This window comes from Melanostigma gelatinosum (genome assembly GCF_949748355.1).
Source record: "Melanostigma gelatinosum genome assembly, chromosome: 1".
Lineage (NCBI taxonomy): Eukaryota > Metazoa > Chordata > Actinopteri > Perciformes > Zoarcidae > Melanostigma > Melanostigma gelatinosum.
In genome coordinates, this window is record NC_136634.1 from 7,608,478 (window position 1) to 7,680,566 (window position 72,089).

Below are 72,089 nucleotides of genomic sequence, written 5' to 3' on the forward strand. Positions count from 1 at the left end.
GTCAGTCTTAAGGAGATATCTGTGGCGAACGTGTTCAGTGAACAAGTCATTTTGTGTTATTTCACCAGACTGGTCAGTGACTTGATGTAGTTGTGTTACGGTCGTTTGCACCGTTAACTTTTCCGCCGGCACTATTTCCAAACACCACCTCTCTTCTTTATCCATTGTCTCTCAGAGGAACAGCACAGACTGTTGCTGTTGCTAAATTTCACACTGTTCACACACCAGCCGCAAAGAAAAATAACTTAATTACAATATTTATGTGCTGAAATCTGAGTTTAGTGTCGTGTAAAGTTTATGGACAAGGTTCATCATCCCCCGGCTGAAAGGTTCCCTATACAGTTCAATCACCTCGTAACAACTGCAGATTGCACAAATGTCTCAATAAAAAACAAAAAAACATGATCCTGAGCGATGTTTTACCAAAAAACAATAATTTATTATTTTCTTTTGCAAAGATCACCATCATCACACATTTTACCCGGCTACAAATGTGCCAACTACGCATTACTCGAAATTAGACCATCGACATCGACTCAAAACAAACATCGGTTTAAAATTTAAAATGTACAATATGTCAGTTAAAAATGGGGCATTTAGAATGAGTATTCTGTACATGTAACTGGACTATGAAGTCTGTTGATAAATGCAACCCATTCATTTCACCAGTTCAGTTGTTCAATGATCTCGTATGTGTTTCTGAGTCCTGCTCAGTGGCAATCATCCCAACACATGTTTAATGTCACTGCAAACGGAATTCAGGAACGGCTATACGTTATTTATGATATATTCCAGGTACTTAAAAACTTAAATGATACAATGTATGAATAAGGCTGAATAATACCTCACTGTTGCACAGAGATATCCAGAGACAGGTTGTTTGTGTATGAAATCAGTTTGCTACACAAACGTATCATCGATCCAGTTGTTGCTGTTAAGGCTGAGCAAAGGTGTGTGTTGATGTAAAAATACTGGTGTGTAAACGCTATGAGCAGGTCCTTCTGTTGTTGAATATGTAGAAAAAAACTCTAAATATTAAGCCAAAAATAATATCAAAGACAAAATAATTTTTACCCAAAGCTGCAGCACTGGCAATGAGTCAGACTATTTTGGGACGTTTGTGTTCCTGTACACCAAAGGATATTGTAAGTACAATATATATATATATATATATATATATATATATATATATATATATATATATATATATATATAGTACATGAATCCTGTGGCCACACAGTTGTCTTTCCATTGACATGACAGTGGAGCAGCTTCTGAAGTATTGTTTACTTCGTTATTGTTTTATTGTAACTTTGTAAGAGAAGTGGCTCAAATTCACAAATTACAGAAACAACATAGAAGAGTTTGATTGGAACATGAGGTATTCAACTTTTGACGGATGCTTTTATAAAATAGCCGATAAAAAGAAAAAAAGAAGACATAAGCAAAAGCCATTTGAGTTATTGACCAGAACCTTTTGCTCATATTGACATTTACAATGCTCAGTGATCTAAAACCTCAAGGATTTCTTTCCCCCAAAAGAGACATGGCAGTATATGGTGACACACTGGATGTGATCTCTTTCAGGTGATTGGATGAATTTCAAATTCCTTTCAGGATTAAACACATTCTTGCTGTAGTTACGGTCAATCTTTTACCATCAACAAGTTATACAGCACTATGATTTGGAATGTAAGACATTTGTCCCTTTTTAAAGTTGAAATTTGTACCTTATTTTAACTTACCTATTTATTTAACTCTGTTGAAGTAAAATGTACCTAATCTGTTATAATGTGCTGTTATGTGTATGGTTAACCGTGATACTTTGTGAATAGTGGACTTCTAGTCCATGTCGAAGCACCAATAGTCTGAAACATTACATCACCTGCCTCTCGACAACATTGAGAGATTTACCGATTTCAGCTTGAACGGAGAAGTCGATCTGCAGATGTAAGGAGCATTCAAAAGCAAGTGAAAGGCAGGAGAACCCTCCGGCTCCTTCTGTGTCGCAATTGGCAAGTGTACATAATACATAAAAGAAAAATACTTTTCTTAATATGCTCACACAACCATTTGAGTATATGGTTACAACATAAATATGAAAATAGAATTGAAAAGATAAAAATGTTAAGAGCGAAGTAATAAAATAATTATATCGTCATCATTTCATAGAAAAATGCTTTTTTTCCCGGCAGAGTGATGTGAAAAATCATACTGAAAAACATGAAGGAAATGCCATGACACCACTGATAAATTCTTTACAAAATGCTTTTTGGGTTACAAAGTGTGAAAAATATTCCTATTGTCCTCATAAAAACGCCACATTGAACGAGGCAAGTATATTATACCGCAAGGGGTAGAATGTGTGTGTTTTTCTTTTATACAGTAGTGACTGATAGGAAGGCATTGTGCACTTTGGCTCCCTCGGGGGCCTTAGTACCATGAGTCATCAGCTCCTGGATGGTCATCCAGTTGTCCAGGATCTTCTTGTTGCGTTTCTTCATCATCTTCTTCTGACTGAGCTCTATAATGCTGACCTCCTTGCGTCCCTCACTGCTGCTCTGAGGGTTCTCCTTTAAGCTTTCCAGCCGACTACGCTGCATGAACTCTCGCCTTTTCCTCTGTTCTTTTGCTCTGACCAGGTGCTGCTTCCTTTCCTCTTTACTCCAGTACCTCCCCATCTTCATTTCACTCATTGCATCATCATCCGTGGTCATTCCCCCACTACGCTCTTCTTTAATCTTTAGGGCTCGCTCCCTCAGGATCTTGTCTCTCACAGGCCTCTTGGTGATGTAGCGTGTGCCGTCGCTGCGGATCTTGACCTTCCACTCCATCTTGGGCTCATCAATGGGCCTCTGAGGCTCTTTACAAACACTGAGCAGGCTGAGCTGGCTCTGAGCGTACTCCACAGCTGAGCGCTGCTGGATCAGCTGCATGTAGCTCTGGTAGTGGCGGGCATGTGCTGGGATATTGACCTGCCTCTGCTGGGAACTGTGCGATGGAGAGAAGTAAGGAATGTGGGAGGCAAGTGGCTTTAATTCCCCTCTGCTCTCCTCCTCAGCCTGAGTTGTTGACTCAGACGGATTGCTGTGGTCGGGGCTGCTTCTTTTCCCTGGGACTAGAGCACGGCATGCCGGGATGGGGCTTGGGCTAAGAGAAGGGCCAGTGGCAAGGCCGCTGCACAGGTTCCTCTGGTTGGTAAGGCTGACCATTCTCTGGAGTGAGTGCTCCGGGGAGCGGTCCATTGCCAGAGGGGTGCTTCGTGAACTTTCCGCCGTGTTATAGGCACTGGAGCTGTCCTTGTCAGATTTCTCCAGCCTCCCATTAATGTCAGTCAGCTTGCCCCTCGTGGGGTCACTTCGATGAAGGCTTTGGTTTTTGGTTGAGGGTGCAGTGTGGCCCGCGGAGGGAGACTGCTGGCCTTTACGGAGGTTATGGGCCTGCATGATGTTCTGACATTCTATTTCGATGCTGCGCAGCTCCTCGTTGAGCATTCGTAGCTCATGCTGGACGCCGCCCTGCTCCCCAATGCTGCACTCGATGGTGCTGCGGTGGCTGTAGAACAGGTCGTACTCGCCGCTGTTGCGTATCTGACACTTCAGCTCCAAGAGCTGCTGGAATCGATCACCCTCCATCTCATCGTCGTCCTCGTCCTCTTTGTCCTCCAGCCGCGTGGAGCCGGTGATATTGTGTGTCTCCAGATTGTCTCTCAGGCACTGGGACAAACGTCTCTGGATGTGTGCCAGGACATTATGCTCAGAGCTCTCCATTCTGTCGTTTATACTCAGTACGCTATCCTTATGATGGGGGAGTGTGGAGCAGGTGGGCTTGTCATCTTCTGCTCTCTGAAAACAATGAACAAGACCATCCTGAAATCGTTATTGATGTATAGAACACTCAACACTTGCAGAATCATGATACTTATGATTTCTTTCTTATAATGATCCACATGAGGACACTTTTAAAGAGTATTTTCAGTTTGAATTCATTAGATAGACGCTGGAAACTTGTTATCTGTATGTTAGCCTGTTTTGATTATTTCAAATCATATCAAGTATTCATTTCAAGTATGCTTGAAAATGAGCTTTAATTGATCAAACATATTTACAAATGTTATATATGGTAATGAACTTTGAATGGCACTCTGGTGTTTTCTATTTTGGCATCCTTTTTATGAAATGAGGACAGAAAACAACAAAAAGTCCCCAGAACTACAGCATTTAAGAGTTCACGAAGTGCAACCCTGCTCTGCATTCTCCTGAAGGATTACATATGCCGTTGTGCGTCACTCGATTATACAGCTCTTTCACTTCAGGGATCGTTTCCTCCCCGCCATGTCTTTGAAGTTCCATGGAAGTGGATTATTGGAGCACGCCATTCTCCCGACAAACCAGAATTTAAAGTTCTGATTGCTGATGTTTGGAATTGAAATGGTTCAACAGTCCCCTTCCATAAATATTCATAATTATTATTTTTAGGGCTGTCCCCAACACCATTCATGGGCTCTGGAGCTTTGGTAGTAATCAATTCAAAAGGGGCAAAGCTTGCTTTCACCGTTTCAAAAAAGTGTAAGTTTGATTCCATCACTGCCACCAGCTGGATCTGTAGTGATTTTAAGGTTAATATTGACTGTGAAAGCAATTATTGTTCAGTCTGATGGCATGGCATTCATAACACACTGGGTACTATGTTCTGTCAATCAGGGGAAAGGTTACCTTACATATATTGCTTTCTGACTCATCAGCTTTTAGGGGCTCTATTCTTACTGAACAGAGCAAATAGAGCCCCTTTCATAAAAATGAAAAGGGCTCTCCAGAGTTTCTTAAAGCCAGATAATAATGCTTTGCTATCGACTCGCTAATCCACTTAGGCAAAGCATGTTTTGCTGCTGTCTGACCTGCTCATTCTCCTGCTCCTCCTCTCGGGCAGCCAATTCCATCTCCTCTCTCTGTTGTTCCTCTAACATTTCCATCTTCAGCTGCTCCAGGAACTCGCTGTGCTCATCATCCAGCCAGGCCTCCTCCAGCTAATGGTGAATGAAGAAGGAAAGCATATGTGGAGAGAGAGAGCGAGAGCGAGAGAGGGGCTGGTGTTATTTGTCAAGAGCTAAAGCTTGGGGCTACATGATGTCTCAAAAAAAAAATACTTTAGTTAGGTGTTCCAAATGGGACCCAGCAGGCATGGTTTTGAAATAAGGCACAGCTAGCATCGATATGATGTGGCGTTTGACTGATATGCTGCTGCCTATGTCTTAACCAACAAAACCTCACCCCTCATCTTTAAAACATACATTGTGATCTTAAAATCAAGCCAATACAATTGAATGGACATCAGACTGCCACCTTTGACCTATCTGCTCTAAACCATCCATCATCTGTTTGTCTGCTCGATGTGAGCCAAATGGGATCCATATCTGAAGACATCAAATTTACTACTGAGGGACACATTTAATTACAAAGAGTCGACTACTGCTCCTAGCTCATCTGCACTGCGGCAGAGTCCCTTCACTTATTCGCCATCGGCCTTGGGCCTGAACTCACTCCACATTAGCATGCCATTAGCTTTTATGGCTTACCGTTGGAAGTCAATTACAGTGGCGCTACATAAAAATAAAACATGATGAGGTGTCTCAGTGGTGGCTTCCACTTGGAGTGGTTTTTGGTGGAGGGGAGGGTTGGCTCCCCCAGATTGCAAAGGTTTACTCTGAGCAAATATAATGTAAATGACAAAACCCTCAGGGCTGTAATCTATGCTTGCTGTTCTTTCTTTACCCATGCTAGGCCAACAGTAGGTGTTTTAGTCAATGGCAAAGAAAGATACAGTATATCAGCGCGGTCATTTCTAACCTGCATCTCCGGTCTGGCAACCAGCAGTACGATGTTCCTACTCTCGTCGTTGGAGAGTGCTGCCATTGCTTCCTCTCTGTCTTGTACGTCCTGGCCATTAATCTGAGGATGACATACAAACGCGATTAGCACACTCACTATTAAGTCGGATACAAGCGAGCAAACATGTATTGGATACACAAATAAAAATATTTGAACACAGGCACATATATATCCACACACACAGGGACAGAATTAATTCTCTCCAATACAAAGACCCTGAAGAAAAACAAAGTACCACAATAAAAGTGGCACAACAGAATAATGCCTTTTTTTCCTGGGGAAACACTCTGTGATGCTCTCTAATATGAAGCAGGACCCAGCAGTGATTATGAATGGGACAGTGGCCGAGGGCCGACAGAGCTGTTGTGTTCACCAAAGTATCCGGCAGCGCACATGCATCTCGCCGTACAATTAACTGCCCACTGACAGGGGGCGTCCATCTTTTTGCAGGCAGAGTAATGGCCCTGTCACTGGTGGATAATAGTGCCAGAGTACTGGTCTGCCTCACACACACACACACACACAACACATGGTAGACACCGGTCGACAATTAGAATTAAACAGTGCTTCTGCATCTGCCCCACGCATCAAATAATTACTTGCACATCCCATTTCCCCTCTTGTTCTACTGTATCGATGAAAATACATTCTCTCCATAGCATACTACTGTGTTCCTCAATGTATAGACCTTCACTTATGTTAGAATAGTTCATTGCCTATTTGTGTTGATAAAATGACCAATCCCGGTACACTACCGGTACTTTCAATTGCTAATCTGCAGCCAAAGATACACTAATCAATAGTCTTTATGTTAGAAATAGATCACATGATGTGTAATCTGAAGGATGTTCTGGTGACAAACCCACATCACCCAACTCTGCTGTTCCACCAAGCTCTACTGGTTTTCTGGACCTGCAAACTCTCATCACTCATGTTTCCAGCAGCAGCAGCAGGCAACTGTGCGCGGTGAAAAGGCTCTGATGGACCTGGGAAGGTAGGGAAGAGTGCTATGCTACGTGTCGAAAATTGTTAGCATCTAGCAAGCTATATAGCCTTATATTTCCTTCAAGAGATGGTGGTGACCAAAACATGGCTTAAAATACAGTGAATGTTAGACTTGTATTCCTCAGGTGGCTAAACACACTGCTCCAAATAAATGCGAATGTTGCTCTGACTCCAGAATGGGCAATTGTTTGTCATAACAATTTAATAACGTTATAGATTGAATCTAATGAAAAGCTGGTGTGGAAGGAGACAGAGAGACAGAGACAGAGACAGAGAGAGAGAGAGAGAGAGAGAGAGAGAGAGAGAGAGAGAGAGAGAGAGAGAGAGAGAGAGCTGCTGTACCTGTAAAATGCGATCCCCCTCTCGGATGCGTCCATCTCTGGCAGCGATGCTGTTTGGACTGATCTGTGACGGTAGAAGGAACAAAATATGCCTCTTAAACACTTTTAGCCTTCATTAAAGAGAATCAAGGAGCGCCTAAAAAGAAAACGCTTCAACTCATTATGTAGATATCACCCAGCTAGACATGTCGGGACTGTTGTTATTAATGTGAGCAGTAAACAACAGGTATGCCAACATGGGAAGATCTTAGATGTCAAATGGCGTTCCTGCAGCTGCCTGGTCAGTTTTCAAAGCCATTAACTCTGAGCATCACCTGTATCACTTAAAACCTCCATTGTTCCCCGCCTTAGTTGTAATATAGCACCAAACTCTGTATACAGCATTTACAGCCTGTAACTGCGCCTCAACACATGATGTACATGCTTCTCCTGTAAATAATGCCTGTGGACAGGAGGGCGGTACACTCTTTCATCGGCCAATCAATCGGTGTCTGGGGCCATTGGCTTCACTTTATCCTAACGGGCGGGATTCCTGGAGATGGTGAGGTGCTGTGGTACTCCATCTTCATGATCGTCCACTCCTACACAGAGGGACACTCATTAAACTGGGAGGAAAGTCACTGGACAGAAATGGAGGGAACTGAGGAAATTGAATGTAATCTTTCTGCAGTTATGGGGAGAGAACCCAAACCCCGAGAGACCGACAACAAACTGGAAACTGAAATACAGATAAATTAAGGAATTGTAGGAAATTTGAGTGTAGAAGTGTGTTTTAAGAAATTACAATAGAAGTGTTGATGATTCATAATTAAGAATTCATAATTAGTCATATTTAGAAGTGTTTTGGAAATACATAATTAGAATAATCATAATTGTAGAAGTGTTTTAGGATTAGTAGCTAGAAGTGTATCTTAGTAGAATTTGTAGCGCCTTCATATCTGTGTGAAGCTTTTGCCAAAAGTTGCAAATTCTTATCTTTTACATAGAATGTTTATCATAGAAGTGTTAAGCCATAAAAGACAGTCATTGAGTATATTTAGAAGAAGTAAGGGACAGATAGATTTCTAGACAGGCAATTACTGGTCATGCCCGTGCGAGGGTCCTGCGAGAAGGAGGAGCCAGCTGGATTTAGCCAATAGGAACTTTGTGGGATGTTTTTCAACTATGTAAGGCGGGGGAGAAAGAACTTCCGGCCTCTTGCTCCGGTTCCACTGTGTGGGTGTAACGCTTTCGGGGTGAGCGGGTCATATTCGATGTAACTGTAGATAATGTACTTCACTATGCGACTGTTTTAGCTTCAGAAGTATTCAATACTTTTGTTTATAATTGAAACCGACTGACTCTTTGGAAAGGCTGGTCTCCCACAGTTTAAGAGGCTCTCGAACTCAACAAATTCTATTTAATGTTGAAGACCTCATTGCGAGTGGCAAAACGGCTTCGGTTACGTCTTCGTTCGACTCTCAGCTTTGGTGCTTTCTGTTTAGTTTAAAACAATCTGGAGGACAACTAAAGAAAAGGAGGGTGAGGATGAACAGAGCACTCTGAATTGTCCCATCAGTGTGAATGATTTTGCCCGTTGGCCCTGCGGTAGACAAGACTGGTGACCTGTCCAGGATAGACTCTGCCTTTTTGCCCTATACATGCTGGGACAGACTGCAGCCCAATTTGCACCGAAACAGAATTAAACAGGTATAGAAAATGGATGAACCTAAGGAAATGTACCTTTCAGCTCTTGTTCTTCTGAATTATTTAACCACTGTGCTGTGAGGTACAACGGAAACAAAGGGAGATAAATTGAACTGACGTTGGTGTAAAAGACAATGTGGCCATTCATCAAGCGCTACAAAGTTGGGAAATGAAGCTTGTTGTAAAATGACCTTGCATTGTTCTTAACTCCACGTTGACGTGCTCCCTCTACTTATGCGAGATCAGAGCAGCGCCTTCTCGAACACATCCTGTATACAGTGACATTCAGCCACCTCATCGAAATGCAGCACACACCTCTTAGCCCTACTTTTTTTTGCAGAACGAACGCTTAAGGATGCTGCCAGGAGTCACGGACCGCAGTGATTTATATTCTGCTCAGCTCTCAAAGCGAACACCTCGCAGGGTCCGACTCAACTTCAAACGAACCGGAGAGAAAGTTGAGCAGAATGGAATACAGTATTTTTTGTATGCTTCCAACAAGTGGGAGATAAATGGATGCAAGAGTAAATTTAGCTAACGTGCACATCACAACAACAACAAGACCTGAAAGTGTTTGTTTATTATCTGCCATGGCAGTCATTTCATATTTAGAACTGACAGTGTCGTTCTGCAGTTAGAACATTGCCAAACTGTCCAACAATGTCATTTGTACTTGATGAAAGGGTTGAATTTTAATTGCTGTACCTAATAGAAAAAAACCTGCTTTGCTGGCGTGAATACTTAAGTAAATCATAAATTGGAAGATGAATATTAAATGTCATAATTGATTTAGTCTTGGAAGTGTAGCTTTCTCAGTTGTTTAGGCATACTGAGGCACTCTAATCTAGCCAAGGTAACTCTCTGTTTCTACAACAGTGTATGATATGTAAATGTGAGACTTCAAAGAACTGAAATCTGAAGAAGTCTGTAGAATATGCATATACCTTTGGCCCCAAGAGTATTCATATTTCATTTCATTCAGCTGGCAGTCCTAACTTTGGCAAAAACAATAGCTAGCAGGAGATGGATACATTGATGTTGCAGGTTTTTTCACAGTATCTCCAGCAGCAAAGCATAGCAGGGAAAGATGAAACAGAGGCGATTCTGTTTAGAGAGTTCTCAAATGAAAAACTTGAGAGTGAAAAGTTAATGCTTCTTCGTGCCAAACCAAGTTGGAGATGCAAGTCATTCGAGTGTACAATCTCGAAGGGGACGTTATCTACTCACCTCACTGACATAGATGGCTACGTCCTCCTCTTCATCTGTTCTGTAGCACAGAGTTAGTCCCAACTTCTCTTGGCTGTTGAGTCGACATAATTCCACTTCCTATGTCGATAAGAGGGAAGACACAGGACATGTAACAACAACACGAACACAACTTAGACTCTACAGACTGGCAGTGCTTTGAGCTAAATTACATTGTCTGATGCTAACTATGGGGATGCGAACATGCTGATGTTTACCAGGTATAAGGTTGACTGTGTTCAACATCTTATTTTAGCACGCCAGCATGCTAAAATGTACCAGCTAGCACTAAACAAAGTATACCTGAAGCTGATGGGGATGCCATTAGTTGAAGGGGGCATGAACGTCTTTGCCAAATTTCATGGCAATCCATCTAATAGCTGCCGAGACATTTCAGTCTGAACTAGAGGTGCACCGACTGACCCTGACGCAAAGGCAACCACAAGGTCCATTTAGCAGCTGTTCAGGAGTTGTTGATCACATCACACAACCTTCCTTAGGAGATGGGGTTTGTCCAGTTTTTCAATGTCCATTTTATGATATTGTTTTGCTAACAGAGAGGACCTCTGTAACCTTTAATGAAGAAGCAGAAACTGATCGGACACTTGAAAGATATTCTATACACTTATCATGAATCTTGACGCACAACAATGGCTACACAACGACCACGTTTCTGCGCCACTGAAGATCAAATAACAATGTTCTTCAAGTTTCAGCACACAATCTGACTTGTTTTTAAGATGCTTATTGAGTCTGGATTGCCAACTCCCGTCTGAGGTTTTTGAGTCTGAAAGTGTTTGATCATGAAAGACATTCTCAGCTCAGAGTTTGATCAGTGGGGGCTTTGATAAATGCCAGAGGACCTCAAGTGTTTTTCTTTCAAGCCTTTGCCATGTTGTCGAATATTAGACTATAAATAAATTATGCTAATGCTACGGGATGTACATATTTGCTGCAGTGCTCCTGTATTCCTCATCTTCCCTCGGGTAGAAATCAACAAACTATTGACTTACAAATCAGTGGTCGTAACATTTACCACGAGCCTCTTGGAACACAGCAACGTACCCCGGCGTCAACATGAATTCTTAATTTAAGTTCATAACAGAAAGTGAGATTTCTGGAACTTGAGTGAGTAAGCACGTTGTGAAGATGGAACCAAACACAAGTTCCAATTTTCCCCAAACTTGCAGTTCATGTACATAAAGCACTTTTCACTCTGGGTTTCCCACAACAGAGGTGCAGCCAAACACCAAACAGCACAAGCCTGTGCCCAGTCTCTAAATGCGGAAACATATCAAGGGTGTTGGAGGGAATCAAGTGTGAAATGGCCTCGCCTCCCAAGGTCTTCATTAGAGCAGAAACACACCAACGCTCAGCAGCAGCAGCAGCAGCAGCAGCGAGGTGGTTGAGCGGAGAGCAGGATGGAGGCGGCTGTGATGGTTCTGGTGGGGCTCAGAGGGGCCTCACATAGAAACAGAGATTCATTTCCTCTGTGACAAGTGTGGGTTGGCTGCTTACACGTGTCAGATGTGGCTTTGGCAATGGGACAAGGTGGGCGGTGAAGTCTGACCAGGCATAGATGAGGGGAAGATGGAGAAAAGGCCAATACCGCTGCCTGAGAGTCGCCACCTGCTGCCTCTGGCTACCCCTCCAAAGCTGTTTATAACCCCCCACTTCCTCTCACACACAAACATCTTTAGGCTCAATTCCCATTTCCTCCTTCTCCCCTGTCACTACTTTCATTCTACACTTCTCTGCCTCTGCTTTTCTCACACATCGACAGACTGTTGAGGTGTTTTTGGACCAGGGAGCTGCTGTGGCTGGGGCTACACACACTTCCATACTCGCTCATACACTAAAAAAGTAGTTCCTCCATCCCTATGCAATCCCCATGCTTACACACAAGTGTGTTCAGCAGAGCACACACATATTCACACAGACAGTGAAAAAGAGCTGAAGTAAAATGACATCATCTGAGCTTTGTCGTTTGATCTTTCCCGACAGCCTACACCTGACGGAGAGCTCAGATCTTTAATTGACCGTCTCAGAAGCGACGATGACAACTTCAAATCCCGGCTGCTAAGTAAGGACACAACGCGAAAAGGGTGAGAAGTTCTGGTGCTGATCACCATTTTTGTTGGTAGAGATTTTAAAGCGGCACATCTGATGCAACGAAGCAGTCATGGAGGTAATGGTGACGGCGCACATCTTGCGTGCTAATATGATGTGAGAAGTTGTCGGATAACCGTGAGAAATATTGAAATCCCTAGCAATGTCTTGGAGACATCTGTCTAAAAATAAACCACAGAAATGAATTGCTGAGGTGGAGGCATAGCAGAGGTGTGAGCAGGTAGTACATCATCTCTCTGTGGCTCTGTGGAACTGAGCCTAAAGTTACTTCTGACTAATTAATGGCTAGATATAGTGCAGTAGACCTGTGGCTAAATGATCAGAGAAGATAGATTGCTACAATTACTGCATGTTGGATGAAACATCAACCCTGTGAGATTGTTTAACTATGTGCAGCAGACTTATTTCACCCTTTTTCTTTACCAGATGTTCTCCTTTGCTTTCTTGTTTCAAAGACAAAATCGTGTAAATAAAACACACCCACTCACACTCGGATGCCTCAGTAAAAGGAGGTTGTCTCCTGATCCATCAAAAGTGCATTCACCAATCTCCATCTCTCCTCTTGCCTTTTGATTTTTTTCCCGTCCATTTTGCAGGCGAGCTCTCAGGCAGGTGATTGCAGCATGGCACGGGGACGAGGGCTGACGGTAAATTAAGGACTGCGATGGCGTGATTAGGGGAAGATTGCCGCCCACCATCAAAGCACATTGGATGCTGTCATAATAATCCCGCCTTTGATTACCAGTAATTGAAAAAGCAGTCGCAAATGCATGGATGGCTACCACTGGCAGGAGAAGAGGGGAGACTATCTCCGAGCTTGGAGTACTTTGCTTCTTCAGAACTCACCGAAACGAATCAAAGGAATGGTTACTAACGTGGTGTTGTGGCTGCATTCACATCAAGGGTTTGTAGAAAATGTGTGATGTTTCTGTGTGAAATTCAGACACGGCCTGTGTTTATTTAAGCCAACAATGTTACGGTGGAATACGACGGTCAGTCCCTATTGAACACATACAGTACAGAATTAAAGGTTGCTGGGGAAAAAAAATAAAAAAATCAGCATATGGTGGGAAATTGGAGAATGATTTACATGAACTGAGGTAACTTGGTCAATGTAAAACCAGTCCCTAATGAGATTTCTTGACCCACTTCCCCTGAACATATTTTAAATCTATGCAGCCTTACTGACCGTGTATACGATTCTGTAGCCACAGACTGAAATTGAAAATGACTTTCACAGGTAGTCAAATGTTCAAACTGTGGAAATGTTCCTTCACAGATCGGTCTATTGTCATTTCAGTTAGACTCGGAGTTGGTTGGATTTAATTACTTTGGATGCAAATGTGGTGCTTCCTTTCATCTCGCTACATAGAAAGGACAGCGATACTCTCCCCGTCTGCAGTCTTTCATGAACATGTGCTCTTGTAAAAACCTCGTTCACTCATTTATGTTACTGAGTACACGGGTCTAGCTGCGCTAACTGAGTTTCTCTAAACTTGTACTCCAGTTACATTTTAATCACCAGCCGTAGAGCACCACCAGTAACCCTGCTCCATAAACCTGCATTCACTTTTTTGCTAGGGACAGCACAACAAGCTGTAAACGGCAACATGTCTGCCTCTTTAACTGCTAAATGCTCCACTTTTCATCAGCTGGTTGGTAACTTTGACTGCGTTTTGGTGTTTCTGCAGGTGGCATCCAGAGGATCCATCAAACCGGTTTAGCTGAAAACAGCCGTGGTGTATCCTGTGGCCGTTAATCTATTTACTACAGGAAAAATAAGAGTTATCGCGAGCCAAAACAGCTTTAAAATATACAGTGTAGTATGAATGTGCTTTTCTGTGGTGGCATCTGGCATATCGCCACCTCATCAACTACGACTCTCACATGTTGATTACCCCAAACAGAAACATCAACGCCCTGGTGTTTTAGAAAGGTGAACTAGATTTAGATGGTTTCTCTGTGATGTGGTGGCAAACGGCTCTCACGCACTGTGCGTTTTCATCTCAAACTAAAAGGTCATTTAAAGAAATGTCTTTCCTTTATTCTCTTTCGTCTCCTTCAGCGGGGAGTGAGGGATCAGGTCGACTCTGAAAGTGGCTTTTCAGCTTTTGCCTACGTCCCCCTCGCAGCGTTTTCAGTTGACATACAGTAAGTAGGGTCGCATTAGCTCGATATCTAACTCACAGAGCATGAAATAAAAGAACGCTGCAGGCCACAAAGCATACACAAAATAATAGGATTTGTTAATAGCGATGAGGCATAAAGAGAGGCTTTAATATATTATATTTGTTCCGATTTGACACTGGGATTCAAGCGGGTGCACAAATCTCTTTAGGATGTGAAGAAACAGCTTAAGCTCAGTGGGTGGAAGCATTCAGAACAAATTCAAATGAAGCAAATATGATGAGGGAGGGGGGCGCAATCATCATACATCAGACCAGTCGGGGGCCCTCGCTGGCGATATGCTTGCACCTCAATGGCTCGGAAATAAAAGGATATTGGACCAAGTAGAGAGCGGAGACGAAGTCTGTTTGTTTCTTCCCGTCACACCTGAATCTGTTCATCAGTATCCATCTGTATGTGTCAGAGATCAACAGCCTTCGAACCATCACCTACCCAACTGCTCCTGTTACTTACACTCCGGTAAGGATACAGAAGCAAAGAAATGTGTTTCTATATTTGTTTTTTTCTTACTAGCACCTACCATGCACACTTCACTTTAATTGGATCTGAACAAGCTCACAGTCACAGCCACTCGCTGTTTCCTTCCAGAGTTGTGAAAACAATTAGTGAGTCTCAGGTAACGACGTCGCTGTTTGAAGGTTTTCGACTTTCTCTGTTTGACTTGTAGACAAAAAGTGAAAACATGGAGGCGTCTCATCATTTCCAATGGAAGCAGAGGCTTTTTGTCAAGCTGCCTGCAATGTGCCTCATCATCCGCCACTACTGTCCCCCTGGGATCTGCCTGCGGAGTCAATTAGTGTTTGGGACCTTCCACTAATTGCTAAGCATCATTAAATATGGAGTGTGTGTCCACGTACTGGAGAAGTCATATGTGTGTTTGCTTTTGTACACAAGGGTGCAACTCGGTGCTAAATTTCAGCAATTCATCACTGAACTTGTTTGTTAGCAGTAAAGCCCAACTGATACTGGACTTTTGAGTCCAATATCCATAACATTATTATTGGCCACTACTCATATTGTAACCTTAACCCAGAACCATTAAGCCACTCCAGCGCAGTAGGTGTTTTCATTGATGATATGCAGTAAGCTTACATTTACAGTCGACATATAAACTTCTCCGTGCTTTCTGGTGTACAAACTATATCATGTGACAACACTATTTCTCTTTCCATCTTTGGTATTTCGGTACTGCCACGTTTGTACCAATAGATTAAATGAACCGATAATATAAGCCATATGCCAATTGAGTCGGTGAGGTTTTTAGTAATCAGTGGTTTCAAGTGTGATTCCTACCTCATACTCAAACTCGTCTGTCCTCTCTCCGTCAGCTGGAACGGGGGAGAGGTAGCCCGTCCCTTCATAGTAATCCTGGTCCATTGTATGAAGAGAATGACAGCTGTCGGGGGGGGGGGGGGGGGGGGGGAGAGACAGGCAGAGGAAGAAAAAGAGGGAAAGACAGACGGGGAGTGAGGCAGAAAGAGGAGGTGAGTTGGGCGTTACTTTCAAATGCATTCAATACCTCTAAGTGACAGGATTCCCTTCGCCTTTGCTGGAATTGGACGAATAAAGGATTTGTCAAGGGCTTTCAGTGCCGCTGGAGTGTGTGTGTGATGAAAATACAGCCCCTTGTTAATAACAGCATATCCACATAATTTGCTTCCTACTCCTGACAGACAAAACCCCCCACATTGTACAATGTAACTCTATTATGCTTCCCTGAGTCACTGAACAAGACAGCATTGTGAGGGCCTAACACGATGAGCAGCTTCAGTGCCACACTAGATAATCACGGTGGACCAAAAAAAAAAAAACTTCAGAAAGAGACTCTGTTGAACACGTTGAGTGATGTGTTCAGGGGCTGTCTGACTCTCGGATTACCCAGCACTGTAAAACTGTCTCAAACAATCTTCCAGTCACAAAACCAGACTGGTGTATACTGTGATGCTTCGATATTACAAATACAACATTTGGCAGAAGGTGCAAAAACATCATTACAAATTTACAATCTAGCCTCAAAAATAGGAGTGACAAACGTTTGTTACATCAATAAAAGCTGCTGTATATTGGATTGTGCACCTGATCTCAGATGAGGAGAAGAAAATGTGAGTTTTATGGGACACATTGATTACATTTGGGCTCGGCCTGGGGCTGTGAGTAGCCTGCGAGCACACGATGCACGTGTTGCCTGGCTTTTTATTAGCCCATTTGCTTTAATCACCTTGTAAACTCTCAATGAGTCAAAATGGATACGCCAAGCAGCTCCAATTATGGCAAGAAGGCCCCGTGGGGGATTGTATGGTGATATTGAGTGAGATATATAGGTGTGCCGATGATTTTGATCAGGTCATGTATACAGCACTTCAACTCTAGCGTGCAACACTGACAATAACACGTTTTTTAATGTTTTTTATAAGGTTTTTGTAATGACCGTCTAGGCAAGCAATAATCAAAGCAAGTCTACAATAACAAATGGCAACAGATACTTAAAGAATACAAGATGTTTATGATTGTCAAGACCTTCTTGACTTCCCTGTTCTGTGCTCTGAAGCTCCTGCGTTGCCATCGTCTCATTTTTTCATTCCCAAGAGGTGAAACCCAGATATTCCTTGATGCTAAACTTTTCTTGTTCTCAGTTTACTCCTCCTTTGAGATGGAGAATATAAACTAAAATGCCAGAAGAGGAAATAATGAACCCTGTTCCTTTTGTTGTTCTCCAGGAAAACCTCTAGCTGATACTTAAAACTCTCAAGATGAATTTTGTGCATATTTTTATGCCTTCCTCCCACATAAACAATAAAATCATGTCTTTGAGGTGTTTCACTTCCCAGCATCCAGATGAGGTGTGATACCACACACACACACACACACACACACACACACACACACTGTTGTTTTGAGTCACTTTGCACACAAAGTAACCCACGTGTGTCCTTTCATCTATTCTATATTTATAGACATATACACTTAAACATAATTTATTTTACAGCCGAGTTATGTTTCTTTGCATGATCAGCATCTAAAGAAATAGTACAGTATGATAAAGAGGGTGACATTTCTTTATAGATGTGCTATAAAGTGACGGGGAAACCAGATTATAAAAGTCAAACTGAGTATTAAAGTCACTTCAGGCTGTCATGAATGACAACATTTTAGTGGACTTGAATACTTCGTGAGACATTTAAATAAATGCGAAACATCAAAAAAGGCCCGCACACTACACACATGCATTCTGTGTTCCTGTTTAATTGGGAACAATTAGCCCTGTCCTTTCTTTCTCTTTTTTGTAATTCAGTGGGTGCTATTGGTGAGAAGACTTGAAGGACATCGAGAGGCTCATTCATCAAACAGACTATACAGATGGTTCGATAATTCATTTATATTTTACAGACGTCTTGCATACTTGTAATGCTAATCCTGCAAACGCTGATATTTCTGCTTCATAGCTCAACGTGTCTCACTACCCCCCCCCCCCCCCCCCCGCCTTAATTACCTCAAGTCACAGCCAAAGTCAAAGCAAGGACACAACAACAAACTCTTGAGGCATTGAACAGAAATAATTTGTAATTGTATTGAATTAAATAAGAATAAGATGAATTATATCAAATCACCGATATCCTTCAAACTATAATTGCTGTTTTGAATCACAATGTATTTGACCACCCATGGGTGAGCCTCGGAGCGCTCTCTAATCGGCAAAAACACAAAGAGAGTTATTTTTTGTATCTAAATGTGCTCAAGAATTCACATAAATAAAATATGTTAAACTAAACATCATCGTTTCAATGACGAGTTACGTCTGGATATCACCGATCTATCGCAAATTTGCAACATCGCGAGGTAGATACGAAAGTGTTTTGCCGCTGTTAGCTCGCTAATGTTCCCTTGGATGCAGCGCCACAAAACAGAGAAAACACTGCGCCAGTAAAATCTCCAAAGCCTGTGGTGAGGAAATATGACAGAATACATTAAATATGGATTCATAATGGAAGACAGTGATGGGTGAGGGTAATTTATTTTGGTCATTACAGCTGACAGTGGCATGACAGAAATGAACAGCCCAGTTCATTTTTTTCTTCTTTTTTTTTTTGTAACGACACTTTGTTTTTGTCCTCGTTTATTTGGGACGGTGGACCTCCAGAATTTTTGGGACACCTTAAGTTACAAAAGTTGAGAAGCCCTGGATGACACAGATGTCAAATGAAGTGAAAACAAAATGCATGTCCGATTGTGCGTACCTGTCAGAGAGCAGGAAGGGACAGACGTCAGGCACAGGAGGGGTCGAAGGCCGGAGCTTTGCCAGCGCCATGATGTGTTCAAAGGTGATGTCGGTCTGAGTGCACACATCCACCACATGGATTTCCTGAGGGGAGCCGTGGGGGCGGCCGCTAGGGGTCCGCCTGATGACCTGCACCACGACGGGGTCCTTGGCAGCGTGAAAGGCCTCCACAGTCTCCTCATGGCTGGACTTGGACAACTCCTTCCCATTCACCTTCAGAGGACAAGGAAATATTACACACACACACACACACACACATATATATATATATATATATATGTGTATTTTGTCTGTGATATTAAAACTTTGTGTGCTTTTTAGTTGACTGTTGCTGTCGAAACATTTGATGAAAGCAGAGCTGTTGGTTCAGCTGACCTCAGTATGCAGAGCCAAAGAACCAGAGTTTTCTGGCTGAGTGACATTGTTAAACTAAAAGCCAATGAAAAATCCAAGAGGGAAGACAAGATGGAGCTCATATTACTTCTATTCCTGCTCTTTATACCAAGTAAAAGATGCAGGTCTGAGAAATGGATGTAAAAGCCTCGGGCATACACCCCCACATACACATCCATGTCCGTTAGTCTGTATAAACATTTGGTGCTGCCTGCTTTCAGAAATGTATCTCCGTCCACCTCCCCAGCCTCCATCAGCTCGTACTCATATATGACTTTTGGATGTTTATTTGAATGTGTTGATGTTCATTCAATAGCCTCTGCCAGCCTCAACCTTGACTGGGAACCTTTAGCATTAGATCCCAACAAAATACCTCCATAGTGTCTGAATGAATATGCAACAAACTGTACGAAGACAACATTGTGCGCTCAGGGCTATTTCGCCATATTGCTTCTGCAGCTCTATAGCTGTGTTCAGGGCGAATGCATCTAGATAGAAATTGTACGTTTGTTCCTGAATGTCTTCTTAAATGATTATCAAAATGAAGTCTGTAGAAATAGAACATTGGAAAACATACACACAAAAGCACAGTTTGATTGCAACATTATCTGAATGTTGGTTCAAAGCCCAAATGGCTTCTGGTTAACTAAGTCCATCTTCAACCTCATCTTCACAAAATGAACTGGATTTCCTGGCAGGCTGAAACCCATTTGCACTACAGCTGGCACATATAAAGAAAACCATTGCTTCATTTAACACCAGTAATTTCTCTGGAGGAGAAACCTTAGAGAGTGCGCTTTAGTGTAAACGCTGAAACCAGAGATTATAATATAGACAACAGCAAAAAGAAGGCAGAGAGCATAATTACACTGGCTTTTGTATTGAAATACAGTTTTGAAGTGGCGCATTTTGCTCGCACTGCAAACTGAAATCACTTTAAATGATAACCGTGGAGAAACACAGCAAGGTTGGGCCTGAATTCAGGAGCAGTCAAGAGTTTGTATATTTGGTGTCTCTAAATGAAACGATACAGAAGTCACGGGGGAACAGCTACAGAGAGAGCGTTCATTTTCAACCCGATAGATGTCCCACCCACTTACTCTTCACTCGTGCTACGACACATCTCACTGAATTTGACACGGTACATTTTGAAAAATGACTCGACGTGTTTCAAGCAGCATTAAAGTATTGACGGAAGCTGACAGCATAAATGCTAGCAGAAAGCCAGGCTCAGCGGAGATGTTATGTATAATAAATATGTCTGTTCTGTTTCTTGTGTCTTTGCACAGATTTCCTTTGACGTACAGTAACAGATCAGTATGTGGTTATACAGCACACTATGTCTGTGTTTCCCAACTGTTTTGGTTGTGACTCAGGCTGCATTTTATTATTTTCTACATAAATTGATCTATTTCATTTTTGAATAAAAATTATCAGTGATATTTCCTAGACTCCAGGGTCTTATTTCAAGTGTCTTATTGTGCACAATGAAATCTCTAAAGACTACAAATATACCGTATACGACAAAGGAAAGTAACAAATCCTCCAATTCGAGAAGCTGGAACCAAACAATAAGCCCCCTTTTCACTCCATACCAATTTGGTATCCCTCATTATAGGATGCATATCTCTGTAAGCATTTATGTTTTTTTGAAAAACAGCAAATATTAAACCACCCAGTATTAAAAAGACTGAAGAAAAGTCAAGAAAAACAATCGTGGCAAACATTACCTTCTCGATTGACCATGCTCAACCCACAATTTAGGAACCACTTCATTAAGTGAACAAGAGAAACGCAACGACAACATATACCAAAATGTACATTGTTGACTCTAAATCACCTGTAGGTGTGAATGATTGTCTGTCTCTGAGTGACGGCCCTAAATAAGGCTGGTTTTTTATTTTTCACGCTTCAGAAGGCTTCCTACAGCAATTCCACAGAAGATATTATACATCTCGAGAGTAAACTGATCCTCATGTGTAAAAGCAGTGGAGAGCAGTGAATTATTTTTTCAATTTAACAGACTTCCACCTGCTCATGGCGAACATAAAAAATATGTATGATGTAATAATGGTGATAATAATGGGTCATTCGTATATTCAAACATGTATGCGTGTGTTAAGAGTTACAAAACCACAAACAACGTGTTCTTCTCAGCCCCAACAGTAGCCGTGAACAAATCCCTGAGCTCTTGTTGTGCTCCCCTGCATCCTGATGTGACCTTTGTTTGTAGCGATATTGCATTAATCACCTGAGTGCGAGATAAAGTGGGTCAACACCACCCCAATGGAACTGCAGGGCAATTTAGAGGAAAAGTGCAGTTGCGCAACCTCCCTCATCCCTCGTTCCCTTATACTCCAAACCTGCTTTCATTCAGTTTTTCGCCCAGTCAGCGGGTATTAAGCACAGCAGCATGTACATTAGAGTTAAGCACTGTATTAAAGAAACATGGAGCACTATAAGAATACATTATAATATAATAATTAGCTTATAGTTCCTACAGTACTCCGTCTCTCTCTCGGTCTTATTTTCCTGCTTTTGTCTCGCTCCACGGGCTAATCCTAGAACAGGGAGCCTGGTGGAAACAAAGGAGTTGGAGCAGACAAATGAGGCAGCCTATGGCGTATGACAGTCCCGAAAAAAAATGATCAAATTTCCCAGCTCTCCCTCTGGTACACCCTGTCCGGTCCAGGCTCCTCCTACCAAGCCTCGGTGCTTGCTCGCCATACTCCATAATGAAACAAGAGGAAACGCGTCAGGAAAAAGAAGAGGGAGTGTTGGTCTTTTTTTATTCTCTTGAATGGTTTTCATAAGAGCCAGATGGAACAATTAATCCTCAATCAACACAAGAATATAAAGTAGCCTTAACTACTGCATGAGGGACTTTTCCATCCTCGTGGTGTCCCGTTGGCTGATGTCTTTCCAGCTAAACAAACTGCCTCCGTTTGCCGTGTAGGATCTGTAGTCCTATCTGACAGATGGGAAGGGTTTCTACAGGCCTGGCTGCAGCTTCCTACAAACTCACAGATATTCTCAGAGTGATGATGTGTCTTCAGCACAGTCCTCGAGAAGTCTTGCGACAGCTCTGCAAAGTGCATCATCAGCTGGCATGAGAAGCTTTATAGTGCCTAAAGTTACCGAAGGTGACTACACAGCAGAATTTCAATGGGAATACTTTTTTTGGAATTGGCTTATTTCCCAAGTATCCTTAATCGTGTCAAATTTAAAACACCATTTCTTTCCACATTCACTCCCTAACACTCAGCACAAGCTTTCGCCTCTTAAAAATTTCATCACACATATTTTGATGTCGTCACACAAACACAAGTGTGCATGCAAAGTATGCAAACACATATTCATAAACACTTGCTGGTAAACTAAATCTGTTTGCAACAAATTATTTAGCAGCTGTTGTGTTTATCAATTCCAATGCAGCTCCGCAAGTGCTTCAAGGCCATAACTGCTCAGTTATGCACAGAGTCAACATGAATCATCTTCTTGGTCTGGAACAAAAAATAAATAAATGGTGATTATTCACGAGGGATCATTTGCTGTACAACTGGGCCAGGTGATGATCAGGAAAAAGTGAAATTGGATAGAACTGGGCGTTGGGATGGAGTAACTGGACCAAGACACATCTGCTGGCTGTTTGCACATGGCTTTGCAGCAGCTGTAGCCAGCAGAGAAATGTGTTTTCACTCAAAGCCCCCTGAGACGACCACCAGCCTTTCCCACAACAAATGCAGTAAACCGGCTTAGCGGATTGTAACGAATGCATGAAACCTCTCTCTTTATTTCCTTTCCTTTTCTCAGTGGCTCGTATTGACGAAGACATCCAAAAATTGTGCAGTTCTGACGCAGCCGAGTGCATTAAGTCTGCGCTTCAGTAAATATCACGCGTCACTTTAAGCTGTTCTGAGCTGTTGAGCGCAACAAACGGACTCACTGGGGAAACTTCAGCAGAAAGTCACTGTTGGTACAACTATGAGCCTGTAGTCGCCTCCAGCAACGCACAATCCTGCAGGTTCCCCTCATCTGTGTCCCATCTTATCGAGCATCCTCCAGGTTATGAGGACAAGCAAGAAAGAACAAACGCGTAGCAGCTTAGCTGGACTCCTCAGGCGTCTCCTTTGTCAGTGCCTTTGTCTCATCGACTGCTGCCTTCCATCAATATCTCAAAAGGCCGAGGGCAGAATGTAGTGACAGCGGTAGTAAAGTGGGGCCAGTTTATCTGTTAAGATGTCAACTTCAGCCACATCTGATGCTGCTTCTACCGAGGGACCATTTCTACGGCAGGAGGCACAGACACCGCCGGCAGCTTGCAGGGGGATTACTGATAGAAGTGATTGATGGACTTCTTCTGCGAGGAGAAACGGCAGCCCCAGGCAGTAGACTCAAATAGTCCATTAGCTTTTTTCATGCCTTCGAATTAACTGCATACATTGCTTTATGGCGTGCATGTGGCACTTTGAATCTTAATGAAATGTTTTTGTTTTTAATTTTATAGAGTTTAGGCTGTGCACAAGGAGAACGCGTCTTCACTCGTATCCTGGTTGAACTGGAAAAGCGCTGAATCGAATGAAGGTTATCCTTTCTGCTTCAGCTACACAGACAAGTAAACAAGGCTTTCAGAAAGCGCATCGGAGGCTGTTTAACCAGCGTGTGTAACCTTGGGTGTTGTGCTTAACATCTGTACATGCAGCGAGCCTCCGTTACACACAGTCTATATCTCCTGTGTGCCGTCACCTGCTGATTTGAGTGGCAGCCTGTGGGGTGTTAAGCGTATGCAGGCAGATGGAGAAAGTGTAACATGTAGGTCATCCAGCCCCAGGAGTGTAGCGCTTACAACCGTAGATTACACGGCTGTTCCCGCTCCTCATCTTTGGAGGAGAAGCAACCTGTCAGCGTTGGAGAGCATGGCCACTAGAGCTGTGCTCCGGACACAGAAGAGGGACTACTGCCACTGAACTGAGGGCTGATAGAATTATGATAGAACTCATGAAATGTGGATAGGTCAACCCACTCTGGGTGAGACATGACAAGTCATAGTGTGGATACGCCTGCTCACACAGGCAAATAGAGTTGGGAAGTTGGAGGGCAGTAGTATTTTTCGCTCCTAGAACGACTCATTTCAAAGTTTCTCTCAATCATGCGTAACTCTTAACACGAACACCACGAGTCTCTAAGATAATGAAGTTGTGCAGATTTTGTTACCTTTGGACAGAGCCAGGCAAGCGGCTTCCTCCTGCATCCAGTTTTTTTGCTAAGCTAAGCTACTTGGCGGTTGGCTACATCATCGCAATTAGCGTAGAGACATGAGAGTGGTATCCATGGTATCCATATTATCATAGTAGCTGCAGTCACAACATTTTGCATTTCTGATTGGATTCATACTAAAATTCTCCTTTGAAGTCTTGGTTTTTTTGGGGAGCATTTTATGCCTCAATTTGTGAGACAACAGAAGAGAGGTGACAGCAAATAAGGGAAGGAAGAGATAGGAAACACGATGCAACAAAGGTCTCTGGCCGGACTTGAACGGAGGATTTTGCAGGTCATGGTTCATGCCCTAAACCCCTCGGCCACCAGAGCGCATCTAGGAAGTCTAGCTGACTTCTCTCCTTAAGTGTTTCTGTATACAAGCCTGCAGCTTTTGGCGTTTTATCAAAGAACCAGATATTTTGGTACGCAGAGGCTCATCTTTTGTACTGATAATTTATGTCCACACAAGCCTCAGAAATCCTTCAACTACCACTAATGTAACATTGTCTATGCAGAACATAAACTTGACTTCGGGACCCTGAGTGGCAAAAAAAAAACCTACTGCTCTCACTTTGCTACTCTATTGTTTGTTGATTTTCTCAACTGAGTGTATAAAACAATAGAGCTGAGACACTGCTGCCTGACTGTTGCCTCTTCTGCAGCGCTAAGCACCTGAACAGCAGCCGCCACACAGCAGCTCAACATCAATGTGTTGCAACTCCGTCTTTAAACCGGTGAAACTCAATTTGCATTTTCAAAGATAAAAAAAACTGTACACGAGTGAGAAAGGCAGCGTTCAGACGAGACCTGGAATTAAATACTCCCTGATGTAATTCCAAATGCTGGAAGGCTGAGTGTTCATATGAGCATGACTACCTCTCAGTGAAAAAAACGGCTTGGGTTCCTCTTTACACCCAAATGTCTCATTTCAATAATAAGTGTCAGAATAAAATACGGGCTAAGGTCCACTACAGTGCAGCCCGTATGACGGCATAAATCACTCCCAGACAGCCAGCGCTACTACTGTCTGAGCGACTCAAGCAACGCTCCAATGACATGATAGAGAGGGAGAGAGAGAGTGACAGAGAGAGAGAGAGAAAGAGAAAAAGAGAGAAAGAGAGAAGGAGAGAAAGAGAAAGAGAGAAAGAGAGAAAGAGAGAGAGAAAGAGAAAGCGAGAGAGAAAGACAAAGAGAAAGAGAGAAAGAGAAAGAGAGAAAGAGAAAGAGAGAAAGAGAAAGAGAGAGAGAGAGAGAGAGAGAGAGAGAGAGAGAGAAAGAGAAAGAGAAAGACAAAGAGAGAAAGAGAAAGAGAGAGAGAAAGAGAGAGAAAGCGAAAGAGAATACCACTGGGGAAATCTGACAATCCCTCAACATCTTTACATGAACCAATGTACAGGCCTCCTTTAACCCCTCCAACCATATAAAACACACTCCACACGGCCCCGTGGGTTATTTTTCACATTAAAAGCTCTACACGCTGCTGCTGCTGAGGTTTTATGCCCGCAGAACATTTGATGAATTCTGCCAATTTTCTTCTCTGAGCACCAATCGTGTGTGGAGTACTCCCTTTATTGCGCAACCCGTTCTAAGTGTATCAGCTCATTCTATCCGCTCTAATATGCATGGTCCGCCTTTTTTTTTTTTTTTTACACGCTTTTATTATCCAATCTCGTTCCGCAATCGCTCAGCGCAAGGACAACTGGACAAAGGGAGATGAGATCTTATGAGGAACTCTCCCAACACTCAATGTCAGAAGTGTTGAGTGGCAGCGTCAGTGAAGAAAGCTCTAAGTTACTACCACCGCCTCCACTTCCTCCTTTGCACTTGGCCTTGTCTGCTGTGTTGTGGGCAGTAACACATTACCGAATAATGTAATTCAACAACATTGTCAAGTAACTTGCCAAACACTGATTGTAGGTCACCGTTATTGCATTAACTAAAAGCTGCTGTCGAAACCTGCAACAGCTTCTCCAGAGCATCCGATACTCACAGCATGGCCATAACACGCGCGCACACACACGTGCACGCGCACACACACACGTGCACGCGCACACACACATTGAAGTGTGCTCACAGATAGGACAGGCAGAAAGGAAAAGACTCGCAAGCATCCAGTGGTGCTCACAATGCTGCACACAAAAGACTGTTGGGTAAACAATTCGTCAGATTTCATATCGTGCTTTGCCCTTTTAGTCAGATGCTCAGTGCAATAATTTCCACGATATCCTCCTGTTCTGCTTAGGATCACTTTCCCACGAAATTAGATCAATACGACGTTCCATCTTCATCATTAATAGATACTTGTACTGTCCTATTTTGGCTGGATTATGAAATTCTGAAACTGAGTGCTAGGTTAATCAGCTTGTTCAAGGTTAATGGTACATGCAGAGTTTATTTGTTGAAGAGATTTAGAGATCTGCAGTTAATCTCTGTGCTTAACTTCCAAGATCTTGCCATCTTGGAGTGAGTTTTAATGTAAAATGGAGGGAGAAAATCGAATTAGAGTAAAAGCGGCACTTGGGTGGATGAATAACTAATGGATGAACAGCCTCCTCCTCCTTGGTGATAACTGGTAATTGCTTTGGGGGGGGGGGCAGGAGATGGGTAGTCGGATGATGCTATGTACTGTGCAGATCAGCAAAATGGCCTGGCTGGCGTGAAAAGATGTTGTAAGGAGTAATGGTGCCATCCATATGCTGACTGAAGAAAATCAAGTGGGAACTGTCATGGAAAAGCTCTAAACGTGCTGGAGTGAGGCAGAAAGGAGGTACGATAAATGAAGGGGACTAGTAGGAGTATTTTCTACACTAAAAAAGACACAAAGTACACACTGATCACATGAAAGTGCAACCACTGCTCTTTCCTCACTTTCTCTGGACCCCATTTCTGTCGTCTTCCTGTGAAAAACACCTGGAAGACGACCTAGATTTTAAAGGAACGTTCTGGTTTACAACAACTTGGTTTTTAGTTGTGACCATCATCTTCATCAGCAATGAAAACATCGGCAAAAAAGTAGTTGCTGATATTTAGGGATGCAGCACAGGTTGTAAATTAGCCATTTTGGGAAATAGGATTCATTTGCTATCTGGCTGCGAGTTCGACACCACTCTCATATCTTTCTCTTTAAATGTGAAGCTACAGCCAGTCTCTCCCAGTTGCCTGGCAACTTCATGGTGACAACAAAACTCAAGGAAGTCACTGCAACTGATCAATCTTATTGTCCAACTCTCAGTAACTGTCTTCGTCAAAATGTCGACTATAACTACTGCTTTGATCATATTATATTTTGACTGAAAGGCGGTTGCACGTGACATGACAGTTATAACCTCTTATTGCACAGGGAAATGGACAATATATACAATAGATGCTTACAATGAACACTTTGTGTGGTCATTTTGCTGTTCGCCACACTCCCAGATCTCAGCAATCAACCTGACGTACAATGTTATTATTATAGAGACAGATAATGGTAAAAACTAGAAAAATAAAACCCAAGTTGTAATGAACCAGATTTATTCTTTAATTATCAGCCGTTCCCCATTAAGTTTTAGAGTGCAGATGAGATGACACAGGTAGCAGATGGTGCTAGCAATGCCTACAAATGCAGTGCCGGTGTTATTCACGGTGGCCTGGGGAGGCTTTGAAAGCGGTAAATTGTTTCCTTCACGTTTAATATGCTCATCCTAGCAGCAGAGGCAATTAACACCGGATAAGCACTATTTACATAATGCCAGACACACTTGCGATCACAACAAAGGCAACTCGTCTGACTTCCCCGTCTCGCCCCTCTCCTACCGGCTCTTTGTCTGCGAGGCCGTCGCACGGTCGCTGGTTTGGAAATGAGAGTTGAGGTCAGACGGTGGCACGTGGAGCTTTGACAGTGCAAATAATAAACTGGGAGGGTTTGAAAGGTCATTCAGGACCCCTGCGGCTGGCCACTGATCTGCCCGTAAGCCATTAACTGGGAGCCAGTTCAGGTGGGGTGTCAAGGAAAAAAGGAAAGAAAGGGAGAAAAAAACAAACCTAAACTACAAGGTGTCTCCAATGACAAGGTGTCACTCCACAAAACAATTCAGTTTTGCACATATGTGTGATTGCGAGTATATTGAGCCTGAGGCTGCTGATTTTAACACTTTCCCCCGGAGACCCATGAGTAAACACAAGATTATTGACTTCTGAGCACTCAGCAAAGCTCAACATCACAGGGATCAAGCTAACATACCGCAAACAGCGCTAACGTTTTGATTCTGCAAAGAGACGTTTTAGAAGTCCTATGGAGTAATTACATTCAACTAATAACCAACAGTGTACACTCCAGCAGTAACAATCCTTAAATGTAGTTCGAGGAAAGTGAAGCCATTACATTTGACTTCTCTGTGTGATGTAGAAGACAGAACATCGACCAGAAGACTGCAAAACGTAGGCATCCAAAATATCCCATTTTAGCTGAAGGACAAACGGCGGTAAATAAGATCAAAACTTCCAATGGAAAGCGGAGCTGTCCAATTAGGACGGCATTTACAATGAGACAGAGATGAAGTTGCTGATGATGATCTTATCCTTGTAAAGAGCAGCAGCACAAAGCATGATTAAAAGGAAGGACATTATCTTAGAAGAGTGATCACAAGTGTAATCAATCTACTTCAAGGCTCCCCGCCGTGTTTTTCACGGCACAGGGACAGTGCCAGCGAGAGGTTAGGAGAAGTCGATGTCTGCGGTTTTCTCTCGACCCACTCGAGTCTCACTCCTTGTCAGGTCCCCGAGTCAATAAACAAAGGGAAGTGAGAGGAAATTGGAAGCAATTCAGTGCTTCCTACTGTGTCCCGATTACATAGTGGGGACGGTGAAAGCAAAAATGATGCTCAGAAGAGCTACAGTACACTTGATCAAAAATACTGTACCCGTGTACATCAGACCAGAGAAGGACATGAAATCCTTAATTTAGGCACATTTAGCTGCAGTATAGCCTACTTCAGGAGAAGACCACTAGCCGTACATAAGAAGTGGACTTAGTCACCATGCCATTTTTGAAACAAGAAGGGCAAAAAACGAGACCTCTGACTAAGACAGTTATAGGCAACCAAAACATTTTTTCATAAACTGAAAACACACTGTGAAAGAGTTAAAGTTCTAAGACGAAAACACTGACAACTCCGAGACCGAACAACGCCGTGGTAGCGACATGTCACAAGATAGCCACGCCCTAAAGCATACCCTGCTTTATCGTCTTTTTTGCTGTAAATGGGACCATAAATTACCAAATGAACATCATTCTGTGTTGAAGAAAACTTGAAACTACTGATTGAGACCATAAACTCATGTTTACAATGTTTAATGAGGTAATAAATCACTTAAGAAGTAGGGTCATTTTCTCATAGATACATACAAGAAGACTTCTTTTTGCAACTACAGGAGTCGCCCCCTGCTGACCATTAAAAAGAATGCAAGTTTAAGGCACTTTCACATTGGCTTCACTTTTCAGACAAGGAGGTTTACGCCTGTTGCAGACGTATAAATATAACTGATGAAGGTTGAATGTGAAATGCTAATGTGTCAAGTTCTGGAAGTTTTGTTAAATTTTGCCCCTACCTGTCTGGGAAAGATTTGGTGAACGTTTGCCGTTTGTCATTGTCAATCCTAAGAAGTGGCGAGTCATTTTTGTGTTGTTAAGCAAGTCTTTGCTTGGAGTTCTGGCCGTCTCACAAATGTTTAGTTCAGCTCTGAATTACCAATGGTACTTCATCATGATGGACACATTATGATGATGGTTAAATATTGGCTTAGTGGCATTTTGTTGGCCCTGTGCCGGACTTGGCACAAAATTGTATCTCCCGTTCTTCAGAGCCAAGCATCACATTTTGATTCCCATTTGCAAAATGTATTATAAAACACTGTAAGAAAGTGACAAGTGAAGACAGAAATGACCAAATAAAGCTTTGTCATGGAGTATTATAATCAATTAAATGGCATTAGCACTCTACAGGCCAACTGTTAAGCTTTCCTGACACGGTCCAGTGCTTCAAATGAAAGTCCCGACATCGCTGTCTAACAGCAGAGATCAAGTTACCTCCGATAGAAAAAATGCAACAAACAATGTCAGCCATATTCAGAATGTAATGAAACACCTGTCAAAACATGTTTATATGACCTGAAGCTTTGCACAGTAAATGAGCTGTAACATTACCCTGCTCTTGATGGAGAATACATTAATGGAAAAGTAGTCCACCTGGCAATTTTAATGTATGCAAAAAAAACAAGCAAACAAACCAATGTTGATTAACAACACCTGGCGCTGTTGTTGTTTGAAGGGTGCATCCAGGAATGACTGGAGTGATTTACAGGCAATACACAGCAAAGTTCCTGATGAATGATTCTGCCATCGCTTGAAGTTACTCCAAAAGAAGAAAAAACTAAATGTGCTGATGAACATATTGAGCTCGTGGAGGCACCCCAGAGCTGCACTTATTAGCCGGCACTTCAGTAATATTTTGACATTATAAGGAGTATGCAGACGGCTGCACTGCATCCACTGATTGTGCAAAGGGATGGGAGATTGGGGGCGGTTGGGAATGTGGTAATGTGTGGTGGTGGTGGGTGGTGATGATGGGGGTAGTGGGGGTGTTCACACTGTCATGGGAACCATAAGTAGGCCACGTATGTGACGACTGGGCTGCGCGTTTGGTGTCCCCTGTTTCATAAGGCTCGGGCTCCTCCGCTTAATGGGTGTAATAAAGGATTGTTCATGGCCGCGTCCGCTCATTTATTCTCATTCCTGAGAGTGAGAGGGGACCGCTACAGCAATCAGCCACTACTCACTGGTTAATTCCAAGGCAGATTTATCGTCCGGCTGCGTAATGGATGCTCCGTGTGCACGAGCATGTGATTGTTTCTGTGTGTGTGCGCGTACAAACTCATCCTACCTGTGCACCAAGTCTTTATTGTTTTACAAGGTTTTATCCCTACCACTGCGAGGCCAAGATTAAATTTGAATCAGCTATTAAGTGCAATCACAGCCATGATTTGGATCCCAATGAAGCTTATACCCAGAACCCACACCGGGGCCATACAGGCCACAGCGGGAATGTCATCTGTCCTGGCTCAGAGACAAGAACAGGTCACTTGTGGCTGTGGCGGAGAGGAGAGACTCTCCTGCCACATAGAAATGACAGCTGCTCTGCCTCCCCAGAACAGGGTGTTTGGTATGAGGGGTAATGAGGCCAGGAGAAAGACGTGAACACCGAAGGGGAAGTAGCAGCCTAACAAACAAATCGCACTTTTCCCACTACAGGAACTTAAGTAATGTGACACGTAGCCATCTTCATGGCCTTTTATTTCCATTGTTCTCTGCACGCTTTGGCAAGACATTCCTGGAACTGAATCCTGGCACTACTTCGAAGTTAATACTCTTATCTAGATTCCAGGTACAATTAGGCATTGCCAGCAAAGCTGTTCATCATAACTGGTCAAGCAAAATGTGCAATTAAGGAGAGCATCTGCAACAGCAAGAAAGATATTTTATCAAAAGGGACACAAGTTGAATATGGACTAACAATGACAACCAAGCGATGACAAGCATGTGGGAAGTGAAGGGAGCTGGAATCAGATCTGGTCTCCCCGTCTTCCCCTATTTTCCGTATTTGTCTTCCACCACTAATAGCTGCCTGATTGTGGCACGTCCCTGCCAAATGGAAGGTGCAAGGACACTAAAGCGATTATTCATCAGACTGTAGTGCAGCATCCTCTTGACACTGTCACACTCACTGCAGACTTCTAAACTCCACAATACGAGCTTTAGAAGCGAGCCACCGCGGCAGGGTGTAGCGCGCCACTTTAGCTGAAGGGGAAGTTTTTCTTTTGTTCTCGTCTGCCGGACGGTGTGTGGAGCTGGCGAGCGATTAGGTTCATTTATACCACGGCAGCCACTTGGCAAGGATCACCACTCCATGTGGAGCCAATGTAACACTAGAATGAGACCAAATGTCTCTCTCAATTGGAAGGCAGGGAGGGGGGGGGGGGTGTATTCGTGGAGGGCATCTGCTCAACATTTACCTAGTGTTTTATAATTAGATGACCGCAACTGCTCGGGAGCAAAGCGTCTGTTCCACTGTGATTTTATGATAACAATTGTATGACTTGGAAACAGGCGGAGGAGGGCTGTAGATGGAGACAATTAGTGAAGCTAATAAAATATGAACCATATTGCAAGTGAAATGAAATCTGTGTTCAAAACATACAGACTGGTGCTGGGGTGGAAGTTGGTCATGACAAATGCTAATTGTTCCCAAGCAGCAGTAAGGCAACCTGTTAAAGCCCGCTCACATCTGGCACTTTTGGGTTTCCTCTCTCTCTCTCATATTTAATGCTCTGCCAAACACCAACATTTAGCACGGGAGGATAACAGCTCAGTGGGTGCAGAAATATGTCCAAGTGAAGACAGCATGATGCTCAACAAAATGTATTTTTAGGATAATCCGACCTTCCCGTCAGCAGACAGTTTGACTCGTTACTGCAGAAAAAGCACAGGTGTAACTGTACCATCAATTAATAACGGCTCGGGCCAATTTAAGTGTGCCAGTAAATCATTCTAGAGAGTCCGCCTGCACACCACCAGGGCCCTACAACTGGAGCACCTGAATGGAGTGCGACCATTAGTCATGTTATCAATTACACCTGCGTTCAATGTATCAAAATGTCTGTTGTAAAATTAGGTCAGCTGCACAGACTAGCACATACAGTGTTGGTTTTAAATTAGCATTTTGTCCACAAAGATGCAATTGCATCATGAAGCAACACCACAACCAACACAAAATGGCCCCATGTGAGTTTCGTAAAGCTGGCAGCTCTATAGTTAAAAGGTATGGCTAAGATTAAACTCCTAAAAGTACTTGGTTCAGGACAGGGACATATTGTGGTCGTGGTTTGTTTATGGAACGATTGCTGTCATGATTAAAACAGACCGTATATCGTGTGTGCACATCCACCGCACAAACTACCGTACCCTAACTTTCACCGTGGTTTAAATATTTCAAACTAACATATTTAAGCTGTAAAATAACTTTTTTTGTATTTTGGGACATATGCCAATTCCTTCTCTTGCCAAAAGTCAGACAAGAGGTCAGGTACCACGCTCATACAGTATCTGTCCATCAAGTTATGAGGAGTGCAACAAGTTATTGGCAAAATTACTTCCAGGAGTCTCCGCTCAAGAAATAATGCAGCACAACTTTTAGTTTCCCATTTCTGTTCGTGAATGGATTAAACAAAGAAGATGTGGTGTGTTAACTGGTGAGGTGTTGGTAGGCAGATCTTTTCTTTTTACTTTGGATAAACCAATCTTGCTGTTTTTTTCCTGATTCCAGCCCGTATGCTAAGCTAAGCTAATCATCTATGGTTTTTGCTTTATTTACATAGAGTGGTGTCTTAACTAACTTACTTTCCAAAATGCAGCTGATTTGCTGAACAGGCTAATTTAATTTTCCGAAAAATATGCATAAATAAAAGGTGTTTATTGCTGCAAAGTAATGGAAAACTGTACCTCCTCTTGTGGTCATTTTTTAGTTTTTATGACATAGATTAAGAAAACAAGAACTGTATCGAATTGACTTTCAAATGAACCCACCTGTTCACCCAGCAGATACAGCATTCATTAATAAATATGCTGCTTTTGCAATTTTGTCAACACATGCTACAGCCAGAATGTGTCACTTCACAGATGAGAGAGCTCTCTCTCATATTGAGAGGGAGGACTTGGCCTCTAGGCTTCAGCCTTGAGTGGCCATTTTCTGGCATAAGACCTATGAATCTCAGATTCACCTGGAGCCCTCGCTGAGGTTTGGGCTGTGGTCGTGTAGACTTGTCAGACAAAGACGGGGAGGAAAACAGAACTCCCACAGTGGTGCGACTGCCAAATCCATTCCTGTACAAAGAACACGCCAAGTGTGATAGCTTTTCCCCCCCAAGCATCCAGGATATTTCCAGACTGTATGTTTCCTGAAATACAACTCTCTCCCCAGAGCAGGACAATTTAGTGGAGAGCTGAAAGAGCATTATGTAATGCACACACACAAACAGAGAGAAGCATAATAGGATGTGGGAGCTAGCTATCAGTTGTTTTTTTTGTCGTTTTTTTTATAGCGTCAGTTCCCTGATGAATCGCAGCCTTCAGGTAGAGGAAGCATCCCATCGTGATATCCCACCCCCTTCTCTCTCCATCGCAAAACATGTTCCGCTATTGATTAATTCACAAACAGTCCAAAATGCACTCAGTGTCTAAAAACTGACATTCCTGTATCGATTACCTCTGTGCTATTCCCTCAGTTCCATAGGCACGCCCGACGCCTCCGAGGAAAACACCGTTTCCAAATCAAATTCACTTAAACTGCTGTTTACTATCAAAATGATGGCGGCATCAGACCTTTTATGCAAACATACACAGTGTATGTAACTTGCATAAATCACAGACCTTGTTTACGGTTAAATAAAGCATAATTTGCTGCCGAGTGTGTTTGGCTGAAGCAAGCTATGGGCCTTCACTGTGGTCCTTTGGCACTGATCAGTCACTGTCTGCTGGTTTTTTTTAGGGAGCTCTCAGCGTGTGTGTGATGACAGCGGCCACTCCTTTTCCACATTTGACAAGCGATGGAGAGAAACTGACATGGACCGATGACACTCACAGTTGGTGATACGCCAATGACACTAATAGACTACTACTCAGCGCTCCCCTGACATTATCCAGTCTCGTTTTTCTCGATCTGCGTCTCTCTCGCTCACATATCACCCCGGAGCAAAGCCGGATCGAGGAAAAGGAAGTCCGCATATCCACTTAGGCTCAGATACTGTACATTCATTAACAGTTAGCTTGGCTTTTGCCAAGTGACAGCCACAGTTTTGACATTTGAAGAAAGAGCAAGTTATATATATATATATATGTCAAAAATGTCTTTAAGTTCAAGTGCATTACATTTACTTAGGCTTGCACATCCATCCACTTCTCTGCTACTTATCCAGGCTGAGGTGGGCCCGACATCCTTCTCTGCAGCCCCATCCTGTAGTTCTTTCTGGGCTAACATGGAGTGCTTCCCAAGCCAGATAGGATAAGTGCAGTAATCGCCCCAGCATGTTCTGGGTCGACCGGCTGTCTCCACCCAGATGGAGGTTCCAGACCAGTGCAAAAAAAATTAATAAAAAAAATCACAGCAGATGTTGTACTCAACAACCTCAACCAGCACTGTGTTGTAAATGGACCCAGAGAGAGAGACACAAAACTCCGTCCCTTGGGACAGAATGTGAATCATGAATTGCAACTTTATTTCATGGCGGAGGGCATATTAGTCCCATGTGAACGACTCAAACTGTGATTTGACCAAGATAGAAAAGACTAACTTCACCCATTAGGAAACAAAGGCCCGAAGGCAGACTATTGATTGGAGCTCCCAGGTTGGTTGTCCTGAACCAGTGGACTGTGTAGTGGGTTCACCAGAGACACATTATAAAAAAATGTCTTCCGGTATGAAGTAAGTTTAGAAATGATTCTGGCCGGTAACAAAATGTTCTTGGCAAGCAATTCCGTAAGAATGGAGATAGAATCGTATTGTTTGGATGAAACCAACGCATTTTATGACTTTGTGATGAAATGACGATGCCTCAAGTCAAAAGCAACACATTTTTAAGCTTTTCCAAACTAAATCTCTCAACATAACTTTACGTGGTTGGTTGCCACAAAACAGGGGGCCGAATAAGGCAGGTGGCCCCCCTCCACAGTGTGCCAGCCTGGCTGCTCGTGTTGAGGCTGTGAGGAAGGAGGTCTGACTGTGAGAGGATCTGGGTTGTGTGGGAGGTGCTGGGTTGACTGCAGTGCTGCAGGGGAGAAAACACGGTCACCATTCCAACCTCACAAAGAGTGCATCTTCTTCCTGCTGTGAACTTCTGCGAGCTGCTTTTCCCACAACAATGTGTTGTCTTGTAAAAATAGTTTATTTCTCTCACATGTTCATATTGATACATATAAAATGAAGTGTGCCTCACCAAAAAAAACAAAAAACATCACTTTCATTTTTGCATTCTTCTGCAACAAACATGATTTATCATATGGAGATTAGCGTTTAACAAACTATGTGAAACACTTCTTGCAAATCAATGTAACCCAAAGACCTGCTTATTTCAAGTTCTAATGCAACTGGACTTTTGAATTGATTTTGCAATCCAATGGAATTACATTTACACCGAGATCTCAACTGAAACTCACCCTACATTGATGCGCCATTGATTTCATTTGAGTGAGGTTAGAGGCTTTTAAAAAGCCATTGTGATGCTCTCATTGCAAATGCAGCTCATTAAAAGCGAGGCCTTTGGAACTATGTCAGTGTGGCAGCATTAAAGCCCCAGCTCAGCACGCCACTGTAGACTTAAACACTCAGCCACATTGCAAACTGAGAACACAAACCCTCGAGCTTTATTTCCACCGCGATGGGCTTGTTGTCCGGATTTTGTACTCTGGCTAATAATACCTGATATGGCTCCTCGTGTTTTCTTAGGATTTGTCACTGTAGCGGCTGCATTCATGGAGCTTCTTATCGCGTTCCTCCCCAGAGCCGGGCTCTATGAGCTGGGGAGCACGGAGGTGTGAGTGTGTCTCACCCTTCCCATCAAACCGCTGTCAGGCCGGGCTTATCATGGGAGCCGCAGGGGGTGACCGCTGACCTGTGGAGTGACACCCAGCATAGCTGCCTCACCCATGGGGGGGGGGCTTTATGTCACCCTGACACCCCCAGCGCCACCCCTCCTCCTCCTCCTCCTCCACACCCCCAACACACACAGACTGATCTCCTGACCTGCAGAAACAGTCGCCCTCTCACACACAGACCTGTCAGAGACAATCCACACCGCCGCACGGGAGGTTATATAGCATAAAAGTAAGAGCAATGTAAAAAAATAAAGAAATGGAGGTTGTGTAAAAGACAGACAAAAGAGTGAAAAAGGGCCGTCACTGAGGGTAGCCACCACGAGAACTCAAGGCTTTGTCACCTCTTTTTATCGACTATAGATCACACAGGCAGCCCCGGTGCGGACACCGTCCTATTTCTCCAAATGTCAGCGGTGATGTTGGAGCTGATATCTTGCGGCTGGCGGAAGGGGGGCTGGATGGTGAACACATTGAATGGAACAGATAAGAGAAAGCCTGTGTATTCTGTCATGTCAGGTCCTCCCTCATTTCACAGCGAAAAGAGGACCTTGTTTTTAATCACGATCCAGAAGCACCTGCAAAAGTGCTCATCTCTGACTCAAGCGTAAATGAAGACAGTATATTGTATATTTTTTCGATGAGGCCTTCTGCAGCTCAGCAGTTACTTATCCTGGAACAACGCTCGGTGGTATTGTATCCTGAAAATGAACACATTTGTTATTACCTTCTGAAATGATGCGATTGAATGATTCCAAGCTTATTCTGATTAAAAACTAACTACATCAGTTATGGATAGTTCTCTTTCATTGCCAACAAGTTAAGTTGCAGTTTACATCTATGCATGTCCAAAATGTCATCACTTCACAATGTTATCCTGTTAGACACGTGTGTGGCATTGAGCTTTGACCACCAAATTCTAATCAGTTCCTCCTTGACAAAAAAGACAAATATCTAACGCTGAGAGGGAAGGGGGAAAAATGAATTCCAAGAAAGTTGGCCTGCTGCATAGTAGTGGAAGACTTCTCCAATACAAGCTATTCTGTGACACTGGCAACCGCACAAAATAAAAACACAACTCATAAGATTCCAGTTTGTTAATTGCTGAATTCTGATTGTTGCACGAAAACACTGGACTTTTTTTTTTAATCGGACACAGAAAAAGTACAAATACATCTCTCATGCAAAATGACACAAGCTTTGGTAGAAGATTGTGTGTCGTGTTGGACCCCATCACTGGTGTTCTCATAGCTTTAGGTTACCTGGCGCTTCACAGTTGTTAAGCTTCTCATGTCTGTTTCTAGCGGAGTTTTCTTTCCCAGCATACAATCCCCACTAATTGGGAGGAAAAGGGAAGATGTGTTCTCGTGAATTGCAATGAATTAATGAGGGCCCTTCTGTCTGCTTAAACTCAGATAATCAGCTAAGAGGCACCCTGGATGCAGATGCACAACCCCCCGTGTGCGTCCCAGAGCTCTTTGTTTTTCACCAATGTTTGTAGTGGAAAAGCACAAGCTGTCAGGTCTTTTCTCACTCTACTCATGGGAAACACACACACACACACACACACACACACACTCTCTCTCTCAAACACACACGGACAGAGGTTGAGAGCAGAGTTTCCCATAAAAGCGACCACATAGACAGACACACAGCAATCACACTAAGACAGACAATTTAGACAGGGACACATAGTCAAGAGTGTACACACATATCTATTCACACTTGCATACTCATATTTCCAATAAACAAGCATGCTTGCACACACCAGTGATGTGTGTGTGTGTGTGTGTGTGTGTGTGTGTGTGTAAAGGGAATAACTAGCTGCTTTGAAATGCATTATGTCATGTTTTGAGTTATACAGAGGGCCACAAGTCATGGCTAATAATAATGGGGGCAGAAAAATATGGCTCCTTTGTCCTTTGTTTGCCGGCAAAGGTACGGTAAAAAACAAAAAGAAGAGGACAGAAAGTATTTTACACAAGCCACAGTAGCATGCCCTTTCCCAGCTTTTCAAACATGCACGCGCACACACACACACACACACACACACACCTGAGTCATCTTACGCCGGGTTCAATTCATTAAATAGACGCTCTGGTTCACCGGGCATTGGCATGGAGATACTCGGGCATGTTGTTCATTTTCTCCGTCGCTCCTCCAGTCTGATGGAAGTTGACGGCCTTTGATCTTGATTAGCATGTGAAAGTAAAACATGCACTAAGACATATAAGTCTCGGTGTTACTCGTGGATGACGCCGCGCTGATGTCATCCTCATCTGCTTCAGTGAGATTTACCCAAAGTGAGATTACTTTTATCCCAATGAATTAATGAGGTGATGGAAGTTTAAAAAAACAGGAAGGTGAATGAGTAGCTGTAATGACCTCCAGGACTTTGTTTGCTTCTATAATTGGTTTCTTGTTTCTGTGCAGGTATATTAGACGATAACCTTCTATCACAGCCCTTGTCTGAACACCTTAGGACAGCGAACAAGCACTTCTACAACAGACTCCCAGCAGCGATATGTTGGAGAAATGTGTTTTCTGATGAACAGCTTTAGTTCCCTCAGGTCAATGATGTGTCATGATTTGTTTGTGCAGCTCTTACTTGGCGGTAGCTGCGGGTGAAATAAATCAGCACGGACGGCAGCACAGGAGATAAGACTAATTCTGAAGAGCTATGTTCATGTTGAGTTGGAGAGGCGGAAGGAGACGAGGAGGCCTGGAAACTTGATTCGAGGGCTGAAAAGGTCAGCTGGGTTCTTATTAAGATAAGGAACGGATGAAAAGGTCAATCTATCATCTCCCTCCTAAATCCCTGCTGCTCCTCCACGGTGAGATTTAGTGGACTGACTGATACAACTTATTGACTTCATGTCTTGTGGCAAAAGTGGCATCATCAGTATCCGAGAAGTACAGTGCACATATCCAAGATGTGTGACCTGGATTTTTACTTCCTTTTCACTTTTTCTGATCTAAAACAACATTGTGTTTTAAAAAAATATATATATATATATATATGTATATATTTGCTGTCCGTTATAGAGAAGCAGCCAAGCGATTGAATGTGTGATTCACACAAAATGAGATTGTGAAAATCTCCAGTTACACAGCCAGTGTGAGGTTGTGGTTACGCAACGCTGTCTGCAGCGTCTTCAACCTGAGAAGTATGGGAATAGCATTAGAAGCTGAGAGGGGAGCTGTAGAGCGAGGACGTAAATACTAATCTTTTGTAAACAGCCCGAGTGGAAAAAGATCATCTCGGCATATTTATATCTCAATTTCAGATGCCGGGAACCCCGGGACAGACAGCGGTGCAGCTCGCAGACATCCATTTGTGCTGTCATCAAACATGGTTGGCTGACAGATCAGGCTTATGGCTAGAAGCTGTAGGATGAAGCAAAGAAAGAGCACTGGAACTGATGGTGGGTAATGGGGCTGACTCAGAAATATGGTTCTTTATATTAGCAAGGCATGAAAAGGATTTGTGGGTGTTTGCGTCTGTCCACCTGTCTGCCTATGCACCTGAAGAGAGCTTGAAAAACATGGACCTTTGTCTTGCATGGGAATTGCAAAAGCAGCCCTGAAAGGTCAGATTATATTTGGGGCCAATCTTTCCCAGGTGGACACAATATCAATCAAGCAGCACATCCCCCCCCACCCCCCTCCTCTTTCTTCACTCAGTTTTAATGGTTAAGGGACATCCTTCAAAAAAGCATAATGGAAAAATAAGATGGATGGGAGCATTTGTAGCTAACTGTCTGGAGATAGTGTGGTGGGGGATGAGCGCAAGGTTCGACAGCATTAATGTGCCATCAAAGCCATCGGGCACAGGCATGCTCATAGAGGTGAAGTGCGAGGGCTGCTGGTTCCAGAAGTATTATCTCCAGTCTAGATTCCACTTTCAAAATAGGCCTTCAGCGAACTCTTTTTCATGATTAATTGATCTGACAGATTTTCAGAAAAAAGTGAAAAATGCCCCTCACTAATTCCTCAAGTCCACAGAGATACCTGGAGATGTCTCAAATGACCAACAAACAGTCTTAATTGGCTTGATGATTTGACTGTTTATCATAAAAATACTCCTTGGGAGTTGTAGTTTTATATACCTTTAGTAATAATACCTTTTTTTTTAACAGCACCTTTAATGCAAAGATGCAGCTCAAAGTGCTTCTTAAAACATGTTACCTGAAGAGAAAAAGAGGGCGCATGTATATAGAAAAGAGGATGGGGTTAAAGGAACCCCATAATTACTATCAACACAAAATCACCCGACTTTCTTGATTGATTCAACAGCGAGAGCTCCTCGACCGTTCAAGCTTTGGGAGTGCTCGAACTGGAAGTCAACTTACATTGTCTGAGCAGAAAATTAGCTATTATTGTCGGAGCCCGAGGCGTTCAAGATCACTCCTCTCCCACATTACAACTCTTTAGACTAAATGCTAAACTAATGCCCTTGCTTACACAGATAACACAAATATACACTCTGCTAAGGCTTTTGTATGCGACGATCCGTGCAGCCCGGTGAAGCTTGACAAGCCTTTTCTCAGAACGCCTGGCTCTTGTGATAGCTACTCAACCTTTTATTGAATGCATATTCATTACACACATGGCCGGTGGTGTCGCAGAAGCAGCAGCAAGTCAGATGTGTCCTCCTTAGACCTTCTCCGGTCCACAGGTTTCACATGTGGTGCCACCACACAGAAGAGCATATCCACCCCCCGCTGCAGGACCGGAGTCCAGGGAATCGGGCTTCACCCAAAAGAACAATTGAATTTCAGATTTGCTTCGCTTCACTTCACGTCTGTCTGTCTGTCTGTCCCGTCCCGTCAGCCTGGTGACACTGTTCAACATGACATCCCGAAATTCTGAGATTCCATTACAGTGCACTAATGGGCGCTGTCACACTCTAAAATTCACAAACACAGCTTTCTGGTTTTACAGTTAGAATATTTACCAAGACAGTGTTTTAGTTTCCTGTAGAGAGATGTGTGTGTGTGTGTGTGTGTCTCATTCTCATTCATATGCATCAGCAAGTTATCAGGGACTGCTGTGCCTCATTGAGCTGGAAAGCAGCTTTCCATTTATTTCTCAAATGCAGCGGAGAGTGATTCTGGTCCTGTTTAACACAACTTATACAACTGGCTGTGGTGCTTTCAAAGCTGAGTAACAAAAAAGAAAGCCAGGATCATTGGAAAATGACTAAACAGGATAATGAAATGTAGAGGGTCTGTGCTCAATATATCACACAGCAACATTAGGAGTGGCTGGCTGCTACTGTTACCTGGTGGTGGCTCATCATCAGGGATAACCGCTGCCACCTAGAGGAGTCTTTTCAGCCCGTTCTCATTCCCAGGGCCTTAAATGAGAGGCTCCGTCACGCCCCTCGGCATCTGATACAGGCAACCGTTCTCGCCCAGGTCGAGGGAAGGGAGGAGCTGAACCAGGGCTGATTGGAGAAGACTGTATAACCTGTTGCACTAAAAAGAGGGGTTTTCTAAAGGGTGGTCAGAAACACTACCACTAAAGTCCACACTAAATGAAAGTTCCTTGTAGTGGCTTTAAGTAAAAGAATGTAAGTATATAATCACGAAAAAGTATTATTGATGCAGAAACATGCACTGTAATGTTGTAGCGGGCAGCAATCATTGGAATCATTTATATACTGTTGGGTGGCTTCATCTACTGTTGCGATGCATTCTAAAAAGTACAATATTTCTCCCTGAAATGTAGTTGAGTACAAAAGTAGCATCCAAATTGTACTTCAGCACAGTTCTCTTTAAAGTTCCCATTGATTGAGAATTGATTGAGAATTGGCTCGTCTTTTTGAGTCCCTTTGTTTTGATTGCAACCCAATTTGCAAAAAAAGGCTTTTGTCAAAAGACAATGGACCATTAATGCATAAACACACTTGCACTCTGCAGAAATCTCATACGACCCACATAACTCTGAGCTACGCTGCGTTGCTCCGCTCATCAACATCTGCCATCCTGCTAATTAGCCCCCCAAAAAAGCCACACATCACTGGGTTTCAGCGGTGCACAGACAACATGTGACACTCACGGGGGGATCTCACGGACACATTGGGAATAACAAAGCTCTGCCAGATCACAGAGCGAATCTGCTACAGCATGCTACTGTCTGCAAAAATGGCCCGAGCAGCAGCCTGGTTGATAATGCAAGCTGTAAGAGTCTGGTTGACTGAAGCGTAAGAGCCGCTGGATCTCGAGTCAATAGGTTCAACAAGGTTTCATCCGTGTTGACCAAAAATGAGAAAAACCTTCGAACTTCTCCTCCACACAGTGGCCAATCATTGGAAGGTTAAGTTGAGTGGAATCCAGCAGAGAGCCGGCTGGAGCAAAGGTTCAAACAAATGTAATCAGAGAGATCAGAGGAATCAAAAAAAGAGAAAGAAAATCATGCACAAGGGATGATCAGTAGTAAGTAGAACAATAAGAAAGTGGAAGATGGGGTGGAAAAAAAGTGCAAAGCTACAGGAAGATTCCTGAGTCCAGGCAAGAAAGCTGACACAATAGATAACAAATGTCAACCCGGTGAGATAGCTTCGCAGGCCAGCTGAGAAAGGAGAGCACATTTCCATGCAGAACACTCGCAGCCGTGAGAACAGAGAGAAAGTGGGAATGGAGAGCGACTGAGGGAGCCAGCAAGTCATAAATCTCCCACAGCGAGTGGGGTCAGGCAGGCAGAGAGTGTGTCAAAATTGTTCCCGAGTGTGAAGGGAAGGGGAGGAAGGTGGCTAACCAACCACTGTGAATGAGTCCGACTCCTCGAATCAACCTGCTGCAAGGCCGGTCAGTCACGCTGTGACACCAGGAAACCACTTCTAGCTCATTTGCACACGCATTCAGCATCTCTGCATAATCAAAGAGTAGCGTGCCGAGTGCGTGCGTGTGTGTGTGTGTATCTATGTCTAGGTGAACGTGTGTTTCTGAACAGCAGACAGACGGAGAAAAAAGATTGAGCAAGGACGGGAAAAAACGAGAGGGTGAGAACTGAGCATGCCGGACAGATGAGACAACATGTAGGAAAGAGGATTAGGATGCCGGCGGTGTGAGCGCTGCTTCCTGCTGTCACAACACACTTCTCCTGACCGCAAAGACATGGCGACACACTTTTATAGCTGCAGGGAGAGCTCTGCTCCCTGGAGAAGATCCTTCTCCCTGTCTGTCTTCCATCCCTGTTCATTTCTGCCAGTTGTGTTGCTGTTGTTATGGAGGTGGTTTGTCTGTGATGTTTTTTTATTGATAAAACAGTATTTCAAACCAGAAAGTCGACTTAATTACTTCCCTTCCTCCCTCTTTAGTCTTCTCCCAGCATTGGTGGGATTTCGCCTTTGCTCCTTTCCTTAATTTCCCTTTTCCCGAGCATTTTCTTTAACAACTGTATCTTTAACGGCTCACTCTCGATTCCCATCCCAGTCTTTATCTTCCAGGCGCTACATCCTTCCTGCCTTACCTCCCACAGCGGTGATCAGAAAGTAGGTGCTGATATTGCAGCTCCCGCCTGAACCGGCTCAGTATGTCAGTGGGTGGACAGACATGCCAGAGAGCCTCGTGTCAACAGTGAGTGTGCCCTGGAGACTGGCCCACTTGGCGGACACTGAGCCCCCCCAGCTAAACCACGAGAAAAAGGAGTCTACGCTATTTCTTAACAACTGGTGCGGCGAGAGCCACAAAGCCAAGATAAGCACCAAGACAGCACTATTTTTATGGTCCTCCTGAGGAGAGGCAGGCACTTCGGTGGCTACCTATTCATCCTGCAAGGTCCCTGGACAATGCTGTCTGTCTGCTAATATTAAACAGAGCATTAGTGAATGCAAACTTCTTCACTGCTGATCTCGGAGCTTGCAGCACGGCTCTCTCCGACCATTCATGCAGCTCTAAATCTGATGGACAATGTCCAGCGGCGGAATTTGTCAGAGCCTCAAGTTGCACACGAGGTGAACGCTACAGGCAGTGGTTAACCCGAGCTAGTTTACCTCCCCCACTTCATCTCATCCCGTCTTTTCACAAGGGTAAAGAGACACATTGCACGTCTAATTAATGCACGGGATGGTTGTAGAAAACGGCTAATGAGGCTGTGATCACAGTGGCGTGAAGGCAGGCGCTACTGGAAAGGAGGGTGAGCACGACCTCACTTCCAGGAGACGCTAAGCGTCACCATTATTCGCCTATCACAGGAAGGGGGCTGAAGGGAGAGAGTGGAGGTGAATGCTTGTTTATCTGCTTACCCACAACCTGAGATATTGCCCTTTGCCTGTTCATCTGCATCAAAATGCAGAATTATTCTGCAGACGTCAAACTAATCACGAATGATTCTGAAACTGTAAAGAGTTGCATGAATGCATAATGTGTTTGAGAGATGAGATGAAGACTGAGGGTTCTCAGAGAAGTTAAACCAAATCTGCCAGCACAACACTGACCCGTCTCACAGCGACACCAGAAGTGCAGAAAGAACACTTTGAATGGAAATATGTCCAATGACAAATTCTGTTGAGGACTCTAAAAGTTGGCAAAAATACATCATGTGAAATATTTCCTGTACTCGGGTATGACGGATGAATGGACTGAACACCACCTTACTCTCTAAGCAAGTGCTAATTCCTCGAAACACATCTGTTGGTGAGCAAAAAGCATCTTTCTCCATAATGCTGCCTCACTTTCATTTGAAGTATTTATCCCCAAAACACTCGCTACGAGGCACCTCTTTCCAAAACCAAGCAGCAGCAGCAGCCTAGAGCTGCTCTCAGCACAGCTCGCATAATGAACCACATACAACACACACACACACACACACACACACACACACACACCGATGCCAGAGTCGGCCGTGCCGTTGCTCACCTGTGCAATCTCATACAGCAGCTTGTAGTGTTCCTCTCGCTTCTGTAAAGTGCACAGATTGCAGCCCATTATAGTCGTCGTGGAAACGCCAGGCGTCCAATTCTCCCCGAGTAGTGGTGATGGTACGGACACGGGGGGTCACCCTCCACACCGGAGCGCTGGTTCTCATCAGTCACTCCTTAAGCAAGCATCTCTTTCAGCCAGCCCATTCACACACACAAGCGGACAGAAACAAACCCCAGTTCAAAGGGAACAGAGAGCTCCAGCTGAGTCTGACAGACGAAGGTTCAGATGTGAACAGTGTGGCAGCCGCTTCAGCAGTGGCACAAGTAGCAGCATCAGCCGGCGTGTCTCCTCGCTCCCTCTATTTCAGAGACTCAAACACACACACACACACACACACGCGCACACACTGGCACGCCGGAGTTGTGACTCTCGCTCGCTGAGACACTCCCCCCTTTTTCCTGCTCGGTGTGGGCTCGCATGACGACGCTGATACCAGCTCATGAATAATGAGGATGAGCACTGTGATATTCATGAGGGAGGCGGGAGCAGGGGGGGGGGGGGACACCGACTGAAGAGGGAGGAGTGAGTGAGAGCAGGAGCGCTGGTTCATTAAAACTGAGGCAGTTATACAATAAGCTCCTTTGTGTGCGCAGCTCCCGTGAGGAGCATAGACGGGGCCGACTGTGCCGAGACGATGGATGGACACACACACACACACACACACACACACACACACACACACACACACACACACACACACACACACACACACACACACACACACACACACACACAGACTGTGGGCAGAGGACGTTTCCTAAGGCTTATGGGTAATCTACCTGCATCTGAGGTTATTCGGAGTATTTATCTGCTTCATGAGTTGAGGATGTGTTGTGTTTATTTCTGATTTGTGAATACCATCACAGCTCGGGCTGCACGATATGAGGACACTATGTGGTCACTGATGATGAAGATGTAACTTCATGTTAAAGTGTTCACGATGTTGAAGTGTACTCAGTTCTGCCTGTCTGCTGCTGCCAGTATACTGACAAAATAATGTATTTTATTGAACTGAACACAAAAAGCACCCATAAAAAAAAAAGGTTGTTACATTTTGAAATGCAGTTTTCTACTGACACTCTCTTTCTACTAACGCAAAAAAAACAACCTGAGTGCAAAATCCCACTCTTTTGTGCACTTCGATGACAATATATAGTGCAGCCCTAATCACAGCTCACAGGCATTTGACAGGCAAAGCAACGTTGACAGTTGTTGCTTTCCAGCTTCCCAAATGTGAGGATTTGCTGTGTTCATCTGCTTTATATCACTTTGGACTGTAGGTCAGAAATTGCAAGAAAAATAATCACCAGATGACTCAATAATGAAATAAACATTAGTTTTGACTTCATGTGGGTTCCTCATTTCTTAGTTGATACACGAGATGAAACTGGAAAAGTCGATTAACCGATGAATAGTTCGACATAAACGAATCAACAACTATTTTGACGATTGTTTAATTGGTTTGGTATTTTTCTTTGGCAAAATTGTATATTCTGTCGTGATTTTGCTGCTTTTCGTGTGATTTGCATGATTATAATAATATCCTTCATCTGGAAATATTGGATGACATCATCTTGGGCCTTTTTTTTTTTTTTTTTTTTTACTATTTTCATATATTTTATAGACCAAACGACCGAACTGATCGTTTAATTAAGAAAATAATCTGCAGATTCATTTTATAATGTTACAATGAAGAGATGTGAGCTTCAGCATCATAAATCATCACAATAAAATGCAAAGTATTTCAGGCGTGCTCACAGTTAATGGACCTCAACATTGCAGTGCCAAACTATCTTACAAGAGAAATATGAATTGACACAGAGCTGCGTGATATAAGCGGAAACAATCTATTGCATATTTATAAGTGAGTAGGCACTACAGGTGTCACTCATAACGGGAGTCCTCACAGCAAATTGGCAATCAGCAAAGCCAGAGACTTCAGAGACAATACCTCAACCACTGCTTTCCCTCAAACTGCGATAATTGTAGGACAATAGACCTCGACTATTGTCTCCACCACGGAACCCCCCGTTCGCCAGCAGGAAGTTTCACTAACGAGCAATAATTATTAACAAATTGGCCTCCGAGCCAACAGCGGGCTCGCTGTGCAGAATACAGCTAAGACTAGATGAGCGCTCATCAGCTGGCTACTGGGCATCCCACCCCGGGGGACTCGGTAATCCGATTTTCTGGGCTTTAATTTTGCTCCACTGCCTGGAGGCAAGCCAAACACACACACACACGTTCATCATAGAAGCACACCAGTACGGTTAATACCTTCCACCATCCTCCCTCTTCGTCTGCGCCACCCAAACCGTCCCCGCTACCATCCGCCCCTCATCCTGAAGAAGCCACAACGAGTGTGTTTTCTGCAGTTGCCAGGCAATATCCAATCCACCAAGTGCTGTTCACTAAAGTGTCAATTTGACATCAAATGGTCTTGTTGGGAGACCAGGGAGCGAGGATAGAATATTGCATTTGATGAACGGGGGTGCCGTGTTTGCTTGCGGTACAACGGACTGTGAAAGAGATGTGACTCAGAGGCAAGTCTTCTGAAATATATATATACACATGTATATTGAGGACTGAAAGCTATGAAGTGCTTGTGAGCGAGAAGGACTACTTGTCTAGTCGGCGCCGATGGAAAATGTGAAACAATCAAGGGTCAAAGACAATGTCCTCCCTGCATAGAAGGACAAATATTAGACCCAGAATGTGCTGACGGTATCCGACATGAGCACACGTAAAGAAGTGTACTCCGGTCTGGATGACCATCGCTCTGTGATGTTGGCTCTCGCTGACCCCTTCAGGTTAAGATGCTCATCGGTCAGCTAAATGGTCTTTCTCGTCATCTGTACAGCGAGACTGATACGGTAGCTTCTGCCTGCGGTCAAGCAGCACCTCTCGATGGGACATGCAGAGTGAAGGATGCTCTTGGAAGAGTGCATTAAGACTGATAAAAGCTCTCCCGAGGTGCTTTATGGCCGGGCGTTTTACATTGTGACGGGGTGAATTTACCCGAGACTGCATTTCCAACGCGACCCGAGGGCAAGATTGGCATATTATAGATACATTTAGAAAAACCATTTACTTTCGGACAAGGTGGAGCAGTACTGGATGTGTGATTTGTCTTTGTGCCTGTCCCTGGTAGACCTTTTAAAGTGGCAGTATGAGAAACTTACTCAATATATTTTATGGTTGAACATTTATATGGAAAAGTGAAGGTCGCTATTGTGCGTTAAGTCTGTATATTAGAAGATGACCACTGATTCCGTCTCCCTCTCATGTCCTTTCCACTTCCTCGCTGTCCTTTCCTACTGTCCAGCGCTCGTTCATCATCCGGTCTGCCCTTTGCCTGCTCGGGTAGAAACAGGCCCTCAATCGTGTTCATTCTCTCAGTTAATGGGCCTCACATCGCTGGGCATGGAGAAGCGATTTGTCCTCACCGTGATGGGTGTATTTTGAGGTTTCTTCAATTGCATTTCTGACAAACTGATATTTGAGCTCACCTTAAAGCTGGAGGTATAACCTTCAGCCAAGTGTGTAATGCAGGTATACGGCTGGGTTGTAAACCTTCGTGCCCTCAGACATCCCCGCCTAATGCTCACACAGCCACACAGTCTTTTTCTCTTTGCATCTTGTCACACATATGCACAGTACTAACAAGCACACACACACACAACAACACAAACTCAACTGATCATGACGCTGCCGGTGTGTAATATGAAGTCACGATCAGTACCCTCAAACTGTATTTGCATCGATTTCTTGTCCCGGGATAAATACCGCCGTCTGTCCCTCCGCAGAGCACTGAAGTTGGATCAATTCAATATTTCCACTGCATCTGGTTCAACAACCTGACCTGCATCCCATCTGACTGCCTATTAAAATAGGTAAAACGCGGAGCGTATTGTTCATTTCCGCTCTGACAGAAACATTTCCAGACGATCGTGGCTGCTAATCACTGCTATTGTCAGCGAAGCTCTCGGCGGCAGCTTAGGGGGAAAGAAGACGCTCGTCATTTTGAGAAGCTGATATTTCACATACCGCAATTATGAGATGAGTGTTATTAAATCGAATACAAATAAAGCTTAGGTTCGGGACAGGAAAGTGGGGGATCAGTCGAAGAGACGTCTGTATTCCAACACAAAGCTTATGGTAACCCCGACAACAAACAAGAGAGCATCTTAAAATGGCTGGAGATTTAATAAGAGGCTGTTATTGCTGTGATTACTCGTCTATGGCGATGTCTGTCAGGAATACCAAGAGTCCCCACAGTGTTTAATACATAAACAGGTTTATTGGGCCAGCGCTGACACACCAGGTGGGTGTAAATCTCTTTGGTGTGAGCACTAAAGATTGAAATCCTGTTCCCGTGAAAGGAGAGCCGTGGGGATCTGAAAGTGGTTTGTGATGCGACGCGTGGCTCAGATCCGACCGCCCACCGCTGCCGTAAAGCAGCCGCTCCCTCCTGGGTATCCATGTGACCCGATTTGGGAGTAATTAAATGAGGCCCTTTTGTGAATGAATCATGGTAGCAGCCCCGCTCCTCTGATGAGAGCTTTGACGGGAGTTGGTCCATCGTGCGCGCATGAATGCACAGGTGGGTGCTTCAAAGGCGGCGTGGCCAGACCGTGGGAAGCCGACCAAAACATCTTCCCCAAACGACAATAAATTATTAAAAAGGCATGAATTTTTTATTCATGTGGGAACGTGATCGTGGACAAAAAAGAGCAGGTTGTAAGGCTGCCCCGCATGATAACAAGTGCAATGTTGCTTTTCAGGCAATCAACATAATGGCCGTCTAATTCAGCAATTTAAACTGATATTTCTGCCCACCCACAGTGTATGGCATTAGTTTCAAATCATGCAAATTACACTGTGTAATTATGAATTACTGGGTTATTTGACCCTCTGATGAGCAGATTTAGCGAATAAAGTGACTGACTTCACAGTACGTATCTACTCCGCTAATAGTCTGCTGAAGGATATCAGTATGGCATCGGCATTTTTGAGGAGCAAAGATCAAAAACCCTTTTCTCGTTTCTCATAATACGGTGACATGTAAAGGTAAATTCTACCAAAGCTCATCTTGCTTCACATTCTCTTGAAATTCACACTTGTTTTGCCACTAATGAGCCTATTCACCGAGAGACATCACACCACCTTCCAAACTTTCCCCACTCAAAGCAGCACATGACACACACTGCACACACACACCACGCAACGCAGACACCCTACATGAAATCTGGTTAACCCTGATGCCTCCGTCTGCATGAAGATGAAACAAAGTGCACATCAGACAGGAAGCGCTTGCTTTACACATTGCTGAAGAAGTGACATATGCCGAAGTGACATACACCGACAGTGTCAGACCTGACATCGTCTCTGTGTCTGGGTGGAACGTGCATGATCCGGATTAGTTTTGTACAGTATACCTGTATACACCGTGAGATGATAGAAACATTTTTCAATGAAGTTTATATCGTAACTATTACTTTTATCTCTCGGGTGGTTTCAGGCCATTTCCGGTAATGCTATGAATCAATAAAGGACCTATGCAACAACATCTTCATCAGGTAACACATCTCAAAATGTGAGCAAGAAGCTCCGTCTCTAGACCTGATTCAACCCAGGTGTAGGTAGAAGAAGAGACGGAGAGAGGGCCCATCACTGAACAAGGAGTGGAACACATGCCTTTTCTCATTTCCCTTGCCAATAATGCAACAATAACATCTTTTCATTAGGCCCTCCCTGCCTGGTAAATGCCCTTTGAGCGTTCCCCGCCTCTTTAATCCAATACAATAGTATGCATCAATATCCCAAAATAAAATTACATTTAGCAGCATCAAAGATTTTATCCACATCGCCCACCCTTGATTGGAATAATGTTTTTTTTATCACTTTTATCAGGTTTAGCTGTGCGCTTTTCTCGGCGGCCATAGAATTTCTCCCAGCATGTCAGAAGTGCCTATCATGTGTGAACCGGGTGTGTTTTTTGGCGAATGAGCAATAAACATCAGTTTAGATGTTAGAGAAGTGACCTTTTCAGAGAGGAAACAGTTTGACGCCTACAGCTGCAGGAGAAGAGGGGAATAAGTGGAGCGGCGAGTGAAAGACAAGACTGCTACTTCCTCTGCTGGATGCGTCCGTCTGCTTTCACATTCATTCATCCCCAGGCTAAAGCGTGTGCAGCCTGCACCAGCTTCTGCCATGAAAACGCTCACAAACCACGTGACGCCGTGACCCCGACACCACCCGTGAAGCAGGACACCCTCAGGACATCCTGCTCTACTGCTGCACCAGCCTCCCTGCAGTTCTGGGGAAACAAAAAGGTGAAAACGTTGGCTCCCCTTATGTTTAGCCTCGATGGTTCTTAAAATTCCCCCTGCCACCCTGTGATGAATAGTAATCGTTTCAGATGCATAAAGCACTCGAGCATAGCTGTGAAGCATGCGCCGTATATCTGCAGCTCTAACAGAGACACATTAGAGGGCCATAGGTCTGCTTGCTCTTGTTGCCTGAGGTGTTAAATGGTATTTGTGGCCAGATACAGCCCCCTCTGTGTGCTGGGCTCCACCCTTTTTATTACATTATCTGACATACAGTAACAAGACCAGAGAGGTTCCCCGCCGTATGAACCGCCACTGGGCATAAAAAGGATTACATAGCCACCCGATTGAGACAACACCGAGTAAGAACAGAAAGAATGTCTTCAACTACAATAAATACTGAGGACATACATTCAGGGTTCCAAGGTGTTTCAGATAGCACTGTGCCTGTAGGAAATATAATCTTGTGTTTCCATTTTTAAAGGAGGGTAGAGTGTAGCAGAGGGTGGTGCAGGTATTTTACATTCAACGCACACTCAACGTATTAGTGGAATTTTTCTGTTTAGAATTTTTTTTTTAAACTGACGGATCCAGAAATTAAAACGGTAAATGTTTCATGTTCGAACATTTAAAACACATATGTTTCAGAGCAAGTAAAGAGAGTTAATCAATGTGTGTATTCTCATGGAAGCTCAAGGTGGCAATTCTCACTGACAACAAGAAGCGAACATGTACAACAGGCATGTCATTGATTTCAGACTGTGCCCATTGCTGGCTGAGTACTTGTCAATACAAAGTCAATACACCTTTGATTGTGGATGAGAGTTTTGTGTTCCTGAAGAGAGAAAGCAGATCTATGGAGACAATCAGCTTAGAGGGCAAACGGGTTAGACTCCATACCAACCTGTTCTGCTCGCTCTATTCAACTCTTATGCTGATTCCAGCACAAACAGAACACCTGCAATCTCTTGTTGTGTCCTATGCGCAAGGCCTTTTGAGGCAATGTCACAAACGGGTCATCTCATTTCGCCGACACAATACCGGCGTCTTCATGTTCTTTCAATGTCATGTTGAGACAAGGATGGGTCAAACACTGTCAAGCATGCGTTTGAGCAATCTTAAAGCAGCACAATCAAATATTCTTTTATCAACAATGGAGCGAAGGACATTTGAGGTGTGAAAGACAAATTCACAGAAAATGACTCTGCAGCTCTACTTTTTACTTTTTGTTCTTTTGGTTTCGCAGTTTGCAAACTCCCATGAAGCTATATATCTTTCTGGGGAGTTGGTGGAGCCCAAATTAGAGCTAAAAATGAGAGTGAATATTGGACCTACATGCATCAGGGGGCCAAGAACACGACGTATGAACATTATCCAGTGATAAAATGACACGTTACGTTTTTGCTGCTCCCAAGTTGCCCAAAAAACAACGATTAATGCAGCTTTAACATTTATCCAGGCAAGTCTTTATATATGTATATTATGTATATTTTGAGGGTGACAATCAAAGGGAAACAACTATAAATCTGTGTTTCGTGAGCCTCCGGCAGCAAGATTGAATCCGAAATATTACGTGTTGATGGAAAAGATTTCATAAAGAAATTTGATGCTGACATTTTTCCTCTAAACTGTCATTTTATTTTGAATCTGTAGCTTTAAAGTAATTGCGCAATCTGCAGTGCGCATTGGTAATATGACCTTGGTTTTAATGTTTGCTAAAAAATCAACTGATGCAATTTTCGCAGTTGCACCAAAACATCGAGGCAAAAAATAATGTGATTTAGAAAAGTTGAAAAAAACAAAAAAAAGTACATCTCAATCTTGTCAGACATGGCAGCACAGTAATTTGTATTTGTTCTACATCAGCGGGCCACCGGCGGCACACAGTGGGTGCACAAACGCCTCCATTTCGAATACGCTGGATTTTTTTTTTTTTTGGTGACATCCATTTCTTATCATAACGGGGGGGGGGGGAGAAAGTCACCTGTGCGCCGGAGGACCAGCTTAAAACCTTCACCTAAACTGCAACGCTCCAGAATGAGAATGGCGACAGATCCGGTGGTAATAACAGACCTGCAGATGGGTCGCACGCTTGTTTTCCTGCACACAGATTAGTCTGGAATTATGATGATACCCAGGGGGCAGGAATCTTATTTTCTGTCCTCCTGATAAGAAAACAAGAGCGGACGAAAACCAAAAGGAAAGCGAGGGAGAGGGAGATGTGTGATTTAACATGCTGTGCCACATGCTGCTGTGTTGGCACTCCAATTTACAGTAGTGGACTGGATCAGATAGTGTCTGACAGGTAATGCTTCAATGTTAGCGAATACAGCTTCGTGTCCTGTGGCACAATAGAGTCTGTGGTGTTTGCATCCATTTTGCACTTCATAAAAGCATTAATTACATGTGCTGTTAACTCAAAGCCTACATAACACTTCTGGATAAGTGTGAGTAGCATCAGTTGATGAAACCTCACACATATTCCTTTCTTGTTCAAAGCCTAAAAATTACCAAGGTCAATGTTTCGCCACAATGTTCTTTTACAACCGTTTCTCCTTGTTGCTATTGTTTGGGTTAGCTTTGACGTCCTGGCTTTTATATCCGTAATAAGATCCAAATTCAACTTAAATACAGCCAGATGATGATATTAAAAATGGCAATGAGTGTATTTTATGTCAATCCTGTTCTCATCCTGTACATGATATATTGTGTGATGAGATGTTAATAACGGTCGTCTTCTCTGTAGTAAAGGGTTTCACCTTTAACTTGTTTTTGTTGTTTACAAAAGTTATATTTGTTATCGCCTTACGTTTATGTTTTTAATTTCTTTTCAATTAAAAAAATGATATGTTCAATGTCTAAATGTGTGTTGTAATACTAGTGGGAGTGAAACACTTTCAGTGGTAGATGTTATTTATTAAAAAAAACATGGTTGCTCATGTAGCTGCCTGGTGCTGGATCCTTACGTGTTCCAAATAAAGATCGGTCAGGATTTTCAAAGAAAACAACATTTTGCTGAAACAACGGGTCAATTGATAGACAGAAAGATTAAATCGTCATTTATCGAGCAAACACATTCCGTTTCCAGCTTTCAGTGTGTCCTGCTGCATCTTGTAGTTTGTATGTTGAAGAGTTTTGGGGTTTTGGACTGTTGGATTGACGAAACACGCAATTTGAAGATAGCACTTTGGCCTCTGGGAACTTCAATTGGCATTCTTTTCCCTGAACAACAATGTTTGAAGAACACACACACACACACACCTACACACACGTCCATTCTTTGTGCTTTGAACAAAGTCATTGTGGTTCATCTCCGTTTGAGGAAAGAGACAATTTGATAAAAAAAAATTAGTCTATGAATTATTTTTAAAAGATCTAAAAGATCTTTCAAAAGAGAAGGCAAAAAAAAAAAATAATTTCACAAACCATTGAAATGGCTGATTGTTTCCCCTTCTGTCATCTCCGACAGAACAAAGAGTAATCTAAGTCCATACGGACTTTTATCTTGATCTAAGAATGCGTTCCTCTGCAGAAAATAATCCACACGGTCATATGATTCACGATCAGAATATCAAAGACCGACTACTCAAACTCAATGACCCTCAAAACACTATATTATATTGTGTCAATTAAAACTTTTTGCATTTAATTACACTTGATCGTGGATGTTTTCCATTGGACTATAAACGTCCTCGTTGATTTGCACTCCTGGCTGCAGAAATAAATAAATAAATAAAACAGGGTTGACTCCTCACTCCTCCGCCGCCGTCACTCTCTCCAGCGCTCTATACCCCAAAGGACAGCCATTGATTTTCCAGTTACAATCAACACCAAAACTATTGAACGTCAGATGACAAAGTGTTGGGGTCCACGGGCACTTCTCCACCGATGAGTTTTCTGAACCTGGTCGTATCACCCTGGCAACCCCGCCTGTTTGACAGAGCTTATGACAAATAACTCTTCTGCACAGATTCATCTTAAAAACCTCTTTCAGCTGGAGGCAGAGTCCTGGCGCACACACACACACACACACACACACACACCACCAACCCTTTCAGAGAGGCTCTCAGTATTCGACTCTCTGAATGACTGGACCTGTAATCAGTGGGTCCAAGAAAACTACATATCAACAGAATTTGAAATCCTTGGACAAGATTTGCAGTTATACATTTGGTACAACAGCTGAGGCGTCAAAACATTTCACGCAAAAACATCGATCAGGACGGACAAACCAGGGTCAACCAGCAATAAAACTCTGGGCTCTACATCTACACTGCGGACAAAAGCTACTATAATCAAATGAGGCCATATTTCTTTGTAGTGGCCATCTAATGAGATCCTACGTCTTGGACGTGGTGTTTTATTGATTCGTCTGTTATGCTTGAAGGACCTCGATTTGCTGCAGGGCATCCTCAACACTCACGTGGGACGGCACATCTGCTGTGACCCTGAACTGAAGCATCACAGGACTTCCCGTCCTCATACAAATATGTCTTCTGTCCGGTGGAGAAATCAGCTCAGCGTGTTGTTGATCAGATACTGCAGTATCGAACCTACAGGAAGTGACCCCATCAGGTCTGCAGCGACACAAGGGGGGTAACTGGATGTGTGTCCCTCGATAAATGTCTGCCGAGGGGGGGGTGCGGTGCGGGTTAGGGTGAATCATAAAAAACTCAAACTTGACCTCAGATCGCCCAGTTCGTCATTTAAAAGAGTCCATCTCAAGGTTTTGAGTCAGCACAGGTCAACGTCCCCCCCGTTTACGTTGGTGAAGAGAAGGTCGAGGTGCACTCTCCGCACCAAAGACACTGTTTATACGCAGGAGATAAATTAACAACCCCCTCCGGCAGCCTACTGGGAATAGTTTCCGCCTCACAGCCCACAGCAGATTAAACCAAAGGGGAACAATATTCACAAATCAGCCAATGGTTATGAGGAAAGCAGCAACACTATCCGTCAGGGGGCTCTCCGTCCTCTCTCACCCCTCCTCAATGAGCTCAAAGCAATCTCTCTGATTCTCAGAAAACACCATCATCTAGATTCTAGATGTTGCTGGGAGGGCCCCAATTCTTCTTTCAGGGGACATTATGCTTGTGACAAGGCAGGTGCGAAGGATCCCTAAGATACCAAATCACACTAATAACACAGAAGTGTTCCTGTGAAAATATATTGCTCCTACCCATGCCCATTAAATTAATGTAATGTGTATATGCTGCCTATTGATTACAGTGGCATCATTTGAATTTAAGACCATTGTTTGTTCATATTGGTCCCAAATATAGGAAAATGTTTTATTTCTGACTATATTTCAAAGCATCGGGGTGTATTTTATACACACATTAACATATTCCAAAGAGCAGATGCTTTTTTTTTTCAATGAAGGGAGTTGACGCTCTGTGGTAGTGAGACTGTTTTATAAGGATGCTGTTGCATTACAGTGTGGGTTGTTCAAACATCTTTCTGTCCAACTTTTCTGTCTCTGCTACAGTTAGTCAGCCCAAGTTTAATCTGCAGAATTATTTCTGATGGCTCATAATTTGTCACGTTTCTGCCCGAGTGTGAAGGTTCGACAGACATCTTTCCGCAGACAGAGACGAGAGAGAGACGGACATTCATCTGTCAGGCTGCCGAGAAATATGGTGTCACTGAATGTCATATTCGCCGGTGATGAGCTCGAAGAGACAGTTTTAGAGACGCTGACAATCAGAGAAAATTCTTTCTGAAAACCTGCAAGAAACTGACGGGAGAATGACAATGTGACAGGAAGAAAAAGAAGAAAACCCAGGAATTAATCTCACCAGTCGCACTAAAGACCTGAACAAGCTGCACAGGTAGGATTTAAGTGTTAAATGAAGTATAAAAAATGCTATGTTTCTATGATAAAACAGGCTCACAACATATGTATTTCAGGTAAATTTCCTCACATCCAACAATGTGCAGGACTAAGTCGCTAACCAAAACGCTGCCGCATCAAGCAGTGAGCCGATCAGAACTGGGGCGAGCTTATTACCACAGTTCCCAAAGTAGAGCGGATCCTCTGTGAGAGGGGGAAAAATAAAATTGTTTAAGTTGTGTTTCCACCAAAAGCAGGTTAATTAGTGTGTGTAGAGCTGAAAAAATGTGTAGATTAAACGATAACTTCATTGTCAAAAAAGTTGCGGATTCATTTTCTGTTGACTGGCTAATGGATTAAGTCAGTTGTTGAGGAAAAGTGCCAAACGCTCTCAGGTTCCAGCTTCTTAAAATGCGAGGATTTCTGGTTTTCTCCGTTTTGGATATTAGCAAATTAAATATCTTTGAACTTTGGCCTGTTGGTTGGACAAAACATGCACTTGAAAGACATTTATCAGGGTTTTGGGTAATTACGACAGCCATTTTTCACTATTTTCTTTGATTTAATAGCCTAAACGAGTGGCAGACAAGGAACTCAAGGAACTCAACAAGGGGTTCAACCAATGGCACACTACAAATAAGTGTACAAGGAAGTTTTTTTGGAAAAATGAAAGTGCCCTCCTGCTTTCATGCCAAATTATCCCTTTCACAGCCATTGGCTGTTGCGAGGCCTGTTATTGATCGTCCCCCATCCGCTTCCTGCAAGGAACCGCCCTACAATTACAGATCTGTTCGGTGTTTAAATTTGAATGCGGTGTCATAACTAAACGTAACGTTAACCTTAATGTTAATATGGTACACTGATTAACAAAGAAAATGTAAAAATGGCACATTAATGGCACATTAAAAAGGTTGCCAACCCCTGGACGAAATAACTGAACCAGGAAAATAATGAACATATTAATGGATAACAAAAAAACAATTGTTGGTTGCAGCCCTATATGGGTTTCTACATGTATGTGTGTTGAGTAACAAATGTACAATCAAGGACAACAGAATGAGAAAATCTAAATGACTGATGATCAGTGTCTTATACTACTAGCATTCTAGCAGCAACACTGTTGAACTAAACAGTATTTTTCACATCTAAATAGTTCATGTTGTTTTCACCGCAGTTTACTTGCCTTGGCTCATGAATCCTATCTAGTTCTGTGTTCAGTCTTTTATAATAAACTTCATTATAATGTACATTTCCTGTACACAACACATGGACTCTGATCCTGTGAAGCACAACAGCGGTACACTACGCAGCTCCCTTGTTGAGTCTGCAGAGGAGCATCCGTGCCCCATTCTCTCACCCTGCTCTGCTCCTCACATCATAAAACTGCTGTTGGCTAATACTGTGTGTTTAATTCCTCGTTGTGGAGCTCACCTCAGGGTGCCCCTGCCAAACCCTTCCTGCGGGAGATTTACAGTCAGCCATTTTGTGGACTAATTGCCCAGTCCTAGAGCAGGGAGGTCAGCCATAGCCAACACGGGGAGCCAGTTCACACACCTGCTACAGGCAGAGGGCAGACTCCTCAAACAGCAGGACACACCACACCAGGAGTCTCTTGGGTTGTCTGGAAAAAGGTCTGTCGGATGCAATCTCTCGCGCTGTGCTCTATTGTTCAGAGATAAACAACTGCCAAATCATTCTTTTCCCACTGACTGTATGCTGCTGGAACATAAATCAAAGTCAGATAAGAGGCGGATGTGTGATAGTGGAGATCCGCTGCAAGCTCTCTTTGATACGGATCTAATCTTCTCACTTTGGATCATATTTGTTATTCATCGTCTCCTTCTCCTCCACCCATATCGTCAGCCTGCTGTCTTCCTCCCACCAATCTCCTTTTGATTGGAGGGAATCGACCGACGCGCCGACCGTGGAAACATGCACACCCGAGCCGGTCTGCCACTCAATCCTCCTCTGGCATTAACATTTCAAGCAGATCACGCAGGTATTATTACATCTAGCTGTCCACCTCATTGCCTCCTCTTATTGGCGCTAAAGAGTTAACAGATCAGTCCACTCCTCACCATTTACTCCACAGACTGGAGTGGTTCTGCGGATTAACTGACAGCCAAGCACAGTTTTGCCTTTGTCTGATCATTTTTAATAGCTCTTAATGACCATCAATTAAAGGCTATCAGCTGGCATCAGCTGACACCCCCAATCATTCAGTGGTTCCCTTGACTTCATCACTGCCGGTGACCCTTGGCTTCCATCTATCTAATTAGCCACAATTTACTAATCACATAGGCCACTTTCCCAAAGCCGTGCGCCCTCCATCAGTGAGCAGGGACAAAGGCTCGTTAATGGGGCCTCCCCACCATTGCCCCTGAGAGGTAGAAAATAGGGATTCCTCAGGTCACTTTAGAATCAAGAGCCATAAGATATGCAGAGGTACTGCCAACGGTGCAAACTAGGCACGTATAATGGCACCAAGCCAAACACACCACAATATGAAACTGTGTGGTGAAAATAGACCACCTGCTTTCCCGAGGCTCAAAAAGAGAAGCATTATATAAATGGGAGGCTGCGAAGTTTGTCGAGAGCTACAACCTGCAAAGTGAGAGAGGAAAGGGAGAGGGACAATTTCAAGTTTCATTTTGCAAGAGGAGGTGGTGAAAATCGATAGGCTGACTGCTGGCTTATTGCCAACTTGCTGAAGGAAAAATGAGAATAAAACACAGCAGCAGCAGCAGCCAGGTTGTTTTCTTCCCCCCTTTACACCACACTCCCAGCCCAGGATATTACATCACAAGCACCAACAACAATATCCAGTTGAGCTGCGCTCCAACACACACACACATTTATAGCTGGTGGAGGGGCACATATCAGAGGTGCTAGATCCAACAAATGGCTCTTTTTTTTCTTGTTTTAGAGAATCCTTTGCCAAATCGCAGGTGCCTTTCCAATTATGCTGCAACAGCCACCTTTCTTACGGTTTAGAGCGGTCCAACTTCCAAAGGCACCACTGATTTTGTTTGTACAGTACATGACAAGTTAAGCCATTACTAAGCGAAAGGAATTGTGATGTGCAATCTTCCTGAGCCCAACATATTGCCGTGGTCAAGGATTCTTAGATGATTTCAGCTTGTCACAGATATACAGTATCAGTGTAAAGTATACAGCACGTGGTCCGAAACTGCAGTTCAGGTCAAAATCAAGTAAATGTCAGTCTCTATATTTGAAACAGTTGTCTGCCTTACAAGAATGTGTTAATGTACACTGTGACATGTGTCCTTGTTTCCCAAATCCCTTTAGCAACAGAACCCAAATCAATGAGTCACACAGAATGTGGATTCTTTTCCTTTTTAATATGTTTTCATAGTTCGGTGAGTCTGACAGAGTTTGGCTCACATTAGTGATTGAGACCACAACCCTGTGCAGCTGCTCATGTCAGTGATGGGCATCAATAACAAGCGCCAGGCCTGTGGTTCGTAATTGTGTTGGAGGGGTCAGTGTGGGGTCAACAGGGCATTCCCCCGGCTTGTCTAACGAAGGGAACACAACTCTCCCTCACACAAATACTCTGCACAGCAATCTCCAATCCCAGGCTCCATTGCCTGTGTCAATCACACCATCAGTAATAGATGGCGGTACTGCCAGGAGGCCTACAAGCCATTAAAATATACAGAACTCTGGACAGTGAAATCATGCGTCACATAATACACTGTGTCATGTTTGTTCCCTTTACGATCAGACTGCAGATATTAGTCTCGATAGCACAGACTAGGGTGGCAAGACTACAAGCTGAGAGCAACGACAGAGTGAATCTCTGATTTAAATCTACTCGCATAGCCAGTGGCAATAATAACATATATCTAGTGTAATTAAATTGAGGAAAAACTACAAGAACCAATTAAATCTAATGAGATGTTAAACCAATCGTTCAGCCCAAAGTTCGGTCCGAAGTCAAGTTAAGCTGGAGTAATCAATATGTTTGGATTAATAATGGGTCAAATGGCTACATGCAATGTGAAATGTAGTGACTATGAACTTACGTGCAAGACACACGATTAAAATCGATGTTAATGTTGCTCCTTATCTAAATAGGCAACTGCTTACTGACATAATTGACACATCTTTATAAACGTGATAATATGTCAATGATGTGTTTATAGCTTGTTCTGTTGCCCTAAACAACCAAACAAGAAGTAGTTCTGCTATGAAAGCTCCACTGGTTTTTTTTAATGAAAAAGTATATATTGGTCAGGTGATGGTCAGACACAGGCAATGAAAAAATAATCAAAAGTCAGGAAACGACTTGAAAAAACCCAGAGTAGCTGCTTATCATGAGAGAGGATAGAGAATAGCTGAACCGCCAAAAGAGCTGGAGCCGGGGTTGTTGTAACTTCTGGGCAAACGCTCTTCACTTTAATCAGCATGGAGCACGCAAGACATGGGTGCTTGACTTGGTTCTTTGGGATTTGTAGCATTTGTTAACCGACAAATAAACTGCAGACACGCTGCACTGTGACGTCCACTCTTTACAGATTATTCCGCTGCCTGTAACAATTAATACTGTGTCATTACATTTATTGGTAATTGTTAAGACAATGTATTGTGTTATTTTTGATAATTGTGTTAGGCCACACCACAAAAATAATGTTCCTTCTGTTCTTTTATTTTCATCTGAACAAAGCAATATGAAGTAGCATCACAGTTAGTTAAGTTGACGCATCAGTGATGAGCTCATATATTTAATACTCTAATTGCTTATGGAGGGGCCAATACTTGAGTCTGACATGAGGTCCATCACCCACCCAGCTCCAGCTCAGTGATGTATTAAAGGCCATCCATCACCATTGGCTGGCGAGAGCCAGGGGAGGGCCCGATACACCCATGTGTCAGACATACGCCAAGGCTAGACGTGGTTCTTCTTTGAACTCTTAACAAGGCTCATTTTGGCATGATTGAATTAGTCTTGAAATGCCTTCAGGAGTTTGTACACATGGGAAATGAAGTCAAAAAGCTTATTTTGTTAAAAAGCAATGCCTTATTAAGCCCTGAGCGATAATGAGACAAAGAGAAACTATGGAAATGTTGTCCTGAGATATTCACAGTAATGCGTTGATGATGAATTAATTGCGACACAAGTAAACAAGGAACCTAAAAAAAATAAAGTTACATTATATCCATGTCCGGATTCAATTTTCTTCTGCCTCCAACTGAAGCACCAATAGATTAGGGTGGGAGTCTAGCTGGAATTAGATTAGCACAAAATGAATGGCTTTGGCTACATAAAGAACAAGCTCTGTCCAATCAGTGTCTCTTGTCCAAGTAAGACGCACTAAAACAAACATCAGTCAATTACGCTTTGCATGAATAGCAGGACACTGGAAAATGGAAAAAACAAGCAGATGAGGGTGAACTGGAGGGAAGAAGGAGGTAGTAAACGTGAACGGAAGAGAGAGTGAGGATGAAGGAGTGTGTGTGTGTGTGTGTGTGTGTGTGTGTGTGGCGAGGAGGGGGGGGGCAGAAGACATGCCAGGGGAGAGAGTGAAAAAGAATTAGAGTGAATATTTGAGAGAAATATGGCTACACATGTCAGCAAGCATGCCGAGACGTCAGCATTGTGTAAAAATAACCTGTCCAATTATGAAGAGACTGTTCGCCTTTCTATCAGGGATGCTTTAATGTACACCCCGTCTGATTCCCCCTCTCTTTCCTCATATGTACATCTCCTGTGTACATTTAGATGCAGCCATATATTGCCTCTGATAATGTGATTCCAGAAAATAGATTGGAATTGTTCACCGTCTTTTATGAAGACGGATTGTTCCGTCAATATCCTATGGCTGGCTAGCGTTAGCTCGCCACGCGGCATATGACTTTCCATTCCCCAGGAAAACAAATGGTGTTTAATGCTTCCTTGAGAATGTATGGCTTCTGCTGTTTCCATTATCCATTTAACAGCCTCTAAAAGGAGGATTTATTCCTGTAAATTAGCTCCTGTATAACATGATTGTATCATGGATCATAAACTTTAAGTCAATACAGCATGGGGATATCGTGGTTAGAGGGAGAAAATACCTAACTAACCTTTTCCCTCTCCTGACTGCTCGGTATCCAGCAGGCCCAGCAGGGGTGGTGGCAGCTGTTCCTGGTGGAACTTTATCTTTCTCTTCCTCCCTCTACAAGGCTCCCCAATGTCCCACAGTAGCCATTTGCTCATCAGCCTATTACTTTCAATAGGCATCGGAGTAATTGGCTATTTCACACATGTAAGGGTTGAGCTGGCAGAGGGTAAAGGCCAGGCAACCAGGCTGTCAGTGTCCTGCACCACAGTCATCCATCAATTATTATCAGGCACAAGAAAAAAACACTACAGCCCTGAGCCGGCACTTTGTCAAACCTCCTCCAGGGCTCCCTGGTTAATCCATTAACATGTGTGAGCTTTAGCAGTATGTGTGCTTTTCTGTGTACCGTGGATATCTGCTTGTGAGTTTGTTGCTTGGTGCTTGACTCGATATCCAGAGCATTAATATACTGTGGCAGCAAACAACTAGTAGATATGTAAAGATATAGTGGAGTAGTCTCAACCTCCCTCTGTGTGTTGTTATCAGAGCTTCCCCCTGCTTTGTTTACGTAGCCGGGCCTTTCGTGCTTGATTTTAGTGCATGATTGTGCATGCGAGAGTGCCCCACTGGTTAGCTCATGGCCGTCGCTCTGCACTGCGCTCATACGGCGGTTACAGCTAATAACGCCGTCCTGACAGACGTCGTGAAAGCGTGGCACCCACCCTCCTTTTTAAAAAGGTGGAATTATACTTCTGCATCACGTTGGAAATCAATCAGTGGTCTCACTTCGTGAATAGGAGACTTTTGCTGTGCAATCATTAATAGGAATGTTAAAAGTAATGGTGTTTTCCTTCTTTCACTTTGATAGAGAGATGCAATCACAGGCGAGCCACAATTTTGGAGTGGAGATGGCTTTTCTTGATGTCAAAAAAGGAAAATGTTATTCACCATTTTTTTCATCTTTCCCAGCCACAACAGCGATGCTGGTATTGTTTTCACCTTGTGAGTCTATAGTAAGTTTAATTTAATGTCTAAGAGCTGCACGTCAGCGATGGCAGCTACGGTGTTACCCCTTCACACATAACTATAAATCCATCTTAAGTCCCAAGAATCATCATCGCACTCATTGACAGGAGGCAGATGATTACACAAGGCGGTTGGATTCCTGGCCGGCAGTACCAGCGCCACTGCCACTCTGAATACAAGATAAAACAAGGAAAACAGTACAACAGATGGGTTCTAATTGTTGTCTCAGCCTACAGAAGCAGGAGAAAAGCTGCTTGGCGCTAAAACACAGCCTGTTCCTGGACACAGGAAACAGCTGATCTGGAGACCGAAGACTGTTCTTCATCTGGATTCATCATTCACATTCACTGTCATGTTGATTTACATGCAACAGCTTCAGGGAGCATGCAAACCGCTGAACACTAACCACTGTCTAAACCGCTCAAACATCGTTTCATTTTCTTGCTCCAATGCAACTTGTATTTATTAATTCAACCCTATGATCTGCAGACATCCTGCTTGAGAGACGAGGCACATTTTGTATACCACGTTTGGGTCTTAATGCTGCCAAGTTACACAATATTGCATGCTTCTTTATATTCATAAAAGGCAATGAGTCACTCTCTCTGCTCCCGCCATCGCTCCATCTCTCTCAGCACTAAAAACTGGGGTGAAGATAAAGGAGACCAGGCTTCTGGTTGGTTGGCTAGTTGGCAGGCTGGGTCCCTGCTGACGGGTTGTGATAGGTGTCATCTATCACCTATGAAAAGGCCTGAGGGCTCACCACACCAATCACACTAGTGCCAGATGTTACAGCCGAAGCGCTGCACACATCCCCCCCAACACACACACACACGCCCACAAACAAACATAAATCACACACAAACAAACAACCTGACAATCAAAGACATGCCAAAATGATTCACAATGTATACACCGATGCATGAGAATCATTTCTTGTATATTGTGTTTTTCCATTCACAAAGACATTGAGGACAATTTGAAGAGGAAATTCATCAACTCCAAAGGAAATATCTTCAAGATTCATGAGAGTACAACAAGTCTGCTGGAAACAGGAACGGGCCACTTTTTAAATGCTCCAAACCCCACATGTAGAATAAGAGAGGGGGAAAACAAAGCGCAATGACTTCACCATGAAGTTATCAGCACAGATGATGAAGGGAAGCCCCCCCCCCCCCTACCCACCCACTGTCGCTGACAGACCTGTGAAGACAAAGAGAAGGCCACCTCGCTGCATGAGCAATTACAGCAACAACTTCACATGTCTCTCTATCCCCCAGGGGCCAGACATTATGAGCCCACCTGTCAAGTACCCACAAGCCTTTCCACGGTTTCACTGGATGCACGCAGGAGCAGTAACTCTCAATTAGTCTGAAGGGAAAAAAGAGCTTTTTGAGATAACACTGGCGTCAAACCCTAAAAAAAAACAACCTCATTAAACAACAAGGTTGAAAACAAAATCAGAAATTTAAATCGTAAGGTGCAAAAGCTGTCATAAGTTGAAAAAGGTCGAAACAATTTCGATGAACTGGTTGATACACACACATCCATACACACAAATAAGATTCCTCTCATGCTATGCTTGCTAACAATGCCATCCAATTACTGTCTGGATATAACCATATTAGAATATGTAATAACCCCTCTAAAAAGCATCTCGCCCCTAATATGATTGATCGCCTCTGCTTAGCCACCATACGCTCTGACTGACTCATTCACTTTTTTTAATCCGCAGCATTATTCAAACGCAGCCCTGCGAGTCTGGGTTTGGTTTCAGAGAGGCTGAACGCTGGTCGGGTTTTCCGTGTTATTTCTGCTGGTGTGTTTCGGAGCTGTGTGAAAGGGGGGAGGCGGGGGAGGAGGGGAAGGGACGGTGTAGAGGTAATGGACCTCTTCATGCTGTGCGTTCCAAGCATAGCTGCGAGGTATGAAGGGCGATCCTATGGCTGCCTCTACATCACACTCCGGGGTCTGTGGAGAGCAAGGCAGCTGTAGGAATGTTAATGTTGATTCATCAAGATGGACTGTGATGGCTGCATTCGACTGGGGCTTGAACTTTTGTATGCCAATGGTTTACAACATATGAATCAAAGTATTTATTGATAAATCTCTTCTACTCCTTGAGGACGCCAGCGTTCTCGGCCGACTTTACAGTCTTTCAGAGGCTGTAGCAGGTTGTAGAGCTGAAGGTACTGATGGTGGAAGAAAACGTTGGTGCCAACCATATCATCGCTATTGAATCACAGGGGTTCCTTGACCTATCGCCTCAAGATATGTGAATGAAAATGGGTTCTATGGTAAAGAGGTGGAGTAGAAAACGTTAGAGATCATTTGCATTGCAAGTTCCACATCATACAGCAGAGCAAACCTTAATGAATCTATTGTGGCTGCAGATGTATTGTAGTCTAAAGTATTTGTTGCAATTTGAATAATTCATCTGCAATTTCATGAAAACATGTTAAAATACCTCTTTTTGGTTTTTTTGATTATCCGTTTACTAACAAGTTACAGCTTCAACACCGTAGAAGTGTGAGACACATCCCCAGGCTCAGGGAAGACGGGGCTCAATAAATGATGTTGACTCGTCATTGTGGTGACAAAATAAATTTCAAGTACGGCAATGTGAAATTGGATTTCCTTGGAGCATTAGGGGATTGAGAATCGTTGAAAGGTTTCACGCTTCTACTCGGGTCCTTTTCTTCGAGAGACGACGGCTCGTCTCGGACACAGGACCTGCAGCTTGTTGCTGCTGAGCTTCAACGCTGGCTTTACAGGCGGTCTTATGAAATCAATAAGTCACTTTGGACAGATGTGTTTTTTTCCGGTAACAGCTCACACAGAATTAATACAGATGATTACAGGCTGCAGCCATTCTGGGTCGTTTTCCTCAATCTGGTGACCTTCCATAGTGACTGGGTCCACTTTGCGTCTGTTCCATCACATTCCTCAATAACAGGCAGAGCTGTAAATTATTGATGTAAATAAAATTTGTCCGCTCAATTAAGATTTTGTATTGTAGATCTGAGCTTGTAGATGATGGTCTACTGCTAAAGAACTCAGATGTTGCAAATTCACCAAGTGTTAACGCAACAGAGACGCTTTTATTTTTCAATCTCAAATTGACTGACAAAGGTACAAGAACGTTGGAAGTGTTTGCTTCCATGTGCATGTCTACAAACGTTCCTGCAAAACCAAACATCTATTTATTGGTGGATCGATCCACTCTGGATCGATTATGAAAAATGGACAACAATCTGGATGACCACCTGTTCAAGTAATTTCTCAACAAAAAATGCATGCGCTGGTTCCGATATCTCAGATGTGAGGATTTTCTCTGACTCCTATCAGTGAACATCTTTGGATTTTGGACAAAACAAGCAATTTGAAGAAGTCACCTTGAACTATAGGAAATCTTGAATGTAGCGCAATAGAGAAGCAAATAAACTTTGTCGAGTAAAAGTCTGGGTTCAATCAGTGTGGACAGAAGCTCTGTAAAACCTCCACCAGACTTGTCGTTAGGGCGGTCACTGAAGTGGTAATGCCAGCTAATTGATACAAGGATAGAGGGGTTTTGGGGGACTCCATCTGGACCATTTCACCCCAGGGTTAACTTCAACTACACACGACCCTCTTATCTCGCAACGCATGACCCTGGCCTCTGGTGCTTGGAGAACTGAGCAATGAAAGCATCTCACAAACCACATTCATTGTTCTCTTTCAATCTCTCTCTCTCTCTCACTTCTTTAAAGTAGATCCCTCCTCATTTCAGGTGACATTTCCTTTTAAAGAGTCTTATTCTTCAGTCTGTTGCACAGTTTCACTGTTGAATGGTTTCCCTGAATGAACCTAAATGTGCCAGGCTTCAGTGAGAGACTCATTTTCACAATGGGCAATAACGATAAGAAATTCACCCCGAGTCCTACCTGCCGTTATATAGCATCCTGCTCGAGGAAAACCTTTTGTGAACCCGGGCATTACTGTCAGTGAAGACACTCTCGGTGCTGTTGTAACATTCATCTATGCTGCTGGTACGCTTTACAGACAAGTGAACACTGACTAGGAAGTGAATCACAGTATAGCCAAGGCTTGCAGTGCTTTTGGTACATCGAGTACAATGTTCTAGGACATATTCTTTACCATAAAGCAGACTTGGATGTCTTGGAGCAGACAGCTTGCGGATGTGTGCAAGCTCAATAGGATGTCAAAATAAGAGTCCTGCTGCAGAATTCCTCAACTGCGCTGGCATGCCGAGAATCACGCTTGAGAATTAACAGGTCAGATGGCTTGATGTCAGGGGCGCTGGCACTGGATCACAGCCGCAGAAAAAAAGAGGGTCAAAATGAAAGATGGTCGGATGGTCAAACAGTGTCTGAAAGCCCTTCCCCAACACCTTTCCAATGGCTGAATAGGGTGGGATGTGTTCAGCAATTTCCAAAACCGACAACCCGACAATCACGCCCACTTCATGCGGAGATGAGACAGTAAGCCCAGTTTGAACTTCTTTCTCAAGCTCCCTTTTAAAATTCTTCACACTACAACTGCCGCTTTTTGAGTGAATGGTGCCGGCACAGGATAGTGATCAGATTTATTTGTTTCTCATTGTGGTTACATTAGCCTATGCCTAATTGCTTTTTCTTAGAAAAGACAAGCAAACCATTGCATCACGTACAATTCTATCAACACATGCACTTACTGGAGGCACATTGTTACATTTCATCAACTATTCCCAATCATCCGCTGCCACATGTGTTCCCATGCTGCGAGATGTGCTGGATATGACTGAGTGTGTGAAACGTCAACCTGGTTATGAATTCCTGTCAATGACTCGACCTCATTTCCATATTACGCTCATGCAGCTTATATTTGAATATCACTCTTCCCAGTTCACCACTCCAGCCTTTAGAAGCAGGATTGGAGGTTGAGGGCTCTCAGTGGAGAGTACTCAAAATGTGGAGATGGAGAACCGAGTGTGTACATTTTTTACAGTTCTACAATTCTGACATTTCACCTGTTAAATTGAGTGCTTTAGAAGAAAGATGCCTCCATGAAAACTGATTTCCCTTCATTTTTGACAATAATATTTAATTGCATGAGTTTATTATAAAGATGCACCGATCGATCATCAAACGTTAGTATCATATTTCGACAGTCACATTTACACATGCGTCAGCACACAGTGGCAAAGACAGTAACGTCAGAGTCACACGCACACAAAGCGTCGTCTTCAGCGCGAATGACAAAGAAATAAAGTTTGCAATTTGTCAAAACTGCAGGACAAAAAGGAATAACCTTAAAAACGTTCGGAAACAACTAACGTAATCAGACACTTGTTATATTGCAATTAGCTCCCGACCGTGCATGCTGTTCAGAATAATCGTAGACATTAATGGAGATTGCATTGACTACTAATGCAAAGATTTTTGGGGGCCATTGGTAGCTTTCAATCATCAGTTCTCAGAAAGAAAATCGGAAATGTAAAATTGAGAGCATCAACGTTCTCCCGCTCTGTATAGATATCGTCATGGTTAGCCTTTTTCCAAGCAGACGTATTGAATTGACATAGCAGGAAAAGCAGGTGTCACTAATAACACGAACGATTGCTCAGTTCTACTCTCGCGTCAAGTGTCAATCAGGCAGTCTGTACCCCCCCTCACAGTCCTCAGAAGAGCTCTAATCACGCACAATAAGTGAAAACACCTGTGTGTGTGTCACAAGTGTTTGTAGAAACTTTAATAACCAAATGTAAGTTATTTTCTTTCCCAAAAATGTAATATTTTGTACTTGTGTTCCACAAATAATTGCCTGTACTATTCGACTGCTGGTAGCAGTGTAGCAGGATAATTCCATAGATTCCTCTAATCCTACATGTTTTATTACCTTTTTCATTTGACCAGTCAAAACTATTCCATCCTACAATTTTGATCATCATGTCACCCACCACAGCTATCTGTAATCCAGTGTGTGTGTGTGTGTGTGTGTGTGTGTGTGTGTGTCTGCACACAGTGTCAGGGTTACTGCCCATGTATAATGCATACCTCTGCCCTCACAGCTGGCTCTGATAACACCCTCCGATGGCTTCATCTATCAGAGGTTGGGTAATGGCAGCGTTAGCCTGCAATGATAGTCAGTCTCTTTTACCATTCACACGTTCTTCCCCTCAGATGAGACATGAGAGGTGAAGAGGGCTCCAAACAGACAGGGTGGAGGAAAAGAAAAAGGAAGGACAGGTTTACCTGACATTGCCTCCTTTAAACATGCGCTGGTTGAAACTTAACAGGAACATAACAGGAAACACCTTTAAAGTGTTTAGGTCCTCTCCAGTTCAATTTCATCCATTTATAAAAGCATAAAAGACACGAGATGGAGCTCATTACCATAGAATGGCACAGCTTTTATGTGGCTTGGTTAATTACAGCACATTATCACAGCATTATAAATCTGATATTTAAGGACTTCAATTGTCAAAGAGAAAGCTACTAACAATAACGTCGGAGGACAGCATGTGCCTATTTTTTTTTCTGCTGTCGATCACCTTGAAACTAAGCATATTTAAGAAAAGATAATATGTTTTAAATTGGTTGATTTTATGCGTGGGATTCTGCTGTAGTGGCTCAAGAGATCACTGGTCAAAGAAAAGCCGAATATATTTCAGAGTGTAATGGAGACACTGTGGACTATTTGTTGTCGTTGGCGTCAAGTTGAGGTCTGGGCATTTCTCATTATTTTCTTATGTTTTACAAACCAAACCATTAATGGATTTATCGAGAAAGTAATCAGCAGATTAAACCACAATTTAGATAATTGTTGGTTG

General features: G+C 43.3%; 1 protein-coding gene across 1 annotated transcript; it reads right to left on the reverse strand.

Moving 5' to 3' along the window:
- Positions 1-1,878: 1,878 nt before the first annotated feature.
- LOC306776702 (PDZ domain-containing RING finger protein 4) lies at positions 1,879-46,022 on the reverse strand (the record flags this gene model as incomplete). Its single annotated transcript, XM_079267495.1, has 8 exons — positions 1,879-3,845; positions 4,898-5,026; positions 5,847-5,948; positions 7,236-7,298; positions 10,148-10,246; positions 15,776-15,878; positions 18,718-18,971; positions 45,954-46,022. The coding sequence occupies 8 exons, from the start codon at positions 46,020-46,022 to the stop codon at positions 2,379-2,381; spliced, it is 2,286 nt and encodes a 761-aa protein (XP_079123621.1). The 3' UTR covers positions 1,879-2,378.
- Between the last annotated feature and the right edge of the window lie 26,067 nt (positions 46,023-72,089).